The 71405-nt window shown below is 40.9% G+C and overlaps 2 protein-coding genes across 2 annotated transcripts; one reads left to right on the top strand and one right to left on the bottom strand.

Moving 5' to 3' along the window:
• Positions 1-2382: 2382 nt before the first annotated feature.
• NUDT15 (nudix hydrolase 15) lies at positions 2383-4921 on the bottom strand. The gene is made up of 3 exons (XM_064725891.1): positions 4529-4921; positions 4232-4422; positions 2383-3711 (listed from the first exon to the last, which is right to left on the bottom strand). Exons 1-3 carry the CDS (start codon positions 4681-4683, stop codon positions 3566-3568), a joined length of 492 nt encoding a protein of 163 aa, XP_064581961.1. The 5' UTR covers positions 4684-4921; the 3' UTR covers positions 2383-3565.
• A 7890-nt stretch (positions 4922-12811) lies between these two features.
• Positions 12812-31565, top strand: SUCLA2 (succinate-CoA ligase ADP-forming subunit beta). Its single transcript, XM_064714800.1, has 11 exons — positions 12812-12963; positions 14230-14413; positions 21414-21513; positions 21706-21868; positions 24529-24657; positions 25078-25216; positions 26550-26711; positions 26793-26935; positions 29210-29330; positions 29636-29724; positions 30760-31565. The coding sequence occupies exons 1-11, from the start codon at positions 12877-12879 to the stop codon at positions 30832-30834; spliced, it is 1392 nt and encodes a 463-aa protein (XP_064570870.1). The 5' UTR covers positions 12812-12876; the 3' UTR covers positions 30835-31565.
• The last annotated feature ends 39840 nt before the right edge of the window (positions 31566-71405 follow it).

Raw genomic sequence — 71405 nt, 5'->3', positions numbered from 1 at the left:
GCCTGTCCTTCCTTTTCAAGTGAGCCCTTCCACGCGCACACAAAGCTGGGCAGACCCTGAAGCAGTGAGTGCCCACCCACAGGCTGCCCCAAATACTTGGTTAAGTGTCCTGGGACCCTGGAGGTGACACACTGTGGGGCATGCTGCAGGTTTAGCTCCTTTCAGATCAAAGTGCTCAAGGATTTTTTTGTCCTTGTCATCTATAATTTTTTCAGTTCTTTGAACCTGCTAATTTGTTTACTTTCACAACTACATTTCCTGCATTAGCTGCAATGTTATTTTGTCTTTCCAAAGGCACTTCCCTTGGCTTTCCTTTTCTTGTTCTGTTTTGCTTAAGGAGTCATTTTATGACAGCTGCTTTTCTCTTATGTAACCCTCTGATAGAATTTCAAAACTCATGTGAACTGTTGCTCCTGGCAGTTAAAGGTTTCTGTCCTGCAGCACAGATCACAATTCTCTTCCCTTTTCCATTTTGTAGATTCCTCACAGGAAGTATCTGATGAATCAGGTAATTCCTCCTTTGCTCAAGTAATCTTTCAAACATTGCTGCCAGTAATGCTGCCACCTGTGACCAACCTGTACAAATCCCTTCAGGCTGTAGAAAGAAGGATTTCAGTTACATTCAATCACATAATATGGGGCAGTGGGTTTTGTTTTCAGAGAAATGGGCATTTTGTTTTTGTCTCAGCTGTTCCTTTTAGAAGTATTTTCAGAGTTATTAAACTGTCACCTCTTTCACAGCTTAAAGTTATTAATATATGTACATACTGTAACGTTTATTCAGTGTCGTGTTCTCCTCTTGGGTGCTTACCTCCAATGTCTTTCCTCTTTAATTCACATTAATCCAAATACACGTGCCCTGTCTCAGTCATTCTAGTTAACCTTGCCTACCTCTTTTCTAGCTCATATTAGTGATCAGAATCATACACAATATTACAAAATGGAATTTCTTAATACTTTGGATAATGGGATTGGTATTTTCTTTCTAAATGCCCCTCTCTTAACACAGCACACACAGTTCACTAGCCTCTTTTATCTTCTAACTTACAAGGACATTCTTGAAACAAAATACAAACGAATGTAATTAAAGCTCATGGGAAGTGTAGTGTTACAGTCTACTCAAAACTCTTCTATGGCTGTATCTATGTAATTCACCAACTGAAATATTGTGGAGGTGGGTGATTGTTTTCAGACATAAGAGGGAACTGAAGCAATGACCACTTCTTTTTCTGGCTTGTTAGTTACTCTGTTATGGGATTAAATGGAACCAATATATTCCATCTAATAAATAGGTAAGTCAACAGTACTGCCCACTGTTCACTTAGCATAAAATCAAACTCTGGGTATTAGATGCATTCTAATCAGTTTCTTTGCATCAGTGCTTCAAACTATGTGCAGTTCAGGAGTATGCTTCTCAGTGCTGGCTAACTGTAATGCCATTTTAGGTGAATTCTGTCAGTTACAAGCAGTTTAGTGAACCATGATATGATATGGTGGCTTAGATATGAACATAATAGATTTTCCTATTTAGCAAAAGTACAAAAAATCAAAGTAAAGATTTAGTCGAAAGGACTGAGTATTGGCAGCTAAAACCAACTGAGAACCACATTTTCTGGAGGGGTGGGAAATATAAATGTGTGATACATACAAAGTTATTTAAGTTGGGGAATGCTGACAGCTGGTTGCAGTAATGCACTGTAGTCTTTTAATCTGTCCATTTTGAAAAGATACAGAAATGCTGACATATGGAGATACTGTTGTGTCCTCATTTCAGTGTCTACTTGTGTATTTACAAGAAATAGAAAGTATATATCCATTAACAAAATATGCCAAGAAAGTATTTATTGCATGACAGACCATTTTACACTGGTCCCAGTTCTCTCATCAGGACCTAGATGTTTTCTAAAATAAAAAATTGTACTAAATAATTTAATTTTTTTTCTTCATTATTCTTTGTGACAGATGGGCAGGACATCTGTCAACTCTTCCCACAGCTTCTTTGTTGACAGCTGAATGGAATAATTTTCAGTGTACATAAGGTTGCTTGCAGGAAGCAAATCTCTACTTTTGAATAGAAAAATAAGATTTTTACAAAGTTACAGTAGCAAAGGAATTTTTGGTGAAATTTCCCATTTCAAGACTGCTGTGTAACATTGCTTCTTTCTTCCCTTCAGAGAACGGGTGTCTGTCCTAAGGGAAGTTGCACATAATTAATACTTCAAACTCTAATTAGGAGGATTGCCAGGGGCAGTAGCATCCTTATGCCTCATCACTCTGTTTCTCAGCAAGAAGAGCCATCTCCATTTAAATAAATGTATGCTCAAAGTAAGGAAGAGCCTTAAATCCCTCAAGCTGATTTCTTTTAAGAACTGAGAAGTCAATTCATAATTCCAGGCAATTTTAATTTCTCAGTATTGTGCCTGTACTTTATTCAAAAGAAATTAAAGAAACCTTACAACATTTTTGTACAATGAATATATCTAAAGGGAATAGACAAGAGGTATGCTATAAAAGAAGCCTGACAAGAAAAAAAATGAGCCAACCAGTGATTTGAAAGTTATATCTTAAAATTAATCACTGATGTCTTAGTGACAACAGCTGGAAAAGAATCAAAATTAGTTACAGATTCTAGAAAAATTAAAAATATTAACTTCTTGGTTTTGTATGTACTGTTGGGTACTGTAATTTCATTCACTAACAACAGTGTCATTTAATCAGTCAAACTGAAAATGCACAATTTTACCAAATCTCAATAGTCAGCCATACAGAACTACACCCATGTGTGCAGTTTAATATTCACAACTCTTTTTAGCCACTAAGTATGATTTTTGCCATGGAGCTACACTTATAAATGAGATTTGTGTCAGCCTAGTAGAGCAGGCACCTCTCCATTCCAAGAGTTCAGTAACAAACTCTGATAAATTGCAGAGATCTGAGACATTTCTGCAGATAAATTCAATGTAAATGAGGCTCTAAACAGAACTCTGTTATGAAAACAACTGGCAAGAAGGGTCAGGGAATTTTCATTCCCTGCAATAAGCCATGACAATCTTTTCACATTTATAATACTCTTTTGATTTTCAAGTGTATACTGCTGTCTGCAGGGAAAAAAGGCATTGTCTATTAGATGTAACTTTTGCTCATGACGGTAGCTTCGTAAGTGAAGCTAAGAGACAAGATCAAGTTTTAAAATTGATCCAATAATTACAGGAAAGCAGGTTTGAATGAGTAAGTTTTGCTGCAACTGCTTTTAAGTGAGTAAGCTTCCTGGGCTAGTGCTGATTTCCAAATGGCTGGTCATCAATGTAAAGACTAACTAGATAAAACACTGAGTTTTCTGTAAAAGAAAATGTTAATAATTAACTACTAAACCTAGAAATGGGTCTGGAATGAGAGACAACTGTCATGTGAAATATGGGAAAAGCACTGAAAACAGCTGGCATGTTCTTCTTTGGGAAAAGATAATATTTTCACATGGGCAGGGTGAGCACTTTGTATCTTTTTTTCTTTTACACCAAAAAAGCAGGTCTGTCCTTTAGTTTGTTACATAACATACAATTTGTTTTTACTCTAATTGGTGACTTCCCGTGTACCCCTTTAGATGATCGAGCTCTTCTGTAAAAGGATTGTAGCCTTGCTCTCTTAAACAGCGTAAGGCCCAGAACAGTTGATCTGCTGGAGGAAATTCATCCCATCTGACCCATTCCCAGCCTGTAGGGAAAAAAAAAGAAAAAGGAAAAAGGAAGAAAAATCTGAGTAAAGAGTTAAGACAGGACCCAAGGAAACAGCATGAAGCTGTGGCAGGAGAGGTTTAGGCTGGATGTTAGGAAAAGGTGGTGGGGCACTGGAATAGGCTCCATAGTGCAGCCTGACAGAGCTCAAGGAGTGTTTGGACAACTCAGGCACAAGGCGGGATTGCTGAGTCTGCCCCGTGCAGGGCCAGGAATGGAATTTAATGATGCCTGGGGGTCCCTTCCAACTCAGGATATTCTTTGTTTCTGTGATATAACAATTCTTCCTCCAAGTCTAGATGGATCATATAGAAACTACCAATACAAAGACAGGTGACAGAGTCATTTTGCCTGAGCAGCTTTTTCATTTCCCAGAGAAGCTGCGGATGCCGCATCCCTGGGAGCGTTCAAGGCCAGGCTGGATGAATCTGGGAGCCGCCTGACCTAGTGGGAGGTGTCCCTGCCCGCGGCACGGCGCTCGGAACTAGATGCTTACTCACCCTCGTTCTTGTCGGGCTCCTGGTTGCGCGGCTCGGCGCCCGGCTCGGCCTCGCCCTTCATGAGCACGGTGACATAGTGGTAGCGCTGGGCCGGGCACGCCGCGTTCACGGCCGACGCGAACCGCACGTGGCGCAGCGGCAGCGCCGCCTCCTCCAGCGTCTCCCGCGCCGCGCACTCCGCCAGGCTCTCCCTGCGGGCGGCAGGCAAGGGAAGGCACGGCACGGCACGGCCGCCTCAGGGCACGGCGGGCAAGGGGAGGGCAGGGCGGGGAGGGAGGGAGGGCGCGGGGCTCCTACCCGAACTCCAGGTGGCCGCCGGGGAGCTGGTAGGTGCCGGCGCCCAGCGCGCCTTTCCGCTTGCCCAGGAGGACGCAGCCGGGGTGCGCGGCGCTGGTGACCACCACCCCCACGCCGACCCCCGGCCGCCGCGGCTGAGCCGCCTGCTCGCCCATGGCAGCCCCGGGAGCTCGGCCAGGCTCGGTCCCGCCGGGGCAGGCGGGGGCGGATCCGCCAATCGCGGTTCGGGATGCCGGGTTTTGGCAGGCCCTTGGCGGGGGAGTGACCGGAGAGCGCGAGTGCGCCTGGTGGTGACGTCGCTGGCGAGGAAGCGGGCGAGGTTCTAGGGCAGGATCGACAGGGAGCGGTGCCCTGTCCTGCTGTGTGCCCGGGATCCTGGCCTCCCAACCGCAGGGACTTGTGAGTGCGCCGGGAATAGAAAAGGTGTTTGTGCAAACGAGGGGCAGCTGAAAACAAGCAAGACGCGACTCGATTTTTGAAGGTCAAGGAGCCAGTCGGTCTCTGACTGCAGATTTGTTCAGGATTTAAAAATTAGCCCTTCTTTGGTTAGCCCACTGTTTCTGGCCTGCGAAGAGTCTGACTCTGAAGTGTCACGTGAATTTTTTAAAAAGGAAGCTACAAACTTAGCTGAACAGAAGTCCACAGGCAGAATAACAGTTCCTGACTGATAGAGAAGAAATAAAAGTTTCTGCTGGCAAATACCTTTGTGAAAAAAACGCCAATCACTTGTTTTTAAAATTTTAAAAGTTTAATAGAAATAAAATGGTTATAAAAATAGTAATACAATTAGAGTAATAATAATTTGGACAATTTGAATTAGGACAATTTGAGGCAAAAGAGACAAAGATTATGGACGTTTGCATACCTTTTCTGGGCAGCACGAGCCCGAAAAAGGACCCCCGTTAACAAAGCATTAACCTTTAAAAGCAATAGCCTGTTGCATATTCATACACTTCATACATAATGCATAAATTCCATTCAAACACAGGATTCTGTCTGGTCAGTGTCAACTTCTTCCTCTGAATCCCAACAGCGCCTTCAAGGCGGGAAGAAGTTCGTTTCTTCTGACAAGAGAGCAATAAATTCTTTTTCTCTGAAAGATTTAGGTGTCCTGTGGCTGCTATCTCGCTGCAAGTCCTTTCTTTAAAAAAAGTATCCTACATAGCATAGTTTCTATTTTAACATTTTTATAACCCAAAACTATATTTAACACACTACTTAAGAGAACTAATACAGCATTACTTTCTAACACAACACATATAATATTCATTTTAATATTTTTAAAAAGTTAATCATAAAATATGCATTTTTCACACCTTCATTCTCACATTTTTATGAATTACAGAGATATGTAGAATACAATTCAGCTTTCATTTTCTTTATAAACAAACTGTAAAGTTCATCAGATTTTCCCCTTCTTCAGCCTATTGATCACAACAGAGAAAGAAGTTTTATATTTGCAGATCTTTCAAATTGGTTTTGGGTTTTTGTTTGTTTGGTTTTGGGGATTTTTTTTTTTGGTAAGTTTCTAAAATATTTATGTACAGATGTTTTTATGTACGTATGAAAGTTACAGGGCCAAACTGGCTAAAGCTTAATCACATTTTCGGGGATCAGTCTTCTGGGGTTTAACTGCCCAAAGTGGCTCAATGCAGCATCAGATGTGTCCCACTGTTGGCATAAAGGCCATGTCAGGAGCAAATGTCTTGGTGTGCTAGAAGCAAGGCTGCCCTTTGGCAGTATTTGGCCCTGCTGCTTAACTGTGATGTCAGCCCATACCCTGTGGTAATTGTATATCCTCTGAACAGAGAGAGACACAGCTCTCCCAGGATTTTCCTGGGAAGCTGTGAGAAGCTGTGAGAAAGCTCAGAGAAAGAAACAAAACAATTATATCAACCTCTGCACCTGGCAGGCAATCTCCATTTGTCAAAGATGTTTACAAGGAGTTGTCCCTTCTTGACCAATAGGTGAGAGAAGATTCCTGAAGGCCAATCAGGTCTTAGGACCCCCATTGTTTCTACAAGAACTGTGGATTTCTAATAATAAAGTGCCTTTTCATGCCTTCTGATGATGGAGTTTCTGTCTCACCTTTGGCTCTCCCTGATACCCCTTCAGTGATAATACCCTGAATTACTGACATCGGTAAATAACAGCAATAATAATAAATAATCTTGAGCAAATTGCCAAGCTAACAAGACTTTTTGTAAACCAAGTTCATTCATTTGTATCTGTCTCCCCAGTTGAGTATCCTATGTATCCTAATCCATGAGGATATTCATTAGGAGTATCCTAATCTCCAAATGAAACACCAGACATATTAGTTATATCACATCTGTGTTTACATTTTAAGACAACAATCTTACAAAAGCCATATCAAAGATTCCTCCTCACCCACAAAGCTCATTTTGGTCCAATACATTAAAACACCACAAAGTTTTTTACCTGAACAGTGAAAACATTCTACTTTCTATGTACACCATTTTCCTGTACCTTTTACCAAACAGCATTTAGTGACAAGTCTTGAGGGTGACCCATTGATTTATTTTTAAATTAAAAAAAGAAAAAGTCCATATGGTCATTATGCTTATTTACTATATTAGCAGGATACACAATTAAATGAAAATGTTATATGAAGATGATTATGTAGAAATGTTATATGATGATTATGTAAAAAGTATGTTTTTACAAGCAATACATTTTTATTTGTCAGCACTCTAAGATTTTCCCTTCCTCTCTACCATCCTCTTGATCACAAAAAAGATGTGAAGTATTATCCTTTTACAAAACTTTAAAATGGCTAATTTTTTGTTAAGGTTTTGAAATCTCCTATACAGATGTTCAGACTTGTTTCAATTTTTTCACCTTACATTTGTGATCATTAATATAAAGAATACTGTATGAAAAGAAGCATTTTGTTGACTGAATCTGTTCTGATTGGTTTCATTCTAGGATTTATTTAGGACATAACTATGCAGCCAGGTATTGCAGATCATGAAGTAAATACAGGTTGGTTTTCTGAGTCTGATGGTGAACAGATGTCCACTGAAGAAAGATATGGGAATAAACCAAGAATGAGAAAGTAGCAAAATCCTCTGCCACAATTTGAAAAGCTTGCAAGATTATGATATATATATACTTGTAAATTTGTTTATTAATATTTAATCTGAGAAAGTACTTCTGTGAGCCAAAACAGTGTATTTGAACCAGCATGTGTCCAGCAGCTACTGGAAAAGAGGCAGATATTTTTCAGGCCCAATCCTTTGTTGTTTATGCTAACACTTTTATTGATTGAGGTGTTATTGTATGAACTGTATGTCTGAGGTGATCTGGATCAAAACCCCCTATTTTTTAAACAACTAATCTGTTTTCTAGCATGCTGTGGGTGGCACAGGGAAGGGACAGGACAGAGTTCAATCAGATTAAACACAGCACAAAGCTAAACCTGACTCAGCAAACTGGGAGAGAGATTACATTTTTAGTAGGATGTGATCCCTGATGCAATTTACGGCTCAGGGACATAAGTGAGGGAGGCAGTGAGTCCGAGCAGCTGGGAACAAGAATGGTGGGACTAACTGTATTAGAGACAGGCCAGATTTATGTCAGATTAAAATGACTACACAGCTGTTCCCTAAGAAGAGCACACATAGGCAAAGCAGGTTAGTAAAACACACAGTGTACAACAGCTTATTGAAAAGCAGCTACATAAGCAGAAAACATCCATCTTTCTGAGAATTTCACACACATGGCTCCCTGGCTGTGGAATTTACTATATATTTGCATTCTCTTAGCAGAAGTATGAACTAAGAGATATAAGGATTATATTTAAATATTTTACATTGCAAAGCTGGCATTCAGAAGCTGGGTGGAATGTGACAGCAGTGCATGACCCCAAAGTCCTGCCAGCAACCTGGCTGAAACTTGAACTTGAAAGATTTTTCTTCTCTTGCATTCAAGCAGCTGGTTGTTATCCAGAACCCTGATATTGAAAATGTAACATTGTTAACTGTTTCCTCAGTTTTATTTTAGCAGAATTATTTCCATGACACCACATGTTTCCATTAAATAGCTGTCTTTCACCATAAATTACTGCTTGCTGTAATATTATGGCTTCATAAACATTATTAGTGGAAATTAGGCAAAGTGTGATACGTAGTTTTTATGTTGAAATGCAAATAACTTCTGATCACATTTACATATGGAGAGAATAATGGCGTGTCAAGAGCAATAGGACAAATTAGAGCTGTACTACAGGTGTGCTGTCTTCATTGCTTGTTAATTATTTTTTTTCTGTGTCCAGGCAGGACTGAGTCATTGGAATGGGTGAAGGTGCTGAGACAATTCTGCTTTATTTGTAGCTTTGTCATCAACACTTTAAGTGACCTTGGGCAACTCATAGGCGGGTGAAGATGGATTGTGCTTTGATGAAACTTCTGTGTGTGCTCAATCCCAGGGGACCCTGAATCAGAAGAATAAAAAAGTGTCTGTTCCTTATCCATCTAGGATAGTACCTGGAGGTCCAGAATGGATGTCTGGAATACAGTAGGCAAGAAATCATGACAGGGTTTTTGAATACTATTCTACAGCCATCTGTAGCTCAGTGACTTCTCAAGGCAGAGGTGGCTTCTGTGTATTTACTAACTAACCTCCTTCTTGTTTCTCTTCTTTAACCTACCAAAACTCCTTTTGAGCCCATATAAATTTTCATTATTTGCAGCATCTGTGGCAAGGTGCTCCATAGCTTAGCTATGTGAAAGATAATTTTTTGCAAACCAAATCCTTTTGCATTCATTGAGCCTTTCATCTACCAGCCTTCACTGGTTGGGAAGAGATGATGCACTAGTGTTTCATGTTCACACTGTATTCTGTAGAAAACTTGCACCTATCCAGACCTGAGAGTGCACACATCAAAGGCCTGTTTGCTAGGACAGATGTCAGAATCCTTGCAGGAAATACACCGGAGCACCTTCAGGGAAGGACCCTGGATTGTCTTTTCTGTATGACTGGGAGAAGAGACGGAATAACCTGTTAATATTGCAAATGGGTGCAGTGAATAGTTTCATGTTGTTAGATAAGCCTGAGGGTCCCCTTAGCAACCTGTAGTTTGTCAAGAGACAGCCAGGATGGTACTCCTGCAGACAAGTGATGCAGAGAGAATCCACCATCTCTAAGACATGCAATGTAAGGCAGTGTAGACACCACTGAAGGATTATCCTCACTCTGCTTCAAAGTCAGTTTTTTTGTTCTGACCAAAGTCAGTTTTTTTGCTCGGATTCATCAGCTAAACCTGTTTACTCATCTACCTTACAAAAAAAAAAAAAAAAACAAAAAACAGTGGGCACTTCCTTCCTGTCTTCAACTAAAAGTGTTCTGGAAAGCTCAGGGTGATTTTCTCCACAGGTACTGGGATGCTTTTTAAGGCCCTGATAAATTTTGCCTTGGAAATTTCCCACCCTCTGAACTCATGGCCTTGGCAGAGGCTTTGACTTTCTTACTCTGATGTTCTTGGCAAGACCATCTCTCCTGATGTTTTTCAGCTACAAAGTATCAACCAGTGGAGCTTACAAGGTCTGGGAAATAAATCAGATTGTACCATTGTCACTGCGTGGATGTGATAAATTTATAATAAAGCAAATTCATGTCTATTCATAATGCCTGAGTCTTCCAGGATGCTATATTTGGCCTCAAACAGGATTATTTATTTGTCCTGCTTATCTGTTAAAACTTCTTGTCTCCTTCTATCTCATTTGTTATGTACCTTTTCCTTGCTTCTTTATAGTTTTAAATACAGATTTTCAGAGAGGACCTTGATCCTATGTTAAAAATCTTATTCTGATTTTCGCAAGAAATCTCCTAATTTTAAACTTTGAATAGGGTGGAATCTGTTTCTGGAGATTTAGCAAAGCCTCTGGATATCTGCTGGAATCCTACAGTGCATTCCTTGTGCAGTCTCTTCAATTGTAAGTCAGATATTGAATGAGGCTGAGCCTTTACAAACCTGAGTTTATATTGGGCTCACTCGGAATTTGTCTGGTTGTAGCCAAGTGTTACCTTTTCTTGGGTGTCTAACAAAATAAAGAAAAGGTGCATGTGTCATTTCCAAGAACTATTGTTTTTAAGATTTTGAGTTGGGTTTACAACCACCTTGTGCTGGCAGTCAGAGCCAGGTGGTGGCACTGGTGATCAGACAGAAATCCAGGCATGTTTACAGTCACCCCAGTTAGACAAATTTTCACAGCCAACAGACAATAAAGCATTCAGATAATTAAAGTTCTCCATACAGCTGTGTATCAGACTCCAGATAACAGCAGCAGCTGCCTCAGTCTTTCTACGAGCCCTTCAATATTGTCAGCCATGTGACAGTTCTTCTTTTGATGTATAAGGTAAAAACCATCTTCATTTTGAAACTGGAAGGATAAGTCACTCCTAGTGAGAAGTTACAGTAGTAGTTGTAATCTGAATGTCTTACAGTCATTTGCTAGGGCAAGAATTAATTATAATTAATTAATTATAATTAATTAATTACACAACAAAGAGAGTTGTCCAATTTCCTTCCTGTAGCAAGCAACTGAGTCAGGATATAAGTCTTGTTTCCTGACCTGCAGCCAGTACTTATCTCTGAACAGGAGCTTCTGGTTTTTAAGGTTAAAGTTTTAAGTTTTGCCAAGATTTATTACATCCTCTTGTAAACGTTGTTGCAAATCCTTTCCAGGGTGGAGGTAATTTTGGGGAGTGTGCTGGAGTTAGGAGATGTCTGTAGGTGGAAATGGCATCTGTGTACTGTCTTGTGCAGTACAGAACTGCAGCAGGTCCTGTGACTACTGAAGAGCCAGTTTGTGTACAGGGAGCAGAAAGAGCACAGAGTTCAAGTGCTTTTTCTTCCCTTCTTCCCTTTCTTCCCTTGGCCAGAAGAAATATTTTATCAGCTGTGGTGGAAATCTTGGATGATCTATCAAAATTTTGCAGCTGCTTCCAGGTTCAGTGACACATACTCCTCGCTGGTGTGTCTGCACACAGAGGTTGCAGAGCTAAGCACTCTGCAGAGCTCACTGGTGTGCTAACAGGTGACAGTAACTCCAGGCCAGCAGAGGACCAGGAGCAAAAGAATTGAACAAGAAGGACTCCATCTTTTGCAATACTCACCCAAGGAGAAGTTATGATAATGCATTTTCAGTTCCAGAATAAAAAGAGGCAACTCATCCAGCTATTTATTGGATAATTCAAGTTACAAAACTCAAGAGGAATCACAGCTCTGACACGACTTTATTTCACATCAGATCTTGCTTTGATGTTCATAATGTATGGAAGTAACTGCATTTTTCCTTATTATGGGTAGAGGGCATTCTTGTTCCAATTTCCCAGGCTAATGCTATTTTCCTAATTACCATTTTGTTTTAAAGGAAAACCCTTTGCCTGCTGGTGAGTCACAAGGTCTGGTCACTAGTTTCTGCAGGGACACCTGTCCCCTGCTTCAGTTCCTTAGTGACCCGAGTCGAGGCCATCCAAGTAAAAGTACGGACACTGAATTGCAGAGGGAGCGGCACAGCATGGAGCTGTGTGAGGCAGAAATGAGGGTCGTGGCATGGGGAAGGGGCTGCAAAATATCTAGAAATACTAGAACCACTGAATGGTTTGGGTTGCAAAGGACCATAAAGATTATCTAATCCCAACCCACCTGCCATGGGCCCCTGCCCATGGGGCACACCTTCCACTAGACCAGGTTGCTCAAAGCCCCATCCAGCCTGGCCTGGAACACTTTCAGGGATGGGGCATGCACAGCTTCTCTGAGAAACCTGTGCCAGCGCCTCCCACCCTTACAACAGGGAATTCCTTCTTTACATCTAATCCAAACCTGCCCTCTTTCACTTTAAAACCATTCCCCCTTGTCTTAAGTAAGAATGGTTGTCTTAAGCAAGAATGGTTGTGTTTACGTTGCTGCACGGACATACTCTGAAATACGAAACCAAAAACAGTAATGCTCCGGAGTGAAAACACTGAAGTTCTGCTATTGGGAAGCTGAAGCGGGAGGGAGTGTGGGCGTGGCATAAGGGAGCTGTGCTTCCTTCCTTCCTTTTAACACCGGCGGTGCTAACCGAGGCCGACGTGGTCGGAAGGTTGTGGGTGGATTACAACCCATTTAGGATCCTTGCGAAGCAAAAAGAACCTTTATTAAAACCAGAACGGTGGAAAGAACGAGGCGCCGGGACGCGCCCCTCAGGGCCGCTCCTCCCCGGCGCCGGGCGGGCGTCACTGCGGGGGCGGGGCCGCGCCGGGCGCTTCCTGGCCCCGCCCCGGCCCGCGAGCGGCGCGTGCGCGCTGCCGGGGGCACCCGAGGGCGAAGGGGCTCGGCCATGGCGGCCTCCATGATCTGCAGCCGGGTGGCGGCCGGGCTGAGGGGCAGCGGCTTCCGCGCCTCGCTGGGCTCCACCGCGGGGAAGGTAGCGGCCGCTCGGGGGCGGGGGTGGGCTGGGCCGGGGCTGAAGCGGGGTCGGGCCGGCTGGGGTTGCGGAGCTCCGGCGAGAGCAGCGTCCGTCTCGGCGCGCTCCCGCCGCCCTCCTGCTCTGCCCTGCCCTGCGGCCGGGCTGGCAGCCCGGCGCTCACCTTTGGTGTACGGCTCCCCGCAGCCGCTGTTCTTGCTTGTGGCAAGTCTTCCCTGCGTGGCTCCTTTTCAGCGCCCCCGTCCCCTGTCTTGCTTGGAAATCCCCGTGTTTCCATCTCCGCCGTCACCTTGCTGCTAGGAGGGGTCGGGCTGTGCCAGTTCAACTCTTCTCTCAGCCTCCCCTCCCCCCAGCCTCTGCTCTTGGCTCCTCTGGATGCCATTCGGGGGTGCGGGCTTGTTTTTGGCTGCAGCACCCGTGGGAAGCGGTGACACGAAGGAGCTCGGCAGGCTGCGGTGTGTGACACGGTGTGTGACACGGTGTGTGACGCCGCTGCCGCCTTCTCCTCCTGCCGCGTCTGGGGAAGGTCGCCCTGAGCGCCCCTCTCGAGTTACACGCAGCCTCCCGGGCCGCCTCTCCGCTGGGGTCGTGCCAAGGAGAGGACGTCCTGCTCGGAGAAGGAACCCTCGGGAGGCTTCCTAGGCCCTGTCGCTTCGCTGGCTTGGAATGCTCTAGTAAAGCTCATGTGTCGTCTGCTTGTTTCCTTTATTTGAAGTGAAATAGAGACTAAAAAATCTAGCTTGTTAGAAACTTCCTAGTTCAGGCTGGTTTTGTGCCAGTGATGCATACTAAAAAAATAAAAATAAAAGCAAAGGTTTGTTTTGTATATAAGTTTGTAATTGTTTTACCTTGAGTCTTTTAGTGATCATCCATATTCATGGATTAGCTGAATTCAGTAGGTTTCTTGCTTTGTTTGTGTATAAAATTAAGATCTCATTTGTATATAGTGAAATACAAAAAATGCAACAAGTGTTTTTTTGCATTTGTTTTGTTGATTTTTGTGTTACAGTCCTTGTCAGTGCTAGTAGTTTCACCGGCTCTTTCCCCCTACACAATAAAACCTCACAAAATCAAATACCAGACCTGATATGAATGACTAATGTGGAAGGGTAGGATTAAATGTTCAAGTGTTTGCCCTGGAACACCAAAATATACTTGTTTAGTATGTAGACTGGTTTTTAAACCTAAACAAAGAGGGTAGTCTTTCACAACAGTCACATTCTTCTTTTTGTTTTCTTTTTTTTTCTTTTTATTCTTTTCCTTCAGGTACTTGCTGGAGGTCCTGGAATACTCAACAATCATGGGTTTCAATTGCAGCAACAGCAACAGAGGAGGCTATCACTGCATGAATACCTGAGCATGGGACTGTTGAAGGAGGCTGGCATTGCTGTTCCACATGGAGTGGTTGCCAATACGCCAGATGAAGCTTACAAAATAGCAAAAGAAATAGGTATAATATTAAAGAGAACATATACTAATAGGCATGGGTTTGATACAAGGTGTACCTACCTTTTCTGTCTTTCTTGGTAAGATGTTGCTGAGAGTTCTGAATATACCTTCCCTTTAGGAGAGCCTTCCCTGTGAAGCAACCTTCTTGTTAAGGAGGAGTAGGTCAGATATAAATTTTATTAGCTTAGACTAATATAACTACTTAAACCTCTTTGAGATGAGTAATAGACTCTACTTTGTGCAAATCTTGGATTTCTTTTTACTTTCAGCAAGTTAGAGGAAGTCTTGTGTGAAGAGTTTCAGTGGAGAGGTGACAAGATCTCATGTAGAACAGAAGATGCAAACCGTACTTCTCTTTAGGCTACAAGAAAAGAGTAAAATCCTATTCCTTTGTGAGTGTGCTTTTCTGGCAGAATGCAGCTACTTCACACAGGAGGGGAGGACTTTGATGGCTTTTAGTTGTGTGCTAAATTCCTGGCTTGTTGATGAAAAAGTATCCAGTCTCATTTGCTGGGTGCTTAAATACTTAATTTAGAATTGAGCTTTAATTTTGGACTTGACTTTGCCTATTAATCTGCCACTTTAATTACAATCTGTCCTCATAAAATGTTGTTTAATTTGGATTTAATATGGAAGTCAGCTTCTATTGTGTCAGACATTAGAAGATAGGGATTTTTTTGGTTGATTGATTTGTTTGTTGGGGGGTTTTCTTAGTATAAAGTCTGGGATTTTTTTTTCCTCACTGGAAAAACATGTTAGGCTTGTCACAAAATTTTACAGAAGGACATTGGTTGTCATATTCCTTTCTCCTATGCAAATGCTCAAATCTCTATTCACCTCCAAAGGGATACATTCATAGTGATTCCTGAGGTTATAGGTTTCCTTGGATTCATTTCAGTTTCATATGGAGATTTAGTGTGAGAAATGAGATCTGAAAAAACTGGTAATTTTTCTTCTAGAGCGAGTTATGCTGCTTTGTAATGTAGAAAAGAATTGAAAGGCTGCTTTTCCTTCAGGCATGATATCCCAGAAATTCAGGTATTGTCAGATACCTTCTTTATCTTGTTCCTGTTGTTAGAGAGTGAGCGATACAAAATTATAGTAATTTCATTAATATGAAAGGAAGTTGCTGAAATACTTCTGAGCATAATTTAAACTTCAAAACCTTACCTTCTGTTAAGGATGAGTTTATAGCAGGATCAAAATTTCCCAAATCAGGCATACCCCTTTTCTCTACTTTAATGTTTGCACAGATATTGCTGGAGGAAAAGGAGAGCATCTTTGTCTGTGGCTCTTTAATCAGCAGCCTGGAAACTCGTAGGTCAGGATACCTTTGTTTTGTTCCTGCTCAGAGAGGGCTCCCCCAGCAGTGTGGGTGTGGATCTGGCTGCTGCTTTATAGCTCTGTGTTGTCCCTGTGACATCATAGGCATGCCTGTTATCTGAGTGTGGGACTCTGGGCAACTTCTTGGGGATTAAAAGAATGAAGTTGTGAAGTGTGTGAGTTGGCATCCCTTTAGTACAGGAATTCAGGGCTTCTGGTTGTCAGCCAAATATTTATTGGAGTTGGTGTGTAGTCGATGCTGTGACTTTCTTTGGTACTTGAGATGAGGAAGGGAAAACTTCCTGAAAGGAGAAGACGCACTGAAGGAGCTTGAGGTTTTGAGGCATTGTTCAAACAAGTCCAGAATTCATTCTGAGTGGTAACATTATTCTTTGCTCCAGTGTTTTGGATTTGTTTCTTGTTGTAGGCATTCAGCTGCTAGCTTTCATTTAGTACTTAAAAAAAAAAAATCAACAAAACACAAACCAAACTGTATCAGAATGAAAACATTTTTTGGTCCACCACTTTTTTTAGTCCACCCATGCATTGTGTTGATTTTTGTTGTGTGGAAGTAGTTGCCAGTAGATAGGATGTTTTTTTCTTTTTATATGCTAAACTGTTTAATCAAATGTTTATCTAGACCACTACAAAGACAGTTGGTAATACTCTTTGCTCTATTTCCCTAGTGCTGATCCACATATTCCTGGTAAATTTACACAGAGCAGATTTTTGACTAAAGGTTGAGTTTGGCATTGGATTTCTTCCCTTTTGCAAATACGTCACTTAGAAATGGGTAAATTTTTATCCCAATGTGTAGCAAATGAGAACTTCTCGTTAGCAGAGATTATCATAGGTTAGTTGTGGCTGCAGCTAAATCAGTGTTACATAATCACTCACATTTTGAAAAACAAAGGAGCTGAGTAAGCTCTGTTCCACAGCTTTGATAAGAGACTTGGTTGCCTTGAAGTTTATGGTTTGCTCTTAGCCATGTGTGCATTCTAGCTAGCACTGTGACCAGTTCTGACTGAGAAGCTGATATGTGTGTGTTATCAAGAACATGACTAATGGACCTAAAGACTGTTTAGTGAGCAGATGCTTGATCAGTGTGATGGCAGGTAGCTCAGCAGAACACACTATTTGAAATAAACATTGCTGTCTGTTAAGAGACACTTCCATGGGTGCAATGTATTGTTGTAACTCAAGTTTTGATGCGTCCTGATTCCTTTCCTTTTAATAGTTTTTTAATAGCATGTATTTCGATTCATGATGATTTGAGAAGTAAGACTTTGTAAGACATTAATATCTTGAAGCCACTTTTGTGTGCTGTTGATTTTGTTGGGTTTTCAGGTAATGAATCCCACAGCTTTTTGTGCATGCTAGACTGCTAAATTTTTGTAAAATATAAAGCTGTATAAAATAGGAGGTGTTGAGAGAGTGAGTGCAAAACATTTCACCTTTCTACATCAGAGTTCTTGAAAGGAGCCTGAAAGGTCCTGGAATTGAGTCTGCTACTTTTGCTGTTGCAGTTTGAGGTCCAATGCAGCTCCATGTCCTTGTTGTTTATAAAGAATGTTCTGTTTTGGTGTACTTTCTACAGAATAGCTCCAGTAATTGCTTTGGCTGTATTCCTGCTGACAGTTACGTGATTAATACATGATTTTTTTCAGACCTTCAAGATTTTTTCAGTGTTACTTACATCTTTTAAGTACTTATCAGTGTTATTTATTTTTCCATCTGTTGCTTAAACATGCAACTTGTATCTGTTAAAAAATCTTTGAAAAGTAATGTGTGAACCTGGGTAGATTTAAAAATAGAATTTTTGATCCCAGGCTTGATTTAGTCAGAAATCAAGGCTTAGTACAATGTGTGCAATTATTTTCTAGCAAGTACTAGAAAAGTACTAGCTTTTTCTTTATTAGCTCATGAAAAAACATATTCCAGGCACTGTGGCAAAAAGCTGAGATGGTTTTCTCCTTAGTGTCTGCCACACTCATCTTGGCTGTCTGATTTAAGTTTTTGGGGTCTTCTAGTCTATGTCATAGTGAACACTCATGTTTGTCATACTTTTATATATGGTATTTTTTTGGTTGCCATTATCAGTTTTTCTTGTTGGTCAATTTTCTGTCTATGTTCCTGATGTCTTTCAGGCTGTGTGAAATTCCAGTGTGTTTATTCAGTTGCTCTAGGATATAGATGACGATCTGAGGTGGCAAACTTAAGCAGAAATTCCCCAGATGTTAAAAAAGTCATGCAATTATGTTCCTACTTACCTGGTCAAAATCTCTAGATAAACAGCAGTTGTAGTTTGGAAACCAAACATTTACTTACATTCTGGCAGATGTTATTTTTTTGGCATCTGAATCTTACATTTTGCTTCAGCCTTTGCTTTCTTCTGTAGCACTTCACTCCTTTGAAGTTAAAATATCAAAACATATTGTTGATGATAATTCACTAATTAAAATAGACTTGAATAACCAGCACATTCAAATTTTGACCTCTGTATTTTAATTGCTCGACTTAAGCTGTTGACAAAACCAAACTTGTCTTGTGAGCTGGTAATGAATTTGATGCAGTTGATTAATGTTAGGAAGTATTTGTGTAGAGGATATTTTGTAATAGCAAAACATCTTGTTCAGTCTCCTGATTGGTGTGGTCCTTTCAGTGGAAGGATGATGATTCCTGGCACATAATTATTTCAATAATTTTACTTTTGATGTGCATGCAAGGAGCATTCTAATACCCAAAAGTTTCAAATGCTGAGAAAACATGATTTTGAAGTTAAAATTCACAGTGACTATACTTACTAATGAAATGCAGTGTACTCTGAAGAGATTCTCTGTTGACAGAATTTGGGTCAGAATTTTATTTATGTTGACACTCTTGTTGTTAGTTACAAACCCATCTTTTCCTAATACCAGTAAATACTTAAATTTAGGTTTTGTTTAAATTTAGGTTTTTTGTATCTGCGCAACATGAAAAAATTAGCTTGTGTTATAAATGGAGGGTTACTTTTTCTGGTGCAAGAACTTAGAGGTACAGACTGAAGCAAAAGTTACAGGTCTCTGTCTCTCCCAAGATAAGTTTGTTGTTGAATAGTAGTTGAGAACTTGAGTGACACTTGAGTTACTAACCTGTCATGCTCTTTATTGTTATCTGTCTTGTCAGAGTAGATTAGGTGTGCATGGTTGTTCTGAAGGTGTCTGTAGTATGTGGAAAGCAGTACCTCTGCTACAGATTGGGCAGAGAAGTGGCAATTAATGTGATTTGACAAAAGTCAGAATGAAAACTTGTAAAGCAGAACATTTTAATCAGGCCTGTGTGCTGTAATCATTGGACTTTCCATGTGCACAGGAAACTGCAGAGATACAGTGGAACAACGACCCTTCTTGCCTCTTAATAAACTTATTAGAAGATTGTATTTTACATGGATATCTTTCCTATTGCCTGCATGCATTGATCTTTCTCCCAGTTTGAAAGCTTAAATTATAGAATCAGAAATTATTCCTTCCAAAAAAATAGGTATTACTATTGATAGAAGTGAAGATAGTTTTGTTTGCTGACTGTGTAACTCTTTCACTGTCTAGTTAATAACTGATTGTTGAAGGTGATAACTGTAGTGTTAGTAAATGTATGGATTTTTGTTGTCCTGAACAGATGAATGCTAAATCAGTGTTCTGATTTCAGACACCTGTTCTCACTGGTATCTATTCTTAATTTTTTAAGCATTTCCTATTTTTTTCAGGCTGTTGTACTTATATGTGCTTTTAGGGCTGACTGCCATTAACATGGAAATGTGATGCTTACCAAATGCTTGTGCAGAGGTTCATGCATTGGCCTTTAGCTTGCTTGCCCACATGAGCTGTACTGGTGTTCCAGTGCCCTGTGTTAAGGCTTTACAATTTGTTACTGCTGCTGAAAGCTTAAGTCCTGCTCTCTGAATTTCCTGTGTGTGTGTGCCTGTCACATGGTGCACAAGTCTGCAGGAGCACTGTCTGTCTGCTGGATGAGCTTTTGCCTTCAGGGAATCGCTGTTCTGATGTGCTTCAAGGCATGATAGCACAAGTGCTTCTGCTGGCACCAGAAGCGAGGCTGGAGTGAAAAGCTGAGGGCTGGAGGCAGGATGGCACTTCTGTGGTGGTGTGTTTGCTGGGTTATCTGCTCCAGGGCAGAAACTGCAATTTTTCATGGAAACACAAGCCTAGCAGTATTTCAAAGCCACGTAAGCAAAAAAAAACAAGGGCACAACTATTGATACTGAGTAGAAAACTATGGTAGCTGCTGGTTTCCAGATTTTTTCCTTGGGTTACTGTGTATCAGCAGTTCTTTGCAGTGTCAGATTGTGTGACAGTGCTGCTGCTGGAACACTGCAGATGAGGTGTGTGACCAAGCACTTCCTCTTGTTTTAGAGTAATTTTCAATAGGAGCTGTGGGAAAAATGTTTATTGAACAGTGAACTTTCTGCATGATGGGTTATGGTTTTCTTGGGATGTACTGTCTTAAGTTTGTTTCAGGTACATCTGTCCAGCTTAATTGCTTGTAGACAGAGCTGCTCAAATAAACCTTGAACTTGTTTATGCAATCAAGCAGCTAGTTTACAGTGCTAGAGGAAAACAATTTACAGATCATTAGTAATCTGCTCATTTAATGACTCAGTTGTTGCATAAGGATCAGTCCAATGATGTTACAGCCAAAACTGATTGTGAAAAATTAAACGTTGTTTTTCTCACATTCTTTTGGATATCTGTATGTTGACAGAATACTATAATGCACCACAGTAAGAACATTTTTAAGAAAATATCTTCCAGGATCAGGGTAGTGGTGCATATAGCCCACGACTCTGCCTAAGAACAAAAGAACATTGCCCTATTTAGGGCAATTCTTAGCCTCCCTATTTTCTGCAGTCCATTACTCCTCATGTCCTCTCAGCATTCATATTTTTTTAAACTACTTTTCTTTGCTTTTTAGTCTCTCAATGACAGTTCAGAGTATCCCAGCTGATTTTTGTTATATTCTCATGCTTTACTTTTTGAACTCAAATACCCAGTTTCCCCTCCTAGAAGAATATTTTGTAAAGGATTTTTAAACAGTTAAAGCCAACTAAAGGGCTTACTTTGCCTACTCTTGGAAGAATAATGGGTTTGTTTAGGTCTCTGACTTCTGCAAAGCACTCAAGCTTATGCCTTAGTGCTGTGCTGGGTGAAAGCCAGAGTGCACCTGGCAAGCTGACTTGGGTGAGTGCTGTAGTTACATATCACTGCTGGGAAGGGAATGGTTTACAGATACAGGGTATTTGTAATTATTTGAGGAAAACCTTGCATATGGTGTGTCACAGATTCAGTTCCATCTTGTTAATAATCTGTGAGGTGCTAACTATTTCTTACTGGGTGCTTAATCATATGTGACTCTAGCATGTATTAAAGATGATCAGAACACCAGCATTTCTGAGTACTAACTCACCTAAGTTCGCTCACAGAACAGCCTAAATCTGCAAATTGTGGATTATTTGAGATTTTTGGAACTATCTGTGTGAATTGCAATGTAGTTTTCGATTCACATTGGTGTTTTGAATGGTGGGCATGGAGAAAGGGGGATAAAATTAAAGCAGCCTTTGTTATTTTACCTGAAGCAATTTGTTTTATGGTCATAGATGACACTTTTTGTGTTTTCTTTTGTTCTAGGTTCAAAGGATATTGTGATAAAAGCACAGGTCTTAGCTGGTGGTAGAGGAAAAGGAACATTTGAAGGTGGCCTCAAAGGAGGAGTGAAAATAGTTTTTTCGTAAGTTCTTTCTAAATTATCCAAGTGGAAAAACTTCAAGGCTTCACATTATGGATTAAACCTATTGCTTTCTTTAAAACCAGGGTTTTAATTATTAACCTTAAAATAACAAAAATTAGATAAGACTTTTTTAATGCTACTTCTGTTTTTGCAGCAGTTTCTTTGTCACATTCTGAGCTTCTTTTATTCTAGTCCAGAAGAGGCAAAAGCTGTCTCCTCCCAAATGATTGGAAAGAAATTGTTTACCAAGCAGACAGGAGAGAAGGGCAGGATATGCAATCAAGTATTTGTCTGTGAACGCAGATATCCCAGGAGAGAATACTATTTTGCAATAACAATGGAAAGGTCTTTTCAAGTGAGTAATATTAGAAATAGAAGTAAGCTAATTAACTTGTTACAGCTGAATTAAAAAAAATCAACAGAACTGTTTACTGTTCACTTGCTTTCGAAAATCAGAAGTATACAAGCTAAATTTTGTTTTCCAGTGTATCTGACTATATGATTGACTTTCTTTTTAAATGCTGTAAAGATGTAATGCTACAATTTGAATTTACAGAATAATAAATGAGTGTTGGTAGCCCCAGCTAAAGTTCGGAGTTACATGGCCAAAGGGGAGATGGGTAGAATAAGGGGGTAATTTTCATTTTGGTTTTAATTTGCATTTGCCTACTGGATTATGCAATTTAGTTTAAAACCACAGCTATATGGGTGCATGTGCATTTACACCTTATTTTTAAGTGTCAGAAACAAGATAAGTGACAGTGTTGTGGAAGAGCAAATGGTCCTGCATAAATCCCACATCCTTTTTCTCTGGTGTGTGAAGGTTCCCGGAGGTGCACTGGTATTTCTCTTGATTTTGAGAGTGCTAGTAGCTTTCTTATACTAATGCTTTCCAGGAAATGGGTAAGAAGATTTGGGCCTAGAGGTCTGTCTTCATATCTTTAAGGAAAATGAAAGCCAGTTTTTTCTGGGTGTATGGGCTGTATGAGTGGGTATGTAGTTTTTTAGGCTACAATTCAAGTGTGCTGAAGTATGCTGAAATATGTCAGTGTTTTCTGACAGACAAGTGTTCTATTTGGAGCATAGAACATGAATTGGTAAGTAACTTTAATGAAGCCAGGACTTGGAACAGATCTTGGAGCTTGATTTGCTGAAGCTTAGAAAAACTGAGTTTTGTCTGTTCAGATGCTTAAAGTTTGCAGAGGCACTGGTTTTGGTAATTAGGGGATATTTAAATATGAATGAAATAATTTTCTGTGGAGGAATGAGAAAACTGGTCTTACTCTAATTTTTTTTTTTTTATAGCCGTATTAGGAATTAAGTATCTGTTCCTTTATCTTCCTCTGTAGTGTTCTTTTTGATAGGAGAGTATCAGTTGTGTTGAATTATGTGACTTGGGCACTTCCATTGAGATGTGTGCTGGAATAGAGCAAGGGACATTCAACTGTTACCATATGCACCACAAGGTGGCATTAAAATGCTGTAAATGAACAGACTTCAGACTCCTAAATTTGTGTAAGCAATAAGCAACGATACTTATGGAAATAAAATTTACTGTAACTGATTGTAGCAAATTAGATAAAGAAGGGAAACATATTTTCGTGGCTTGTTCTTGGTCTTGTATAAAAGATAAGTTATAAAAGAGAAGTCTTACTAGCATATATTGATCATACTGTGTGGGTTGTTGCTTTTTGATAGGGATGTGCTTGGTTTTTACTGCTGACTTTATAAGTCATGTTTTTAGATGTGTTTGTGATTACTGTAACTTGTATAGGATACTTAGGATGAGGAAATGCCTTTCAAAAGAATGAAGTGTGAAGGTTGAATAGCACACAGTGTTTATTCCTGATGTTGTTGTAAACCTCTTCCTTTAAGGAGGGGAAAAATGATTAAAATAGCCAGCTGAAACTGGCACTTTATGACTTGGTTATTTGCCAGCAGGGGTTTGTGTTTTAAGTAAAACTATTCACTTTGGTCAGTTCTATGGAATGATGAGTTATTTTATGATCAGTTTGTAGCTTACTGACAGTTCAAGATAAGAATATCCAAAATGTTCATTGAGCTGAATTTTGCTGTTAGATGCAGGATAATTTGCAAGCTGTGTATTTACATTTGGAAGGATGGTAATGGGAGGGGAGTGGTGTGGTTATTAAACATGTTCTCTGAACCAGGGTCACATTTTCTAGAATTAATTGTCAACAGTTATAAGGCTGTTTAATCTTTGAGTCTGCTGATAGGAGATGTTGCTTTAGTACACCCATGGCCATAATCCATGCATGGGTGGTGATAAGGGAAGGTTGGTTGAAGGGATCGAGGTGTGTCTTTACTGTGAACTGGAGGAGAGAGTTTTAGGTTCCATGTAGTGAGTCCCTCATGTTTTTGCTGAGATTTGGCTTTTTTTTAAATAAACTCAGCTGCAAATGCTGTCAATTCTGTTTTCTTAATTGCTTTTATTAATGAATAATTGAGTGCTGTTTTGTTTTGCAATGGCTTACTTTCAGTGAAGGCTTTAGTTACTGAGCACTGTGTTCCTAGTGAGCAGGTATGGTTGGCAGTAATTTATCACTAGGTTCTGCAGCCCTCCATTTGTCCTTGGAGTTGGAGCATGGCAGAATGAAAAAATGAGTGCCTGACATTCGATCTGTCTTTATGGAGTGAGTGGAGAAGGTGGAGGTGAGACGGTAGTTACACTTCTCTGGTGACACCTAAAAGATAAAATGTATATGATTATGAAGTTGAATCTTTCTATCAAAATTTAAAAATAATATGTCAGTGTAAATTGTTTTGCTGCTGCTTTACAGAGGAAATTTTTCTTTATTAAAAGAAAGTGGACCTGACATACACTTGAACATTTGGAAAATATTATTAAAAGATATTATATGGAGGTATTGAGGAGATACACTAAATTTTTCAACAAAAAAGGTTTTATTGCTGTGAAGTATCTTATGGGAAGAAGTAAGTTTTGATTGTGTGCTATCAAATTACTTATGCATTTTTTTTCCCTTTTTATTCTAGGGTCCTGTGCTGATAGGCAGTTCTCAGGGTGGTGTTAATATTGAAGATGTTGCTGCAGAGAATCCTGAGGCGATAATTAAGGAACCCATCGATATAGTAGAAGGCATAAAAAAGGAACAAGCTGTTAGGGTAATTGTTAATGTGGGAAAGTACACATTAGTGAGGATGGGAAAGTTGCTTCTAATTTTTGTAAAGGGTGTGTGCATTCAACCTGCTGAGTTGTCTTAAATCCTTGTTTGAAGCCCATTTGAATGAGATATTTAAGTATTTTCAGGTGAATCAGTGTAAATCCAACTGCATGGCGGTACATTATCTAGCTTTTGTACAGCTGTGCAAAGGCATAGCATGATACATTTTTATTAGCTCTTTTTTAGGATAAGTGTAGTGTTCTGTATTGAAAACAATCTCTTCAAACCAAAGAGTGAGTTTGGTTTTTTCCCCCCAGTGGACATGGCGGGTTCTACATTTACAAATTCCAGTGACATTGAAATAATAGCTAAACTGAGACACCCTAACATGAGTTAATAATAACCATTCTTTTACTTTCAGCTTGCCCAGAAAATGGGATTTCCTCCTAATCTGGTGGATGAAGCAGCTGAAAATATGATCAAATTATATAATCTCTTTCTGAAATATGATGCTACCATGATAGAAATAAATCCTATGGTGGAAGATGCATCAGGAGTTGGTAATATTTCTTATTCATACTCTTCATGTAATACCTTGACATTTTTGTAAATCTGCGTTGCTTCACACTGATAAAAATTCAGCTGTATACAGCAAGAGGAGTTAGTTAACATGGTATGTTGAAAATAAAGCAGATAAATTTGAGAATCTAAATATTGTAGGAATCTGCTCTTAATTGCTAAGTATGCTCTTAAGTGTAAGTAACTTCCTTTTTTAATTTTTTAATAAAGAGCACATCTACCCAGGATAAGGTATTCCTGGAAATCAGATCTTTACAAAATTCATAAATTGAAACTTGAACCACCACATGGATCCAAAATTGGTACTGTGATGTTAACCAGAATAGTAGCAACTATGAGAAATCTCCTGCCTTTGTGGCATTAGAATAACTGATGTGTGATGTATGGAAAGATTGTAGGGGTTTAAGTAATATCTTGATATTTATGAGGCTTTTAGTATATCCAGTTGCAGAATAGTTATTTAATGTTAAATCACAGCCAATTCCATTCTACAAAAAATAAACCTGTAGAGAATATTTGTGCTTGAACTCAGATTCAACAGTTTGAAATTTAAATATGAATATAGCTCTTTCATCAAAGTGTGTTATTACTGTCACTGGGGTGGTTTTTTGTGTGTTTTTTTTTTTTAATAATGCTTAAGTGATCAGTATAGAGCAGTCTTTTCCATCTGTTTCTCATGCCTTGTTATTTTTATATAATTTTCACTGAGGGATAGAAGTGAAGTGATACAGTGTTATTTCTGATGTAAAGAATACTGTACGTTTTCTGTTTGCTAAATCTTAAGTAAATTTGCTTCTGTGTGTTTTTTCCTAGCATTTTCTCTTCCAGCTCAGGCAATCTTTCATTTTGTTTCTGTGTGATTATTGTCATGCACACATTATATATGTTTATTCTAAAAGCTAAAACTAAGATGGATGAAAAAAAACTCAAATCAGAGACCTTCTTTAAGGATTAGTTTTATGCTAAATACTTGTGGTACACTCCCCCCATTCTTTTCCAGGCTGCAGAGTGATCAGAGAAAAAATAATTTGCTCAGATTTATCAAACAGCTTGTTGTAAGCTTTTTAGTGTCTAGAATGTCTCAAGAAATAGTTATCTTCCCATTTTGTGCATAACTGATTATATGGGGAAACAGGAGAGAATCTTATATTTATTGATAGTGGTACATGTGTCTTTGTAGCAAAACTTTGTGTTTGGACTGCACGACTTAGCTGCCAGGTTTAACTTAATATACTTCAACACATTCATGTAGCACTTGAATTGTTGCTATAATATTAAATGATGGTAAGTAATGGTGGATTTTTTCCCTTTCAGTGTTGTGTATGGATGCAAAGATAAACTTTGACAGCAATTCAGCCTATCGTCAGAAGAAGATCTTTGATATGCAGGATTGGACACAGGAAGACCAAAGAGACAAGGATGCTGCAAAAGCAGATCTCAACTATATTGGGTTGGATGGAAACATAGGCTGCTTAGGTATGTACTATTTAATGAATTTTAAATGACCTAATGGATTCATAAACTGAATTCCTAAATGTTATCTTTATTCTTGTGTAGTCAATGGTGCTGGTTTAGCTATGGCCACAATGGATATAATTAAACTTCACGGCGGAACTCCAGCAAACTTCCTTGATGTTGGTGGTGGTGCTACAGCGCAGCAAGTGACAGAAGCCTTTAAGCTTATTACCTCTGATAAAAAGGTGAGGGAAGAGTTGGCATATCAAGGTCCTACACAGTGGTAAAACAGGCTATGATTTGGAAGACAATGCTTAGTGCACTGTTTTATAAGCACAGAACTAGAAAGAGAGAAGATGGAAATCTTAACTTCATCCTGGTGCAGATGAAGAAGGCTTAATAATCTATGGATTTCTTTTTACCTTTTTAAATAGTAGGAGTTTTGGCTGGGTACTGAGTAGACATTTTTGTGTCTTCTGGTTGAAGTTACAGCTGTATTTGAATCTTTCCAGAAATCTTGGAGTCAGAAACTCTCACTGTCAGCTGTTTAAACAGAGAGCAGTATTCAGTTGGTTTTCCAGTTTTGTTTTTCTTTTGGACCAGTTTTGCAGCTGGGTCTGTGTTTTATGTAGAGTTGTAGAGATGAATATTTGCTGTGCTGTGCACAAACACGTTTCTAAGGTACTGATTATATGTAATGTAAGATAAAATAACTTTCTAAGGGGCTTGGAAGGGCTTTAATGTTTATCCTATTAGAAATTTATCAGAAGTGCTTGAATATTATTAAAATAATACATTGGTTGAAGCTGGAGGAAGAGCTTTTCCACAAACATAGTGTGAAGGATGGATTGATGGTCTGTCTATATGAGATGCTTATCCCAGGGGAACTTGGCAGTTTGGGGCTTTTTAAAAGTAAAGAAAACTATTTTAAAAGGGCTAACCACAAAAGGTGGGAATGACTTGCAAGATCTTGCAAGACTTTTGCACCACAATTTTATGTACCACTTGCTCATCTTTGGAAAGGGCCAGAAACAAACAGTGAGTGATATTTCAGAGGAGCTTAGTCTCTTTCTTATTGGGAAGACTTATTATCAAATGCAGGGTCTGTAACACGCTCCAAGAGTGCTACAGAATAATTTAATCATTTAGATTGGAAAAGACATTTAAAATTGAGTCCAACCATAAATCTAACACTGCCCAGTCCTGCACTTAAACCATGGCTCTAAGCACCACATCTACAAGTCTTAAATACCTTCAGGGTTGGTGACTCAGACACTTCCTTGGCAGCCTGTGCCAATGATTAACAACCTTTGTGTGGAAGAAATTTTTCCCAATATCCAATCTAAAACTCCCCTGGTGCAACTTGAAACCATTTCCTCTTATCTGACTGCTTGTTACTTTGGAGGAGGGAGAACCTCACCTTGCTACATCCTTTCAGGCAGTTGTAAGGAGTAGTAAGGTCCCGCTTGAGCCTCCTTTTCTCCAGGCTAAACACCTCAGCTCCATCAGCCCATCCTCATTAGCATTTCTTCACATTTTTCCAGAAAATTGAGGGAACAATGAGGGACACAGTCACAGAGCACCTGAATTACAGAGAGGAGAGGAGAGAAGAGAAGAAACAAGGAAGAATCTGAGGGTTGCTGATTTGGGAAGAGTTTTTGCAATGCAAATTCTCTGCTGATGTGTGGACAGAGGATGTCCAAAGAGACTTCTTAAGACAGCTTTTCCTTTCTGCTTTCTTTCAGTTGCTCACTATTTTATCAAAAAGCAATGGCTATAGCTGGGATTCCTGTTGCTGAAACTCAAAGAGCAGTGCAGCCCACTGGTGTCACAGATGGCACTCAGGGTTCAGTTCAGGGCTCGTTTGGAACAGCCTTCTGAGGTGCCAGTCTGAGTTGCCCATTAGTAGGAGGAGGAAGAACAGCATGACACAGATGAGCTAGTCTAAGTGCAAGATCATGGGAACCAAGTTACTGCTCAGGAGCCAGTTGCACAGGAATGTTTTGTCTTGTTGAGTTTGTTTTGTCACCTAAGGCTGTCTCCCCATTTCGATTCCTGCTTTGTTTCATCTTTCATCTCTGACCATGGTTCTTTTTACCTGTCCTTTCTACCACTTGAGTTCCCTTAATTGTTGGCTTAATTCTCCTGAATAAAATGTATTTCAATAGCTTATCTCTAAGCATGCTGGCTTTTAGGTAAACTGTGTAAACAGGGTCTTGTGTATAAGTTTTTAAAATTTCCTGTTTTCAGTATGTGGAGTTACTGGTGTGGGGGTACCTCTGATGGAGTACTGTTAGCAATGGAAAGATTAATAGTTGACAAATAGAGTTTTCTGAAGTAACTGTTCTGTTACATGTGACTCTACAGAGCTGTACTTTGGTTGCTGATGTTCTGTAGAACAGAAATGTTCTGTCTCTTGTAGAGTCCCTTGAATTATCCTTAGACTGAAGGCTGTGTGCTGCTTTCATCTGATGTGTCTCTGACCATTTTAAATGTGAATATTGTCATTGATTCTGTAGGTACTGGCTATTCTGGTAAATATTTTTGGTGGCATTATGAGATGTGATGTCATAGCACAAGGCATCGTTACGGCAGTAAAGGATTTGGAGCTGAAAGTTCCTATTGTGGTACGGTTGCAAGGTGAGTGTGCTTCATATATATTTAAATATATTTCTCTCTAATTGAAAGGTGTCATTGAGCTTATATACTGTATAGCAAGCTGCCTGTGAGTTGAAGTCAATGGAGAAATAAAGCAAACCTTTGAATTCAGATGGTGAAGATTGGAAGGTTAATAAAAAGAGACTTCCTGCTTTTTAACTACTAATGTTGTTTTCTAGAATTATTCACTAACTTCTGGAACAGCCTTCCTAGAAATATGAGACTAGTAGGTAGTAGTAGTAATAATCTCCTGTTCAATAAGAGTGGCATTTTGTCTGTTTCTGAAGGTACACGAGTTGATGATGCCAAAGCTTTAATAACAGCTAGTGGCCTCAAAATCCTCGCGTGCGATGACTTGGATGAAGCTGCAAAAATGGTAAGATAACTGGTTATGAATATTCTTTTCAGAACATAGCATCTGTTGCAGAGTACTGAAAAGTCAAAATTCCATTCAATCAACTACAGATAGCTTAGGATGAATCCCAGTGCCAGTTGCTACCAGTGCCTGAAGCAAATATTTTACGAGTTACTAAGTGCATAATTTGTCAGGGGGGCAAAGATGTAGTCAGAAGCTGTTTAACCCCACAAACCAAAACCAAATCAGTGATCAGGTCAGCCATTCCCCTTGGTGGGGGAATGACTGAGAGCTTAGCTTTATTAATTGGGGGAAAATACTCTAAATTGAGGTGGCTGAAAAATGCAGTGTAACACTTCTTTTTATCAACCACTGTAATTCATGATTACAGCGTGCATGATTAAAAACATAATTGATCATGATGTGGCCTCATAAGATAATTAGATATTCAGATGTTCAGATGCACTGATTTGTGTGTGTGTTTCTTTACTTTGTTTGTGGAGAAGAAAGTTGTACTAGAAATGTACAGCAAAAAAATTAGAAGATACCTGGTGGATTTTGTGTCATGGGGAAACTTAGTAATTTTTTTCCCAAAGAACCACTTAATCTGTTATAACATTTCATTTGAAGCAGAAAATAGTTCAGAGAAATTTAGAGTTGTTATACAGGAGAAGATAAGGCTCCTTAAGGTATCAAAATAAGATCCAGAAGTGCTTGCAACAAAAACTCAGAGGAGAAATAGCTTCTAGATATATAGAATTTCTTGTGAGCTGCCACCTCAACACTTCAAGTAACAAAGTGGCACATAAAATTTATAACTTAGCATTTTTTTATAAATGAGAAGAAGACTTTTTTAACTCTGAGATCTTTTCTAGAAGTCTTGATTATGTTTAAATTAGAAGTGATTAAGAAGTACTAAGCTAAATAGTAATCCCACCCCTAACTCCCTCTGATATCTTACTGATGATTCCCTGGTATTATTTTGTTTAAAAAGATTGATCCCCTCAGTCAAGTTAGGATTGTTTTGAAATTTGGTTTTTCTTTTCTGTTTTTCAGGTGGTGAAGCTGTCTGAAATAGTAAGCTTAGCAAAACAAGCTCATGTGGATGTTAAATTTCAGTTGCCAATCTGATCTGGGAAATGTCATGCCAGTGTCTAACATGTTCTCTGAAATACTGTGTTCTGTGGGAAATTCTTAATTTTTCTTTTGTGTGGAGGTTTTGATTGACAGGCGCACAAACTGAAGCATCTGATCTTTAATGTTAACATTCAGAATGGTCAGAATTCTTGTAAAAGTGTGTATTGCTGATATTTAGTCTCTCTTAGCTGTTATTCTCAAGCCTCCAGCTTCTGCTGCAGAATGTCACTTGCAATATACTGCGTTGTCCAAAGTAAAGCTTCTGGTTGAAAAAATAATTATTCTGAATAAATTTTGAAGTTACTTTACTTGTAAATTTGTATTAGCCTTGTTTAAAAGTAAATATGGCTGGATTATCTAGTTGTCCATGTGGAAAAATGTATTGAAACGGTATTTTATGTTGGAGACATTTGTACTTAGCAGTATAATGGACATGAGCAAACCAATCATTATTTATGAACAGATGCATTTGAACTTGATCAGAAATATTTTTAGAAGTCCTCATTGAAGTGGCTGGTAACTCTTCTGGACAACGTGTTAAATCACTACAAAATATACTGTAGCACTTATATTTTCAGAGTTTCTGGTCCTCACAAAAAAGCATTGTGTAGTTTTGTATACAAACAAGCATTTACCAAGCTTCAAGGAGACAGGATAAATAGAGAATTAAAATGTCTATTGTACATCGCTAATAAAATTGTACATTAATAAAATATCTCCCAAAACTTTTACTCTCTTTCTTTTATATGTTGCCATTTTGATTAATTGCATATAGCCAGGGATTAAGCCATTGTTTAAGACAAACTAAAACCTTTTTAGGAGTAAAGTTGTAGTGCCACATTTGTTAATTGTTTTCCTCCCTGAAGTACACTGTGTGATTAAACCCACATGAAAAGCGTGGACAGATATCATGCATTAAACCCATGTTGAAAAGCTTGGACAGATATCATGCATGTAATATCTTGCTAAAATATAACTCATCTCTGCACAAATAAATATGCAGGATTTTGTTGCTTCTTGGGGAACTACTGCTTCTACTAATGAATAACCATTCATTTTTGTCACTTTACTTTCACATTACACTGAACTTGGATGATGGTCCATTTACTGTTTAGTTTCCAAATGAGCACTCACTTTTTGTTTGTATTTTGTAGGCTTCTTTGTTTGAAATGTTATTTTCTTGGCTAATGATAGTGTAGTTTTATCTGGAAATAATGAAGCTACGTCTGTGGTGGGAATTCAGAATGGGAAATCATACTGTTATGAGCTAAGGACTTAAAAGGATTATATGAAATGTGGGAAAATCAATTGTGTGGTATTATGAAGAAGTGGGGTATTAAATGAAAAAACTTTATACTAGCATGGTGTATTTCAGTAGTCTTTTTGGCAGTAGTAAAGAAAATCAGCAGAAGTTAAACTCTCTCCAAATTTAAACTGGATTATTTTTGATCCTAACTGTTCTCTCACTGAATATTGTGTGTTGTTGATCCAGCATGCTAAATTTGGCTTGTGGATGTGCTTGGAGTTGCTTTTATTCAGTAGCCTTGAATTGAATTGCAGAGATGACTGTAATTCAAATTGTAGTTTGAATACGTCTGTTAAGCATTGAATAATTTAGAGAATATAATTAATTTTTAGCATGTGTGTTTGCTTCTAGCTTTTTTTTCTATTTACTTTGAAATCTTTGTGAGCTGCTTATTTTAAATGGAAATGATCTTGTCACACAAATCTGTAGTGGAATGGAGGCAAAAATAGATCCTGCTGTTCCAGAATTTGCTTAAACCCCGTTTGAATTGTTAAGTGTAGTTGAGTAGGGGAGAGGGAGGAAAGGCCAAGTCATGTCCATCTTTCAGAGGAATGTAAAATACTGACATTCTCAGTAATGTATTTACAAGTAGCAGACTTGTCAAAGCAGTGTTTTGCAATTAGGGTATTTCTGAAGCCCATAGTATTCCTGTAACAGTGGATGTGGAATAGGTGTGGGATATTTGAATTAGTCCAGATACTCCCTAACTGGAAGAAGTGGAATTTCCCTTTGGAATTGGTGGTGAGGGGCAGCAGATGGTGTTACAGACAGGATGGGAGACATGGGAAGTGTGTGACCAGTAATATGGAAGGACTGTGACTAGGACAGCAAATATGGTGTATATGTATAGGTATCAAGCGTGGCTCTTTCCAGTGGTGGGTCTGGAAACATTCTCTTTTATTTCACATGGTGAATAAACAGAATTAGGGATTGACTGATTTCCAGTAAGTATCTTGAAGTAAGAGTATGGAGATTGCTTTAAATAAGGTATTAGGGTGCTATGGGACCTTTTAATTATGTGTATGTTTTAAACATTCTGCAGGCTGTTTTGCCTAAATCAAACGTGTTGCAACTAAGGAATGTTAGTTCATTTGCTGTGTAGTTGATAATTTAAAGGCCCAAAGCTGATGTATCAGAATATATTTAAAGCCTTACAGACAACCTCCTTACCCACACTGTATTGCAATGTTGATAATCAAAAGGTGTGTAGGAATGGAGACTTACTGAAATTAGTCTGTACAGCCAGAAGCAAAACTCCTAACAACGTAATCAAAACATGAAAAATGTGTAAACAACTTTAGAGATGAGAGCTTCAGAGAAGCAGGAATTTTAATGACAGTAGTTTATATTAGATTATTTGCTGTCTTTTGATGCCAGTTGTTACCAGTACAGACTTTTGTAACTGTTTTTGAAATACCATGAAAGCAAATGTATTTTTGTAAGAGTAATGTAGCACTAGTCTTGAAATTCAGAAATTAGCTGTCTCATGTTCCACAGCAACCCCAAGTGTTGGACACAGGGCACTTCTGTGGCCAATGTACTTGAAGACAGCTCTGGTGAAAGCTAAGAGTCAAACTTCCGAAATATTAAGTATTAAATTACCCCTTAAAATATTAAATAGATTTTTTTTTAATATGGTGTCTACCAATTTCTATTAAATGTATTAATGTGCTTTCTGCTGTGATACTTTGGTGAAATAGTTGACCTTCATGGAAAAACAATAGGATTTTAAGTAGTGGTAATATAGATACTGTTGGGGGATGTAGTCAAAGCTGGGTAAAAAAATTCTTATGCTAGATTCCAATGTGGAACAGCTGGGAAGAAAAGTATAAAATAATGAAGCTCAGGAGGAGTTGGGAATAAAGTTATGTTTCAAACTACTAATGGGTCTGATGCATCTGATGTGGGGGAAGGCCTTTATATTAACACCTTGAAAAAGCCTCCCTGCAGCAAGGAGGAAAAATCTGATTTCATGAAAGTGAAACTGCTAACCTTCAAATAGCTAGCTGGCTTCTTACCATTTGCAGAGTAAAGAGCAGCCCTGGATTTAATGGAGGCATAATTGCAAGCTAGGACTACACTATTGAAAGGCAAATACCTAAATTCAAATGTCAAGCTGATAGAAGCAACGGAGAAAGTCAGTGTAGGATGTGCACAAAGGAGCAGCTCAGACTTGAGCTGTGTGGGGCTGCAGGCAGAAGGCAGTGAATTACTGCTATTTTGTAGTGAAGAACCTGTGCCTCAGTCTACCAAGGGTTGCTTCTAAATCCTGCTTTCAGTCTGCCTGATGAACCTCTTTGCCTAACAGAGGCTATCACTGCAGGTGGTGTCTTCAACTGCTGTACCCCAGCTGAGGGAAGCTGTAGTGTAACAAAACATCTGTACTGGCTGGAGAAAGATATGCCATACACTTTTCATCTTGTGAGGGCAGATAGAGAAAAAGGTGCAGCTTGACCTCCCTACTGAGCAGAAGCTGGGGCCGAGGAGGAGGAGACATCATCTGTTCTCTTCTTCCCAGCAAGCTGCCTGGCAGTTGAAGTACCAAACATCTGAGAAAAGAAGAGTTTATCACTAGATTTAATTTGAAGCCTGGCTGTTCCAGCCTGTCTGGATAGACATTGGCAGCCTTGGTGACTACTGACTGCAAAACTTAATGTGAGCTGTAAATATCGCTGCAATTCAGTTACTGCTGTTCTGCATCACAGGGCTTGTCATCAAGGGTCAGATGAAATGCTGCCATAGTAGGGGATACCTCAGAAAGGTGTTTGATCTAGATGAGTAACAATGATACCTCATAAATACACTCTCCTAGTCAGCAGTGATTTGGGGTTTGGAGTGTTGTTAGAGGTAGACACAAATGAGGCAAAAATCACTCAAAACTGGCAGTGGCTGCACCCTGAAGTTTCAATTCTGAAGGTGAGCTTTAGCACATCAGGCACAATTATTTTCATTTCAGGCAAATAACTGAAGCACCCTGCAAACCAAGTTAACATTTTTAAAAGTCAATTGGGATCATTAGCTTTGTAAGATATGGTACATCATAATGAAGCAACTCCTAAAATGTAGTGAATTTCTTCAAGTATGTATTAAAGTGCAAGTACCTGGTGAAGGGCCCATGCACATAGTTCTATTGCTTGGTTTGTGACATTTTCCCCCTCTTCCATTTACAGCTGAGCAACTTGCTTTCATGAGCAGGAAATCCTGAGGCAATTGTGGTTTTTACCATAAGGAATAGGGCACAGAAGAGTAAAGTTGCTCAAATGTGGTGGCTGATATGAGGCCAGTAGAAAATTTTACCCACAAGAATAAAATCTAAAGGGCAGAACTTACTGAGAATTAATTTCTGACAAAAGGTTTTTTGGTTTATTTATTTCTACCTGACTCCAAATTTCATGTGTTAAAATAGAAGAAACTTTACAGCTGTCTAAGAGACAGAGCAAATATGCAAGCAATAGATACACAGCAATGGGGATAGTTTTGCCCTGATAAAGAGTTGCGGTCTTATGTGTCTGCAGGGCAGGTTATTTAAGGACAGTGTCTTTGGTTTCACAGGCAGTAATTGGCTCCTTGGCTTTGTGTGCTGGACTTTCTAACATTTTTGATAATTCAGTTTCCTTAAGGGAAATTCACAGCATTGAATTTTTTTGTTTTGGGTTTTTCTTTTTTTTTTATTTTTTTTTTTTTTAATTGTGTTCAGGCCTCCTTTTCCCCCCTTACTCTGACTTTCTTCTGGACTTGTGTCACGCTCTGCACTTAAATGATCTTGTTCGGTCTCCATCTGCACCCAAGTTCAAAACCACTGTGGGCCCTTATCTGTGTTCCTGTTTGCCTGCAGTTTCTCTCCTGCTGTAGCTTCTGCTGATTGAAATCTCCACGAGTCTGTCCTTTTCTTTGCAGTGGTAGCCAGTTTCTGCAACATTTGAGGGAAATGAGAAGGAATCTGAGTGGGTACAGCCTGATTAAAAGACTTCACTGCAAATAATGTGAAACTACTGTTTGTATTTGTACTGGGTTTTTATACTTCATCCAGATTCTGAGAGTGAGAACATGCCAACAGTTTCATAACTGTGTGTGTCTGTGTGCATATATGTGCATATGTCTCTATGCATGTGTATGTATAAATGTGCTGAGATTAATGCATATGAATTTGTGAACAGTTTATGTGTTTGCATGCTGTATCTCTCTGCTCCTATTAACTTTGTTACCCCATTAAGTGCTGCTTGCAGCAGGTGAGGCTTGGCAGAGGTGTTGGTAGCTTTGAGTGTGCCCAGCACTTGGGAAGTTCAGGCTGTAGTGAGAATGCAGGTGACTGGAAAATAACATCATAGGTGAAAGACCAAGATAGATTTGGGGGTCCTCAGTGCCATGAGTTAGCAGTAAGAGAACTCTCCTCTTCTTTTACTACACTTTTGACCTTTTCTGAACCATGCAACATCAAATCTTTCCACTAAAAGGAGTCACACCAGGTGTGGGGTGTGACCTGATTGCTTGGCTTGGCTGGGTCTACCCACTATGGCTGGTGGGCAGCATTCATGGTCCTTGCAAAGCTGGCTGATGATGGAAGGCCTAAAGCTGTGTCCTGGCTGCCAAACTTCAGCAGCAATTTTCAGTATTTACTAGCTGCTTATCCCTTTTCTCTGAACTAATAATGCAACTTGTTCAGGAAAATAGCATGTCTGCTTTTAATGTTTTCCTTATATTCCATTTAATTTACTGTGATCCCAAAGGTAAGTGAGCTGCTGTGATGTCCTTGTAATAGAAACAATAAAAATAAGGAAAAAAAATAAAAGAAAAGGAGCTAAATGTAGTGAAACATGCAACTGTGGGATACTGAATGGTGCCCTCATCACTGTCACAAGACTGATGTACCCTTTGCCCTCCTGGTGTCCCTGGCAGGACCTCAGCCTATCATTGTCATGACAGGTCTATTGCAGTTTGGAGCAGCCCCATGAGCAGTGTCTGCAGACCACACATGATTACCTCTGACACCTGACATTTCCTTTCCTCCAAGAGAATTGCAGTCATGACCTCCAATCAGACTGGGTCCTTGAAACAAAATCACTTGGAGCAAATCCATTTCAAAGAAAATGGATTTAAAGCAGCTCTCATTCTTGGTGTTCTTGTAAGGAAACTAATGCCACTACAGCACAGCTCTCTGTCAGACACTGTGACAGCTTGATACTATTCTACTTTAAAAAAGAAAGCCAGGAAAAACCTCTCTAACCCCAAGCCCTCCCATACTATTTTTTTCTGGTCTTAGTTCCTTTATAGAAGGAATTTATAGAAGCTCCACTGCATGTTCTGTGTGTTAAAAGCACACTCCTCTCCTTTACTTGTCCTTTTCCTTTGCCTTCCCTGCTGCTTTCTGGCAGCTTGCCCCGTGCATCCTGTGTGTTGCTTTGTCGATTGATGGCTTTCCCCCCACATCTGTCTGTCAAGGTTTTGTCTTCCAAGCTGGCTGTTGTTCCATGACTGGCCATCAGTCTGCTTGTGGGAGGTGGTGAGTGCCTGCCTTTACAGCACTTATCAAGCTGTCTCTGTGTTGACTCATGGAATCTTTTGCTTTTCTTCACCCTGCTCTTTCTCCCCTCCCAGAGGGGAGGGGGTCTGAGTGGCTGTGTGGATGCTTGTGTGGCTGTGGAAAGATCCTGCTTGAAGTGTGTTGCTCTACCCATTAGAAAGACTGTTTATTCAAAGCTCACTTTGAACAGGTTGGTTGTGAAGACCCAATTAAGTTAAAAAAGGCTTTCTCTTAAATATGTACAGCTGTGCCTTAAGGTAAAGGTTCCTTGTTTGGCTTTTTTTTTTTTTTTTTTTAATTGTTAGATTACACAGTAGCTGCTGGTGTGATCCTCAGGTCAAAGAAAGATATCTGGTTCCCACCTAGGTTTTTGTAAGTGGTTAAGCTGCTAGACACTAGTGCTGTCTATTAATTTTGAAGTCACAGGCTGTGTTTCAAGGGAAAATGATTACTTAACTCCCCTGACCTAAGACTTGGCACAGACTGGGCCATTGAGATCTGAACTGCTTATTTCTATAGCAATTGACCCCCACTTGAACATGACCTGTCCTTCTCAGTGTGTGCTTGAGTTTTGTGCTAGATCCTGTGGTGTCAGGAGTGTTTCCCTCATCTTTCTCGCATACTTGACCTCATCATCACATATTCATTTCTTTCATATCTTTGTGATGAATTTGCTTGGGTGTCCTATTTGGAATCAGGGCTCTGTATTATTTAACCATAGCACACAGATGGGAATGCACACAGTTCCTGCTCATTTATTTCCAATTCAACTAGAATGAAGGGAGAACAAAAGATACATATGCTGCGGAGTGATGGGGGACAATAATAGGAACACGGTGCCTTCTTCCCAGCCACTTTCTTTTAGCTGTTCCTGCTCTCTTCACATTTAATTGCATATAGCTTTTCTTCAATTTTTAATTCATCTTCACAAGTCAAGGCATCTCCCAGCCACCCTCTGTTTGTTTATCAACCACCTCCTTGTCCTTTCATAAAGGTAAAGCTAAAGCCAGGTCACTCATCTTTGGTTCTGAAATGCTGTCTTACCCAAAATCCCACCTGGCCTCCTTTGCTGGTGGATAACTGCTCCGGGTAGTTGTGGTGTGTATCCTGTGTATCCCTGCTGAAGAGGGAGCAAGGTCATGCTCTGGTCTGTCCTGGGTCTAACTTTAGCTGCATTTGTGAAGAGAGGATGTTCACATTAAATGTATACATGCCACAAAGCTGGGAGGGGCCACATGTGCACTTAATTTTGAATTTTTCTCTCATCTTTAATTTAAAGGGTGAAATTTGAGAGGCAAAACAAGCTGTTTCAACTGAGCAGTGGTAACAAACACCAGGGAACCAGTGGCCAGATGGCAGCTGCAGAAAAGGAGGAGAGCTAGACAGCTGAGGTGTATTATTGTGGGAAAGGAATACATTTTAAAGGGATGAATAAAGAGAAGTATTGCTCTACTCAGTACCTTCAGTGAAGTAACATAGGTAATTTGCGACTTATCTGGAAAGATGTAGCTCAGTGAGAGTGAAGAGGAGACCAACATGAGTGATCTAAGGTCTGGCAAACCTGACCTGGGAGGAGAGAGAGAAGAACACTGGAATTGTTTAGGCTAGAGAAGAAGTGACTGAGAGCAAACACAGATTGTGAAGAAAGAGGGTAAAGGAATAATCTGTTCTCCATGTTTGTGGTAGATGGGATGAGGAGCACCAAGCTTATACCTTAACCTCTCAGGCTGTGAGTAGATACTGGGAAGAGCTTTTCCTGGTAAGGACAGCTTGACTGGGACACTGTCTTTCCTGCAGAGACCTATAGAAACAAGTAGAGGGGAGGTGAGTTAGATCTTGCCAAATTTCCTTTAATCCTGCTTTTCTATGTTTAACTGCAGTGAGGAACTGTTTCCTTGCTGGTGCTGACAAGACAACCATCTCTTACCTCCTTTTTTAATGGGATGTATGGAATGTTCTTAGCTGTGGGGGTGGATTTGTCTCCATCTTCAGATTAAGCCTGTAGCTCATCTGGAGCTGAGAGATTCTGAGCAACCTCCTCATGAAACTGCATTTATTTCATCCTAGACTGTCATTGTTTTCCAGAGTGGGCATTGCTGAAGAGGAGCTTGGCCTCCATGTTTATGTCTGTGCTCACTATTAAAGTCAGGGATGGTTTTGCACTGACCCTTCTTAGGGCTACTTTCCTCCAGGGCAGATACATCTTGGAGAAAGCTGGTCAGAGCAGCCCAAAACAGAAAGGCAGTGATCTAAAAAGTAATCAGGGTGGGCAATGAGAGGTCCTCAACTTGGCTTGGTTTAGCAGAACAGATATACATTAGATCTTGCTTCTCCCCTGACACACATCCCCCTTTCTTCAAAAATGCTTCTGCTTCTTTTATTTCTAGCAGGCAGGAAAGCTCATTTTCCCCCTCAAATTTTCAGCATCTTTGACAGCAGAAATTAAATTCCTTTAAGTCCCTTGAGCCTGCTGCTCTTAAAAAACCCAGTCTGCACTCCTCAATCACAGAGGATTTAGAGGGAGAGAGAACCACTGTGATGTAAAAAGAAAATAATGCAGAAAAAATTGAGGTGAGAAGGCTGGAACTACAGCTGCATGACCCTTGGGTTTAACTGCATCATATTTAGCTTGTATTATCCAAATGTTTTGCTGAATCTTTTTCCTGCTTCCCCAGCTCATGTTGTTCTTCATTGTGGGAAGCTGTGACCCTGTCTGAGGGGAGCTGGCTCTTCCTGGGGGCTCTGCCTCTGCCCCCAGCTCTCTCTGTCCATGTTGCCCTCTGGACAGAGCAGCTGCTGGGCTCAGCTTTCCCTTGTTCCAGGGGCATGCCAGGCAGCAGGGCTGGGGCTGCACGAGGAGCTGCGAGGGGACACAGCTGATCCCACCTGAGCACAGGGATCCCATCATACTCAGCACATAAAGCTGGGGAAAGATGGAAGGGGGGACATTCAGAATCACGGTGCTTGCCTTCCAAAGTCACCATTGCACATGGGGGAGCCCTGCTCTCCTAAAGATGGCTGAACACCTGCCGGCCCTTGGGAAGTGGTGAGTGGATTCCTTGTTTGGGTTTGCTTGCATGCATGGCCCTTGCTTTAGTGATGAAACTGCCTTGATCTTAACCCATGAGCTTTCTCACTTTTACTCTTCCAGCTCTCTCCCCCGTCATGACATGGGGTGAGTGAGTGAGTGAGTGAGTGAGTGAGCGAGTGAGCAGCTGTGTGGTGCTTCCTTGATGTGAAACCATGACAGCTGTGAAGAGAGAAATTCTGACCCCAGGGCAGGAGCTGAGATGACATGATGCTGAGTGACTCAGAACACAACGCTGCTCAGATGAATTTTTAATATGTTTGCAAATATGTGTTCAAGCTGACTAAGGCCAGAAGGAAATTCTGACACTTGCTTCCTTTGCATTTTCTGTCTTGTTCAAACAACTGAAATCCTGACTGAATTCAAGACTGAGCTGCTGATAACATTCCAGAGTCAGATTTTTGTCAGCAACTGCCTTTCCTTGGTATTATACCAAATGTCATCCATAGAGACCTTCACATGCACATGCTGAGCAAATGGAGTAAATCTGGGAGTGATAACATTGTTGGGTGAAAGGAATCTTTGTGTAAAAAAGTTATTGACATCCTGGTAAATTAATCTTGAAATGAAGAATACTTTCCTAATGAAACAAACAGTTTTTAAAAAAAATATTTTTTTTCTAGTATTTTTGTCATATCTATTTTACCACCATTTCCAACTGAACCAAGAATGTTCAGCCTAAACTGTGGGATTTGCACACTACTGATGTCTGTAATGTCGCTTTCACAAGATGAAAGCTTGCAAAATGAGATACAGAAAAATTACTTACAGTAAAAAAAGTATTTAAAATACTACCTTAGTGGTTTGCTTTGGGCTTTTTTGCCTGCTTTGGGACTAACTCTCCTTCTTCAAAATTCCAGGTTTTTGGATGAGCATTTTCCCTACTTTTATTGCATGTAAACAGGAGAGAAGGAAAGGCTGCAGCTTGGATGGTAATTGCTCTCCTGGGCTATGGTTTTGATTCATATTCTGTCTGATGCAGTATAAGAAGCAGTTTGAATTGCAGAACAGAGAGAAGGATTCCCAAGGAAGTGTCAGCTCTGATTTTCCATCAGATGAGGGACTGAATGGGGCACTTGAGGGAGCTATTCACCTTCCTGTGGAACTGGTGAGGAGAAGGAATATCCACCAGCTTCCTGAAAAAGGAACTAAATGAAAATTTCAAATTTTAAAAGAAGTAGCAGTCATTAGCTTTAGGGAAAGCCAGTGCTATTATAACTCTGTAAACAGAACGGCTTGAAATACATAAAGCAAAGCATTGCTATGGGTAGATCTCCTCTGAAGGAGGAGAGTGTCAGAAGGAACCTGCTGACACTGGAGTGATGCTAAAGGACGAGGGCCAGTTTAAGTTATTGAGTTAAAACATATTCATTACAGATTTTGAAAGCCTGCTTTCAAGATGTGAGGGCTGTTTGCACAGAGCAGCTGTGGGCATATAGCTCTGTACCTGCAAGATGCCACCCTGGGACAAGCAAGAGGCTAAAAGCTGATGTCAGCAGCAGGAGGCCAGTGCCTGGTTCTGTTGATAACCAGCAGGGAAATTTGAGTTTGATCAAGGGGAGCAGCAGCCCCATTTTGGGTTTTTCCAAAAGGCTCCTGTTCCCAATCTGTGCTTAAGAGGAGTCTGTCTCTATTGATGATATGAGAGACTGTCAGCATTAGTACTTCTCTTTGATTTCAGCAACCAGCAGTCCCTGGCAGCTTATTTGGGCAGCTAAGTGTCTTTAACAGGGAGGCCCTCTGCTTTTTTTTGGTTTTATTGTGTACTCCATCCATTTAATGGAGACATCTCTGGTACTTGCTGGGACCAGGGAACACCAAATACCCAGAGCAGGAATAAACCCTGCAGATCATCTGTCCAGGTGAGATTTAATGTGGTTGCATGTCTGGGAGAGACCTCAGGAACTTTGCAGGAACACCCTCCAAATGTCAATTTCTCTGCTGGTGGAAAATGTAATTCCCTAAATGTGAAGCCAGGTTATAGTTAAAGCAAATAAAAGTAGCTATTTAGTGGACCTAACCTCAAAAAGTCTGTCATATGGGTTTATAAAAATACATTTTAAAGAGGAGAAAACTAAATTTTGCTGATTTATTCCAAAATCGTGTCTCCTTCTTGCTCTGCACTTGGCTGTGCTTGCTTGTCCAGCTCACACTTCACATTCCAAGACAGATTAAATAGGCTAGTGTTCAAATCCTTCTTTAATGTCTTTGTGGGATCCCCTTTGGATTTTAACCTTCCCCAGGTCCCTCTATCACCCCCACTCCTGAAGGATCTCTGAGCATGGGGAAGGGCATGCCTTGTCCATATGGGAACAGCTCACGCTGCTTCGATCTCTGAAGCTCTCTGTGAGATCACAAACAAATCATTAATCCACTGAGAGCTGAAAGGTTCTTCTGTCCCTGAAAAGGCAAAGTGGAAATAGCAAAATGAAATATTTTTAAGCTCATAATCTTATATTTCGTATTACTGTACAAGCTGTAAGTCATGTGTGGTATGAGGAATTCATATGAGAAGTTTTTCACTGTTTTCTGGCTGAGAGCAGGCATGTGGATTGTCCCCTTGCTCATGGAAGTAGCAACCAGGCCATGTCTGTCTCAGAGGAATATGTACAATGACAGAGAGGAACAGGGGGAAAACTGTGGTGGCTTTTCTCCCTCCCAGTAAAACTCCAGTTCTGGGAGGACCTGGAAGAGAGAGACCCACCAACTGGCCGAAGATGGGGGCCAAGAATTTTTGATGTGATGCTGGAAGGATGAAGGCTGGGAATCAAAACCTAGCAACACAGATGTCTGTGACAATGCTGGAATTGTGCTCCACTGGCCTGGAAAACCAGGGCAAAAGGGTTGGTTCTTCAAAAAGCTAAATGTACTGTTTTCTAGACAAAAGTAATTTCTTGGCTGTCAGTGACAGCTCCTTTTTAGGAGGATGCTGTTTTGTAACTGTGAATGTAAAGAGCTGCTTGGCAGCCAGCCAGCAGCACAGCTACTTAATTTACCAATGAAAATTTTGAAGAAATGGGGGAAGTTTGCTAGAAAGCAGGCCTGCAATACAGCAGGCTGTGTTTCTCCTTACGACAGAAAATCCGAGAAAGATTTGAAGGATCACATAAATATATTTTGTGTACTTAGATTTACTGAACAGTACAAAATTTAGTGGCTAGAATAGAGTACACAGAGTAACTCTGCGTTTACCCTTCCCTTCTGAATGCTGGCTCTTGGATCACCTTGGGCCTCCTTGGATTTAAAGCAGTCAGAGTCTTGCCCTTTGTGTAAGGGTAGACTGGCTCTAGCCTGATGTAGCTGGAGCCCTACCAAACAAACATATAGATAAAAAGTAATTTTCTGAAATGCTCCTTCCTGGGGTACATCTCAGTGCTGAGAGAACAAGTGGAAAGATCTTTCCCAGTGCAGACCCTTAGTGCCTGGGTGTACATACCCAAAGACGCCAGTGTGAGCTGCAGGAGGACGATTTCAGCCCTGTGAGTGAATCCCCTGGGGAATAAAACCTGTCAGACCACAGCATTGCCAAGAGCTCGGTGCTGCCTCGGCAGGACACTCCCATCCAAGCAACCGGGAAGAGACCATTTTATTAATGATAGTCCGTGCTGCTAGAGCCTGCTTCCCTTTGGAGTTTCTCCTCATAAAAAAAGCCCCTCCATGCTGCCTGCTGACACCTCTCATCTCTGTGGCGTTCATGATGAGTTGGCCACTGAATTGGGCTCAAAAATGTAAATTTTCCTTGGAACATTAATCATCATGTGACTCCAAAACCAGGCATCTCAGTTGGCAACCCTCCTTAAGCATCAGCTCACAAGGCCCTCCACATCTTCCTAGTCTACCTCAGCTTGCTGCAGCTGCTGTAAGAAATAAATTCTGTGGTGTGCATCCTCCGGCCTTCCCAACATTAGCCTTGCATTTTATTTAATTACTGGTGATTTTGGAAGACCCAGGTACCAAAGTTTGTGCTCCACTTCCCTGCACAGTTGCCCATGCCTTACATCCCCAGCAACCCCAGCAGTCCTCTGCTCACTCTCACCAATACTCAGTGTTTCTCTAAAACTTCTGTAAAGCCCTTTGGCATTTCCAGCTTGAGATTCTGCAGCAGAAGGAAAATTAAAATTTAGGGCAGCATTAAGTTAATTAAACTTACCATCAAATTAATAACACAAGAAATACTGTGCAGACTACATTATTCATGGTCATGTTTTATTCAGTAAAAACTCAATTTTTAATGCTTTTAGTATTAGTGGAGGATTTCTACTCTGCTCTGCTAGAGTTACATGGCACACAGGGTTTCTCAGGTTCTGTATATAAAGTCAATGTAATTTTCACTCAAGTGATAAAAGATTCCCAATCAGTAAAAGAAATGAGAAGTCCCATGTCCCTGGTTTCTTGGAAAGAAATAGTCAAACACGGAGGATTAAATTCCCATATATTTAAAGAATTAATTTTAATTCATTACCTTTCCTCTTGTTTTCTTGCACCTCAACTATTCTCCCCTCCATCAGTTTTGCTGTCCATCAGCAAAGTTCCAGTAAACCTCGTAAAGGTTTTTCTAAAGGTTTTGGTGCTGAAGCCTCATTGCTCCACCGTGGCACATCCCAGCATTATCTGCACAGCTCTGCTCCTGACCACGCTGCAGGAGGTCCTTATTTATGAATAATGCAGTGAAGCACTACATGAGATATGAGGTTAGGACTGAGAGACTCTGTGCTCCTTCAGGTTTTTTTTTTCATTTAAGTTCAGCCAAGCAAGAGCTAAATAACATGGTTCAAAGAGCTCTTCCATTCCAAGGGGACTGTGGATCACAGTCTGAAAGAAGTACTGCAAAATGAAATTATGGGCACAATAATCTAGTGCATGCTTTGAAAAGAGGCAGTGGGAATGTAACTTCCCTTGGAGAAAGGAAGGAAATTAATGAAAGCTGAAACCATGGCACAGAGACAGCATTATCAAGAAAGAAGGCACAAGGAAGGAATCATCAGGAAATGTGCAGCTATTGCTGTGACACAGCACAAGGGAGAAAGGCAGCTCATATAAGCATATTAGAAGTTTTCTTGCTTAATTGCTGTGTTTATTAGAGGTTATTCTTGATACAAAGTGTACTGTTGATACAAAGATTATTGTTTATTCCTCCCTCTTCTAAATCCTTTGGCCACCTGCCCCATTTTTGTTCAGCAAAGTTTTTGCATTTACAATATTATATTCCTGATAGCTGGAAATAATGTTTAAAATGTGCATTTAAAAAAAAATGCAGCAATGGCCTACTTACCCAGAAGAGCTTGGGTTATTCTTCTAGACCAGCTTCTTTATTTCCTTTTAAAGCAGTCTTTTATATTTCTGAGCCACTTCATGAATTTTTATATTCTATTCTGGTGTCTCTCTAGCATGAAGGTTGGTAGACCTTGCCAACATGCTTCAAGCCAGAAGACTTTAGAGCATCTTTAGCATCAAAAATAAAACTCTCTTCCTGTGGCTGTCTGAAGAAAGGTGTGAAAAGAGGACTTTCATGGTGTGAGATTCAAGTGCTGCAGTGCCCAGAACAGAACTGATGTCTCCAGGAGGGGAACTCACAAGGCTGAGTGGCACCTAACCAGTGAGAGAGGGAGAGCTGGGTGCCTCAAACTGGGAATAGCATCCTTCATCAGTCTGAGTGGGGAAAATGAGAAAGAGCTGAAGCTATTCCTGAATTAACTCTCTACCTGCTACTGTGGTATTTATACCTGCTCTTTGCTGTGCATAAACTGGGGCCTTCTCTTCTGCTCTTCAGAAGAGAGGGTGTGAGAAAAGATTATATTAGTAAAGTTTCTTTGAGCTCTTGGTCAGGAAATAAGAGACCTGTTCTCTACATCTTCTTCAATCTGTAAAGATTTGAACCTATATTTCCCCTTTCTCATTTTTGCTAAAACTTTCAGACAACAATAATTGAAAAAAGCATCCACTCACAGCTATCCATTTACCCCATGGAAAAGGGTCTCTAAAGGCTGCACTTTGATACTGTTGCAACTAAAAAGAGATTTCAAGAGATGGAAACTTGCGACAGCGGGAGACAGAAGCTGCCTTCAGGGGATCTACTGTGTTATCCGCCAAGAGCAGACCTTCTTCCACATCTACATCCATTAGGATATTTGACCCAAAACCTGGTGGCTCTCAGTTCTAAGGAAGTAAAGCAAGATGATTAAACCACAAAATATGATACAGGATGCACTGCTGGAACAAGGGCTTGGCTCAGGAGCTGTTGCTTTGACTGGCTGTAAACTGGACAGTTCCACAGAAGGAAGATGCTGCTGACAGCTGCTTGGAAGCATTGATTCTGCCTGGTGGGGTCAGGAGAAAGGAGGAGCTGGGAGGTCCTCCCACATTTGCAGCTCCTGTGGCCTTTGCTTGTTGCTCAAGGCTCCCATGTACAGCTCCTGTCCTCCTAAGGTACTGAGCTCCCTCTAAGCAAAGAGCACCAGGAACATTCTGTGGCAAGAATATTGGACTGAAAAGCAGCAACCTGGCTGTGGGCAATACAGGGAATAAGTGCTACATCATGCAGTCATACCCTGGCCTGATTTTCACAGGCAGAAAATTTACCATTGGAAGGTGACTGTAGTGAATGACTCACTTCTGTAGTGAGGATGGTTTATCAGCATCTCTGCTTGACCTTCAAAGTTAGCTTGAAGATCAAGGTTTGCATGACCATACCTTCACAACAGAGACATAAGACACAATTGCAATAGAAGAGGATTATAAACCTAAGTTTAGTTTACAGCACACTGCGTGGGTCACTGACCCATTAAACAGTGACATTTTTGGTTTACTGGCCATGTAGCATGACTTGATTTACGGCATCCAGCTTTGGATACCAACCATGCCAAAACCCACAATGTAGTAGTTATCAAAATCACATGACTAGGAAGTAGGTCTCCTTTTTTTTTTGACAAAGGTGCAGGTGGCTCCTCGAAGGAACTGAGCACTCCCAGCTTCTTTGTGTTCATTCTTTTGTGGGAGGGACATCAGCACTTTCTTCAATTAGCCTGAAGATGAGTTTTTGCAACAGCAACTGCTTTGCTTTTTTCATTGTTGTCTGAGTAATGTCCTCGGAGAGAAAACTCCAAATGGAGCCAGCTCATGGCCATGCATTATATACAGTTCCCTGCTTTCACATCAGGACTTTGAAGCAGCTGTGGAAATCCAGGGCTGACAGTTCAAAGTAACTCTCCTGTGTCTCTCTTGTTGCAAACACTGGAAGAGAGGAGTTGCTATGTGCTTGAGTGGGCTGTTGGGCTGAATAATGAGATGCTTTTGGATGCAAAGTTCATACAATGGCATTTGAGGATGCTATTCAGTAGTTAATTCTGTGAATAATAGGGCATCACTGAAAGCATTCCAAAGTCTACATAATAACTTTGGATTTGGGCTTGGAGAGAGACTTGCAGCAATAATACATACCAGTACTCTTTTGGGGAGGCTGGCAGTGGAGGAGTGCCAAGTGATCAGCTTTGGTTTTGTTTTTGCACTGTTTATCCTGTCTGTTTGGGTTGTCAGGCTGAAGTTCAAGAATCAATCAGCAAGCTATAATGGACATATTTTCATTATGGCACAAGGAGCCTCAAGTGTCCTTCATTCATGTATTATTCACACAAATGGATGAACAAAGAAGCCATCTACTGCAGCACACAAATCCCAGGATATCTGTACAACTTAAAAATACACAGAGGTCCAGGCAAAGCCTCCACTCCTCTGCAGTTGCAAAGGCAACAGTAAAATTTTGGGTTACTGCAGAAGTGTGATCACTTGCCATGTTTCTTTTAACTCAAGCACTGGTAGATGCTGGATACAGAGGTGCCAAATGTTTGTTTGCTGAGAGGCCTTTGAAGTGTTTTCAGGATGGACATTAGGATCCATTCCATCTCTAAAAAGGGAACATTATTTCACAGTGAGAACTGAGCAGCAACCACTGGAAGACAGAGGATGTTTGTATTTCTCTGCCACAGAAAAAAATACAGATGGTATGCTAAAACTACCTGTGTGTGTAACAGTGGTAGAGACTAATGCTCTGTGAGTGACCCAGGTAGAATTATTCCAAGTTATTCTCACATTCTCCAAATATTAGGAGAAGTGTTTCCCCATTTTCATTTTATCTGTGCATTAAGAGTTTAATTCTACCTGGGAACTCTACATTTGCATTCACTGAAAGTCAGCAGGGAATGATTTATACATACTTTCTAGGATTTCTCATGTAAAACCTTGAAGACAAACTCTCTGCAATACTTTCTGAAAAGCCCATAAGATTGGGATTTTAAACTGCATTTTTTGGGAAATGTTGGCTGGTGTGCATTTGGCAAAGCAGGGAACATGCAGCAACAGCCCCAGTGCTTCCTTGGAGAGCTGAATCCTGGCCCTGCCTCTGCCATAGATGCAACATGTGAATGTTTTTCAGTCAAGTTCCCTGCTCTTTCTTTTCCAGATAGCTGAACTGTGGGTCAGAGCCAGCATGCTAAGAGCTGAAACTTTGGTCAGGGGGAGATTTTTTTCAGACCGTGCATGAAAATTGCTATTTAATACAACTGCTCAAAGGTCTGATTTTGAGTGTCTTCAAGGACTTGAAATCCGCAAATGTCCCTTGTGGCTTTTCCTTCCACCTCTGAAATGGGAAAATGCTCCCTTGACACAAAGGGGTTTTGTGCACAGCACAAATGAATAATGATGGGTCCATACATATATCTTGGTGGCCAGGGCAGGGCTTAAGCACTTCTTCTTTGTGTGTCAGGGGTTGAGCTCTGAGCAACAGGAGGCGACCAACATGTTGGCTTGCTGCTCATAAGCTGAACCACCTTCCAGTGTCTGTGGTGAGGGAGGTGAGCGTCCTAGGGTGACAAAAGCCCATAAAATTTTGTGATCAAGTACTAACACGACAAAGGCAAACAGGAAGGGTAAAACGCACTTTCCTATGTTATCTGCTGCCTCTTTCCCAGGATGCTGCTGTGTGCTCCCTAGCTGCTATCCCTTAGGGCAGCAACAGGCGCTTGAGGAACTGAAGTGTGTCCTGAAGCTGGCTTATGGGTTTATTTACTGTGAGTTCACTTCATCTGGGTTCTTATGACTACAAGCAGACTGGCACATGGCTGTATATTTGTCTTGTGGCTGTTTTTAAATAAAACCACTTTATATTTCTTCACCTTGGTGAATTTTGTTACTCTTTCATTTTCCCAGTCACCCTGAAGACTACTTCTGGATTATTACTTTCTTTGTATTATAAGAAAGACTCTTGATTCTCCTAATAAGGATATTAAAAGGGGAAGGAGCTCATGGTTTCCATCTGTTGTAAGCTTCTCACTGAAATTGCTGTCCCATAAAGCTGCACTACGAAACACTTTGCTCTGAAACACTGCTGAAGAGAAGAGAATGAAATAAACTTCTTTTACAGAGTGTCTTTAGCAGAAGTTGAAAAAAAGGACATTGTTGCAGTTATAAAGATTTGTCCTTGAATAGGGAAGGAGTGGAAGGGTCCACAAAGGCCCTCTGCTCTGCCCTTACAGGCTGCTGTCATTTTAAAATTATGCTCTACACTACATGCTGACATAGTTTGACTAGTTTAAAAATTACAAGTATTCTTTCTACTTTTGATCCTTTTTTCAAGTTACTAGAGTATTCAGAATTGTAAATATTACTACTAATAACAAAGGAACGCTTTAAGAATATGTTTCAATTTGTTCTAGGACAGAAACAAGCTGGCTATAAGCAATCATGGTCCATGGGTCAGCAGAGGGATGAGAATTTGAGTCATCCTTGACATCACCAGCAGATCAGGACATGTCACTACCAGTGCCTGAGCCCTCAGGCACACACTGGAACCCCAGGTACCATTCTGAAATCAACATCTTTTCAGGAAGATGCTGGAAAAAGATATCAGAAGAATCTCTTCATGGGGTGTCCACTTCACTAGAAACAGGAAAACTCTGATTGCTGCCAGACCAGTGCAAGGGAAGATTGGACTGTCCAGGCAACCCACACTTAAATTGGACTTTCCTAACAAAACTCTAATAATAACTCAGAAGAAGAACAGTAATCAAGGCAGCTAAGAAAATACAAGACCTAAACCTTTTTCCAACTTTTTCTCTGTTGCCTGTGGTGACAAAACATTCAGGTTGGTGCATTCATCACAGCTTCTAAGTGTGCATCCAAATGAGTTTGATGGTCTAAACTGGTATTCCTCTAACGTTTTGCAAGTGTAACACGCTTTCCACTGCAGCTGTGTTCCTGTGATAACCCTTTAGTTTACACCTTTAACTTTTTGTTGTTGGCAGCTGCTCAGCTCCTCAAGCAAGGTGGGATTGGGAAGAAAATTAGGAAAAAGAAGAGAAATCCAACATGCATATATTTTTATGATATCTCAGTTTTTCTTAAAATTTTTCTAATCATCTGTGCTGCCCTTTTAACATATTTTTGGGAAGGCTTACAGAATTGCAAATCAGGTCTTCACTTTGCAGACACATGGCACCTGCACTGCTTGGTGGGCCCCAGCCTTGTGTGTTTGTTTTCATTCCTCCTGGAACTTGCTCATGTTTCCTTCTGCATTCCCTGGCATAGCAAAGCATAAAGCATCTGTCTCTTACAGGCACCCACACAAAGGTGGATTTACTAAAATAAGAGAAGTAATTAAAATTTTGGTTAAAAAAAAAATATTCTAGTTCCAATAGGAGTATTTCCAAGAAAAGAATGCAAAGCTTTTCTCAGCCCACCTGTGGCATATGTGAGCAACACCATCTAGATTGTTACCCTGATTTGGGACCGGCCAGAGTTCATTTTCTTCTGAGGCCCTGCTGCAGTGCTGTGATTTTGATTCAGTATGAGAATCATGTCAATAACACACTGGTGTTTTGGCTGTTGCTAAGTAGTGCTTATCCCAGGTCAAGGACTTTTCAGTGTCTCACGCTCTGCCAGTGAGGAACTGCACAAGAAACTGGGAGGGAGCATGGCCAGGACAGGTGACCTGCACTGACAGAAGGAGTGGGTTATCCACACCACGGAACATCATGTCCAGCATACAAACTGGGAGAGTCACCCGAAGGGTTTTGAGCACTGTTTGGGGCCAGGCTCAGTTTGGGGCATTGGTCAGTGGGTGGTCAGCAATTGTAATGTGCCTTACTTGTTTTGCTTCTGTTACTCTCTTTCTCCTCATCATTACAATTATTACTATAATTATTATATTTTGTTTCAGTAATTAAATTGTTCTCATCACAATCCACAGGGTTTTCCTTTTCTTTCAGATTCTCCTCTCCACCAGATTCTCCTCTCCAAGTACTGCTTGGTACTTAATTGCCAGGCAGGATTAAATCACAACAATTGTTTTCAGTTATTTCCTTTTGCAAGCTTTCTCAACAACAGTATTCACAGAGGTGTTCATCTTTCTCCAGATTGCCTGGAACCAAATCAGAAGTTACTTTGTTGTTTAAGAATCATTACTTTAATTTCCACCTCACTTAAAACACATATTTGCTCTCCAGCGGATCAAACTTTAACAAGTACAACAGAGCTTGAAGTAGAAAAGCAGCGTGAAAGCAAAGCCATGCCAATTTTGTGGAATCATCTTTTTTTGTTGTTCAGGAAGATGTTTTGTGCTCAAATAAAGGCAGCTTCATTATTTTCTCTCCTATAAGGCAGTTGTAGCTGAAATGCAGCTCCCTCTTCGGCGAGGTCAGCGCTGCAGATCACTAAGCAGCGCCAAATTAAGACAAAGCACCTGCGTTCACTAGGAAAGATAGAGGTGGGTGTTAAACACTAACCAGTGTTAGAGTTTGAAGCACTAGGGCAGTCTTTCTTCTGTCCCTGCTCTGACCTTTTTCCAGTGAGGGGACTCGTGCTGCAAGCTGACCTAACCCTTGGGAATGTGCTCCCAGTAATGGAAGCTCCAGGTCCTTTCCCACAGCTTGGCTTCATTAGGCTCATACATTTCCTTACAGTTCTTCATTTGCATTGGCAGACACTGTGCCTAGCAATTCTTGATGTTCTGAGCTGATTTGAGGTGAATTTCCTTGATTTTGTATCCATGAGAGTCGAGCAGAGGTATCATTAGGAGGATAATGAATGATGCAGGCTGGAAGGGACTTCCAGAGTTCTTTAGTGCAACTTTACTTCTCAAAGCATGGTCAACACTTTCATGTTAGACACAATTTAGCTTTTTCTTGATTTTCTCCCCTCACTGATTATTTTTCAAAAGGAATATTTTGTTCAGGTCAAGCCTGGTCATCCCCCCTGCAGAAGTGTGGACAAGCACATGGGCCAGCAGCAATTGCCATTCAGCAGCTATTTCCATTGTGTGAGTTAGGCTTTCTATCTGTGACCCCTGGAGGGGCTGACTTCTAAGGCAAAATATTTGCATCAGAGTTGTAAGAAATATTTGAACTTGGCCACAAAGAACTGGGAGAGCCATGATAAGTGCATGCTCTTGAAAGTTTTGCACCTCTCCACAGTAGAACTCCTGTCCTCTGAGTTACTAGAGGAAAAATCCTGCAGGCTCTGTCAGGTCTTTTGTTTGTTCAGATTGCTCACAGGTGGAAGGTAACTGGAGGGAAAACTGTGTCTTGCCAGTAAAGGTATAGATGGTACCTGTTTCAAGAACAGCTGATCTAATTCTGGATCCCTAATGCTTTACAAATAATACATCTGAAGTGGAGGATTCTTGTACATCTGGTGAGGAGAAGCAGCTTTGATTACATATAGTTGTCAGCAGTGCCCAGTAAAAAAAGCAGTTTTGAAGCCTTATGTGGTTTATAGCAAGGAATCTATTTCTTATCATAACTGTTAGACATCTCTGCAATGAGGTCATGTCCAAATATATGACCTTAACAATTCTGCAAATATCTGACAAAATCCTTTGCACAATTCTATATTCCATTTAGTAGGAAACATTCCTGGTTTGATTAACTTAAGAGGCAAGGACTGTTATATCTGGGACTCCTGTGCCAGTTTGTATTAGGGATTTTTCATTATAGGTAGTATATAATTTTAAAAATAGATATTCTAAGCAAAAGAAAAGAGTTATCCTCTCCATCTTTCCTGTAACTTTTTCAGAGAGCACAATTACATCCCTAACTATGCAATTCCTTGCACCAAATCATCGCCAAGAGAACTGTTTCCTAAGGATGTTCCTTTTAGAACAAAAAAGAATGCAAGAAACTCCATATAAGACAATTCCACACCTTTTGATCAATGAGATTTGGAAAAGAAAACCTTCCAACACTCAGTTTACCCTTTTCTCACCATACCTGCTGAGGTTTAGAGTGATTAAAATGAAGATGCCTAATTTTTTTTTTTTCACTCAGAGATGGCTCCATTTCAAGTGCCATGGTATCTTGTCAGGTTTTCAGTGGCATTGATCACCTACACAGTTATACCTGAGGACAAGCACAATGATTTTTGTGAGAAGGTCAGTAAATCCTCTCTGAAGCTGAGTGCTTCAGATTTCAGCTGTTGGTGCTGATTTTCAGCCCCTGGATTGACAGATCTCTGGATTTGCATTTAGCTGACATCCTGTCGTGATGGCCAGGTCCTTTCTAGTTCTGAAAAGATGTTTGCACTCTAGCAGGACAACCATGGTGGTTGTACAGAAGTTTTTTTACACTGAGGTGCTTTGGGCAGAGCCACACAGGTGTGAGTTCCCACTGTGATCCCAGGTAGGCACAATCTCTTCTGACTCCAGCGACTTACTGCATCTGCATGCATGTATGCTGCCAACCAAGAGATTTTAGAAAGTGACACTTCAGGATGCATACATAAATACTAATCATCTTTTTCCAGATTTGTGCTTTGTGGCTAGTTTTATGCTAGTAGATGGCCTTGTTTTGCTGCCAGTCTTTTTACCTGGGCACCATACAGCAAATATCCCTTTTTCTGCCACCTTTGGCCGTTTGAGAGCTCTCTTTATTTTCTACCTGTCACACAACCACCTCACCCCTTCCACAAAAGCCCCTCACCAGTTTTCTGTGAGGAACTCTGCAGGCGCTTTTATTGGTACCTAACCTTACCTGCTTTGGAATATCCCTGGTGTCACTGGGCACATGTGCATCCTCCCTGGCTTGCTGCCTGAGGGACTGACCACAACCCCTCTTTTCTTAGGTGCTCTCTAAGTAGCCCCTCCAGCAGGTTCCAGACCTTCTCTGAGAAAAATGAAGGCTGTCCCTGCCAAGTCAGGACTGCACAACATTTCCTACATTGGTCTCAGCTGTCCTCCTTCATTCGAAGCTATGTGCAATGCTGTTGAGGTGTTATGTTATTTTTCATCACTGATGCTTTGCCGTGCAGTTGAGAGAATAAGGGTGAAGAACAGGTGAAGGGTCTTGCTGTCAGACCAGTTAGTCCTGTGGTCAGTGAGACAAGAGCTGTACTGAGGAGATGAGGTGGATTTCTTGCTTACCAATCTGAAAAGCCAGAAGTTCAGGGAAAGTGGGGAAAACAAAAACAAGAAGGAATAGGGGCAGCCCTGGAGAACTTGCTGGCTAGGTGCACCATACACACGTATAAAATTGTCTTTATAAAATAAAATCATGAGGGCAAATGCACTGCTTGATTTTCTCTTCTCTTTTCTCAACAGCATATGGCAGGCCCTATGGAGAACAACCATATATATATATATGCAAAATTCCTCAGGCAGAAGCTTCCCACGCAAATTCACAATACTGCAATGGCTGGAGAAAGACGCTGAGTGTTTCAGAGCTCAACTTTGCTGGCAAGTGACCTTCTTTGTTAGCTGGTTTAATAAGACTGACAAACAACAAGACTTTATGCAACTTCCCTTCTGATAAATGCATGGGAAAAATGTCAGTGGTTGATGTGTTGTGGAAAATGTATTCATCTTCTTCATAAGCCTTGAGATGCCAGTTTTTTTCACATACAGCTTTCAAGAACAGATTTGATTAAGCTATCCAAAAAGATCAAATCACTGTATTAGTTTATTTTCCATGAACTTTACTGAAGTTCGTCTACTAAGCAATGAACACAAATAATCAAACTGCTTTTCGAAAGGCATGAATGACAAGGGCCAAATGAATGATGTTGGGCTGCAAAAATAAATTGAAAGTATAAATATATGCAATTTATCACAGACATTGTAACCGGACTCCTTGGATAAGCCCCCTTCAGCTTTCATTCTGAAGAGTTTTAGTCTAACCAGTGACAGTAATTTTTCTACATTTTAATGTATGTTTTTTCTTTTTTTGTCCCTCACTTTTCTCCCTGAGAACAGAACAGCCAGAAAGCACATTTATTTTCTATTTTGAAGTTTTTTCATGCTCCTGCTGGTGGGAATCTGTTAAAAGTGAACTGAAGGTTTCTGTAAAAGTTCAGGTTCAGGACTTCATCACTTGCTTGGTGGAGATGTCTTTGTAGGATTCCTGGCTCCATTACACAAGGTTCTATATAAAATAGTTTTATTAGTTTACAGCCCCTTCACCCCCACAATGAACAGCTCATAAAGCAGTCTGGCTTTTGGGCACCTCATACACATATTACCTTAGCTGCAATAAAATTTCTCTAAATAGGAGCCTTCCTCTCCTCTTCCTATGGATAATTTTTGGATGATTAAGAGTATCTCATGGTATATAGGGCAAAGGAGGCAGGAATAGCCTTTTTGGGCACAGACACTCTGCTCTCTGCTGAACAGAGATAATAGCTAAGTACTCTTGTAAAGTGATTGGGGAAGCCCCAAAGGTCAAATAATATTTTAATTTGAGGATCTCCACAGGGATATTACCTCTCTGTGATGTCAGTGATAAAACAGATGTGTACAGGCAGCATCCTCTCCCTCCGAAGGCACACTCCTTCTCTGTGCTCTGGGCAGGAAACTCTGGCATCTGTTTTGGGGGGCTGGCTTAGGCACCTACAACCCAGATGTGAAATGGTTCATCCCTCTGCTTTTGTATTTCTGTATTTTATAGCCAAGGGCAGTGGGAATGAAGGTGCTGAGTCATATCCTGGCAATTTGAACCCTGTTTCTACCTGACAGGCTTGTCTTGTTATTTTTAAGCAGGTCAGATCCTCCTGGAAGCATTTATATGGCACCAGTCATTATGCAATTCTGCAATTGAAGGCTCACAGAAGGCACTGTGATATTTCAAATACTGTAGGGATTTCAGCTCATGTCAAATATAAAATATACAACTATTTAAACAAGCTGATAGTTTCTCCATTAAATATGCGACCAATCTTTGTAAACCATGTATTCTACAACTCCGTGCTTTGATTTAATTTCTGTGCCTCATTAAGGATTTCAGACTACATTTCTAATAAAAGCTGTTTGTTATTCTTTGAAATTATGTAAGAAAATATTAAGCTCTTGATAAGGAATTAGGAAAGAAAATAAACCATTTTCCTGTTTTCCTAGTTTGAATAGATATTTAATTAAAGTGACATGCCTTGGGCAAAACCTAATTAATACATCATCTCTCTGTAACTAAAATTAATGGAAGACTTATGACTGCTGAGTTGCAGGAGGGACTGAAAATTTCTTTTCTGTCTTCTTACTCATTCTTCATCTGACCATCCATCATTATTTCCTCGTTGGAAGAGAGAAGCATTTTTGCTGATCATTCATTTTTAATGTGTACTGGTAGATGATTCCCTGCTAGCTCTACCAACTTTTCTGTTTTGGTCATTTCCATGGTGACTTTTAGCCTCAGCAAATGGTAAGGCCTTGCAATGGAGGCAGCAAGGACCCAGCTCAGCCAATGCTCAGACTAAGTTTTCCTTGCTGAAAGCACATCCGTGGGTGTGCTGCGTCTGTGTGGGACGTGCTACCTCCTGTCCTCTGCTTTCTGCTTGGATTAGGGAGTTTCCTGAGGAATGTAGGGCACAAAGCTGCTGGGAACTTCAGGGTCTCTTGGTGATGCCATGGACATTTCCAGGAGAGGTTTTGTGCCCTCTTCCCAGGATGGGCTTGTTACGAGCTGAAAGGGCAGAGAGAAGTGTTGGTCCATTTGGCAAAAACAGTGGCTCTCTTGCCGTGAGGCAAGTGAAAATGGTCATCTATCCCCCACCAGGCAGCAGCCCTGTCTCTTCTCTCTGTTGCACTGGAAGCAGTAGTACCTGGGTAGTAATTAAGGTGACAGAAGGTCACACCACTCTGTGAGAGGTGATGCAGTAACTATTAACACAAACACACAGTGGTGTTGTGGATGGACCCTTTTTCCTGTGCGACAGACCTAGTCTAGAGTTCCTCTTCCTTGCAAATGTTTTTGGGAGCCACAATTCTGAGAGTTTCACCACCAATATGCCTGTTTCTCTCTTCTCTGTCCTCTTCCTATTCCTCCTAACTCCTGCCCATTTTTACCCTTGACATGACCAGCCTTTTTGCCTTGCTTCTCTTATTTATCTGTAGCATGGCCTCATCTGTTTACAGTGGTGAGAGCACTTTTCAGTCTCAGCTCCTTTGGTGTGATCTACCTGCTGCCAGGATGCCTGTGTGTATCAAAACCCACTAATTGGAATGAGAAATGTTGTTTTCCACAGCACTGCTGCACGGTTGCTCAGATGCTTTGTTTCACTCAGCTTCTTGAAGTGGCTGTTAATTCCTCAGGCTGAAGATCTTTCCCATCTGATTTAGTTTTATAGGTCACACAGAAACAGGAGCTGATGGTGTTGACACAAGTCCAAGGCCTGCCGCAATGATGCTACCCCCACAGAGTGCTGGTGATGAACAGTAGAGCTGGATTCATTGTATGGTGGCCCTCTGTATGGATCCTGCATAAATGCATGCCTGTAATGCCATGGCAGGAAGTCTTTGAGTGTGATGGTCTGAGTAGGAAGATGAGAAAAGTGGTACATGAATGAGAGAAATATGTAGAAGCTGACTCATGCTGCACTGTGGAGGGCTCATGCTTGGGAGTGAATGGCAGTGAGTGGATAGGACGATGGTCCCTGCTGCTGTCCATGAGGGGGGCCTCAACATGATGGCAGGAATGTGGGAAAAAATCCTAAGAGCCTTGCCCCCTGCCCTGGACCTCATGGGATGATAGAAAAATTGAATTTCTCTGGATTTCTTTTGATAATCTCCGTGCAGTGACTCATTCTTTTTGCGTATGAAAAGAACTGTTGTGGAGATCAGATCTGGAATTTCCGCGCATTAGGGGCCATGGCTGCGCAGAAATTTTCCTCCCCTCTCATCCTGGTACTCTACCTGTCACTCCTAGTTCTTCTCCATGGAAGGCTTTATGAAAGGGGACTGTGTATCCTCTAGTGCACATTTCCACAAATTGCTCCAAAATCCACTGCTAAGGAAGAGGCACACCAGGCCAGGCTGAGACCCTCGGCTTTCACAGCAAAAGGAAAAAGGAGGGGAGGACAGAGGCGTGTCTGAGAGCACGAGAAATTGGAGAGGCATTTGGTGACAGAAATAAAGGGGTGTCAGGAAGGGGGGAAGAGGGTGAGGGAAAGAAGAATAACTTACAATACAAAACAAAATCAGAAAGTGGGGATGTAAGAAATAAACATACACATGCCATTGTAGTTTTTCTTATTATCACTTTTCTATTTCATGCTGACAACAATTCTTGGTGGGGAATTTGCAGACAGTAGCTCCTAATCTGTTGCAGGAGTTTTTATGAAAGCTTGTTGTATTTCTGCTCCTCTAAGGACTGCAGTTCACTTCAGAGGAGGCCTGAATTGCTCTCTAAAGAACCTCATGCCTTTCCACGAGCCACCTAATTGAGAAGACTTAGGCTTGCTGGAATGAGTTTGCACCTTGCACTCTCACTAAAATAAGGAAAATAAGATTGAGGTTGGTAAATCCTGTGACCTAGGATATAGGATGTTTTGCAGCATGGAATCCAGCTCAACTGCAACATTTTATGCTGGAATGAAGCATCAGGCTGGGTGCTTCAGGCAGTTTTATTCAGTGGATACCGTGAAGTATCATTGCATTCTACTCCAGAAAGTCATGTAATTTGCCATTAAATTTAGCTTTGCTGCCCTGTAACTGTAACTGTGGCAACTGGCTCACTTTGTGCCATGTGGGACTTTGGAAAGTTTAATATTAATTTCATATTTCCTTCCTGGCTCCCACAACAGCCAAAGCAGGGCACTTTTTTTTGCTCTGGCTTCTGTGGCATGCCGACTTTTTTGAGTGAAATTTTATGTGTGTGTAACATTTCTTAGTTCCTGGATGCCAGAATGGGTGTGAAACATTCAGCATATGGAGAAACAGAATTATTAACACAGCAAAAGTGAGAGAGAGCCTTGTTACTCTTTGAAGCTTGTGGGACTAGGCAATGGGTGAAGGCAATACTGATCAGCTCTGGGGCTGGGTTTCTGGCGTCCAGAAGTCTACAGACATAAGGATGGGGTTGCAGGCCTGACAACTGTCTTTGCTGCTGTTCTCATCTTTCCAGGATCACAGATGTGCTATCCTAACTAAGAGGCACTTCACAGCCATGGTGACACATAGATCTGGCCCCAGGAAGTGCTAGCACAGAGCCTAACTCCTTCTTCCCACAGGTGTGACCAGGCAGCAAACTAGAAATGGTCTGAGAGAGCCAGCGGCAGCGAGATGGAGAGACAACGTGTGACTTGTGAGTGGGAGCATGTGGAGAGCTGGAGCAGGGAGAGGAAGAAAATTGTGCCTTCAGCATCCCATGCAGGAGGGATTTTCCTAGCCCTGCATGCAGACAGACAAGGTAGGAATTTGGCTTTCTGCAAGCAGAGCCGTATGGCACTGCACTGCAGGACTGTGCTCCTTGTGGGTATGGCTTTGTGAGTCTGCCTTCCACACAGCCCTCAGGTTTATTCACCAGCCTTTGGCAGGAGAAGCAGGACACTGATAATAATTGCCAAAGATAATATTCAAGGTGCTTTTATCAACATTTATAACTGTATTTCCAACACAGCAACAAGCCTCCTCTCTCCCTGTCCTGCCCCACAGCATGAACACATATTTCTCAGTTTGCAGCAGCTCGAGCTGTGCTCCTGTATACAGCTGGCAATAAATAGCATGGCCAAGAAGAGCAGAACATTCAGCTGGGGAAACATTCAGCTGCTTAACGACAAGTAAAGACCTGAGTTGGCTGGCCAGCTCTATATAAGGGTCAGGGAACTGCATTTTCCCAATTTTCTCAGTCTCCTCCATAATCCAAGGCAGGGATGAGCAGTCTCAGAGAGAAGACATCCCACCTGCCTTGGGATATGAGATGAGAACCTGCTGTCTAGATAAATGTAGATGAATGGTGTAAATTGAACCCCTACTTTCTACATGGATAAAGATGTGGGGACATGGTTCAGTGGTCTTGGCAGTGTTAGGTTAACTTGATGTTCATAAAGGTATTTTCCAATGCAAATTATGTTATGATTCTATGAATCCTGCTGGCTGCAGTGTGGTGGAAATCTTTCCAAAGTCTTAGTCATTCAAGATGCTGCCTGACCACAAGTGGTCCATTAGCTTCAACTGCATGAACATGAATTTCCCAGTGAAATGAAATAAAGGTGAGCTTGTCTAAGTTTTGATGATCTTGTTCCCTGTTTTCCATCCTTGTCTGTGTTGCAGAGACAGCCATGGTGCTAGGACTGAATTCGGCAAAATCAACTGGTCCCCAGTCCCAGACATCTAGGTGATCACCAAGCTGTGGCCTTTGGTACTATCTGAGAAACAAGCACTTGGATAACAGCTCGTTGTTACACATCCACACAAAAAGGAAGCTGTCCAGACCCTTTTGGAATGTGAATCATCCAATGCCTCTTCTGTCCAGGCTGTCATCAGTCACAGTTTAATGTGTACCACCACAGTCTCTGCTATGAAGAGGAATGGGCACCAGAGCTTCTTTGTGCTTATGGATGTGCAAAGATGGGCCATTCCTTCCTCTCCCACCTGACTTCCATCTTCTCTGGAAAATCAGTATCTGAAAGTAAAAAAGGTCATTTGTAAAGCCATGAGACAAACACAGCTGAAGGCAGTTCAAGCAGTTTTTAAGGTATTTGGTTTATATTCCACCCCCGCACATACATAACCAGTGCAAGCTCAGCCTGCACTCAGATGGGAAAGGTATTGTCTGGCACCAGTGTCCTCAAACACTAGGGAAAAAAGCCAACTATCCCAAACAGACAGTACCAGAGGTGGGGTGCTGTGACAGCAGTGGCGCTCTGTTTATGATACTATTTCATACACAGCCTAATTGTATTTATTTATGTCAAGGATACCACTGGCCAGACAGGCTTCAGCTTTTTCCTAACCTGGGTCTGAGCTAGACTCTGGGTGTGGAAATTACTATGGCAGGTAACTGGTTATTTTGGAAGCATTTCTGCTACACTATTCTAGGCTATTATTCTGGAGGAAAAAATCACAGTGTGATTTGATCTGCAAACAGATACTTAGCAGAATTATTACGTTCTGTACCCACACACGGCAATCCCTCCATGTTGTTATGAGAGACACCGTGTTCAAAGCTGAGCCACAACAGAGTGGGCTGTGCTCCCATGGGCTGAAATGTCAGGATAAGGATCTTATTCTGTTTTTGCACTGTTGAGAAGAAGGAGAAAAGCAATACAAAGCCTTCTTAATTTCAAGCATAAGCTTGGCAATTACTGCTGCACAAATACTTACTCCTACGATTGCCCACCTCTGGGGGTGGTGGTTTCACACCTTTCCAGAAAAACTTGCACTGCCATAAAACCTGGCTAAAAGTCACACGTCTGAGCTCCTGGCATTTTTCTCTTCATATGCACTGTGTAATCCTGAAAATATTTCCCAAATAGGGAACTGTTTATGTATGGAAGCAGCGATGTGGCTGTACACCATCAAGCTGTGGTTTGATGGGGTTTGTTCTCCATGGTTATTTGCAGCCTGATGTTGGTTTTCATCGCTGATATTTTAGTTTTTTTCAAATGAAAATACCTTTTGATGATGACCCTTTGTTACTCGGATTGTGTCTGTATTCCTGCAGAACTCCCAACAGGGAAGTACTTTCCTGGCTAAGTGCAGTGAATGTCAATAATTACTTTCTTTCAACTTCCTACAGTTCTCAGGATTAAGATTAATAAAGCACTGACTCTCTGCAAAGAAGCTTAAATAAAGGATGGGTACTTCAAGTTCAGCCTGCTATATTGATTAGATAGCTCCATTTATTTCTCCCTGCTCACTGAAATAGTTTGAAGCTGTTGCATAGCATAGGCAACTAATGACAGCTGTACTCGAGACGAAGTGGTTTTGACTCAAGTGCTATTGAGAATAGATTTAAAGTATCGTTATCTAGACATCACAGGAGTGACTGAAATCTAGAATGCAAGCTCTAAAGTAATACAGGCAGATAGCTGCTGAACACGGAGCAAAGTAGGAGGGCTGACTCCCTAATGAAGCACGTTAGACCATTGCTCAGCCTCGCCCATTGCCACCATAGGCTGGATCAAGGCAGATGGAAAGTGCAACTGAGAGGGCTGCTAAAATCAGCAGAAGTGAGAAACAAGTACTGATGCCCAGGTAGACGTAGCGGAGCCTTCCACTGGATGAAAGAAGTGCATTCTGCACTTCAGAAAGCTACTGAGAGCTGGTAAGGGGCAAATGAGAAGGACAGGACAGCAAAGATGACTCAGCAATGTGCAGTGTTAGAAATAGCACAAGGATCTGACCTCCCCTGAAGTGACGCTTTTTTATTGGCACAAGCAGAGTCTACAGGCTTATTTGTCCTACTGTATAATCAGCAGTAACTGCAAATGCATTTTTACAACCTTAGCCATTTCTGCCTCAGGGTTTGGGAAGCAACTGAAGTTATTGCTCTGCTTCTCTGGCCTTTTTTGAACTTCACACTTTTATTTAAAGCATTTGTCTACTTTGCAAATTTCAGTGGCATTCACATTCAGAAAGCATCAAGTGCACACATTGCAAGATTTATATTACATGTTTTCTATTATCTCATGCCATCAACTCACCAATGAAATAGCTTAGGTGAAAGTATGCAGGTACAAGGCATGACATTACTCACAGTAACTCTTAAAATGTCCCTTGCTCTGTGGTGTAAATTGACTGCTAAAAACCTGGCATGAATATATTTGCTGACATTTCTGTGGAAGACCATTCCGTGGACTGGGACCTGAAGAGCATTTTATTTTAAGTTTACTCACCCAATAAATAGCATAAATTTCTCTGCCCTGCCAAGGGTTTATCTTTGAGCACTTCATTTCATAAAAAATCCTAATCCCATCCCATCTGTTTTGCCTTCTCGCAAGCTTTTTGGATGCACTAAAACTGTAGGTTATTTCCTGGGGACTGGAAAGGGGAAAGTAGAAACACCATGGCATTGTATACGCCTTACTAAAACCATGTAGAATAGTTCACAAACTTCCTCCAGGAGGAGCAGAGGAGTGAAGGAATTTAACACAACTGTACATTTTGTTTTCATCCAAAGTTTATAATTACTTTTATGGTGTGAACAGTTGAATTTTTTAATAAACATGTAAATATGTGAAAAGTTTTTAGACTGGAAAAGGTAGTTTTTGTTTTTCTTTTTTTTTCAAGGGTCTATGTTGTTACAGGAGAGGGTCATTTGGTTTTGAGTAAACAGAACATAAATATATGTTATACTTTAAAACTTCTCATAGCCCTTTTAGTGTTTTGTGGGGTTCCCAGACAAAGGGAGGAATGATGAATCTGACTCTGTGTTCTTAGAAGGCTAATTTATTATTTTATGGTACTATATCATATTAAAGAACACTATACTAAACTATACTAAAGAATACAGAAAGGATACTTACAGAAGGCTAAAAAGGTACTGATGAAAACTTGTGAATCTTTCCAGAGCCTTGACATAGTTTGACTGTGATTGGTCATTAAGTCAAAACAATTAACATTAAAGCAATGGAACAATGTCCAAACACATTCCACATGAGCAAAACAGAGGAGAAGCAATGGGATAATATTGTTTTCTTTTTTCTCTGAGGCTTCTCAACTTCCCAGGAGCAAAATCCTGGGCCAAGGGATTTTTCCAGAAAGTATGACGGTGATACCCTTTGGCCTCTCCAAGGGCACAGCAAGAGCTCCCTCTCTTTGGACAGCCTTTGCATCCTAGCACTGCAGAAGTGCAAAGTCTGTGGGTGCTGCTGGAGATGGCACCCTGAAGAAGGAGGGGAAGGTTTTGTTTCTCCTGTCATGATTTCACCCTGGCAGCTGAGCACGATGCTGCCACTTGCTCACACCTCCCCTAGTGGACTGGGGGAGAGAATCAGAAGAGTAAAAGCCTGGAAACCTGTGGGTTGAAATAAAGACAGTTTAACAGGTGAAGCAAAATCCAAAAAAGAAAGCAAAGCAAAACAGGGAATTTATTCACGGCTTCCCATGGCCAGAAAGGTGTCCTGCCATTTCTAGGAAAGCAGAGCTCCATCATGGGTGATAGTGATTTGGGGAAATAAAATGCCATCTATCCAAACATCCTCCCCCTTTCTCCTTCTTACCTCAGCTTTATATGCTGATTATGCTGATCCCTTTGTCCAGTTGGGGTCAGCTGTTCCAGCTGTGTCCCCTCCCAGCATTCTGTGCACCCTCAGGGCCCTGACCCTGTGTCAGCCCTGCTCAGCTGTGAGTAGTAACAAACACATTCCTGTGCTATCAGCTCTCTGATGTTCATAAATTCAAAACACAAACCCATACCAGTTATTAGTAAGAAAATTAACTCTATCCCAGCCAAGAGCAGCCCATGCTGAAGTCATTAATTATGACCAGTCTGTGTCACTGGACTGATCTGTTTTTGCATCACAGAATACTTGTGAATCTCCTAATCAGGAGAAATTCTGAACTGTCAAGGTAGGAAAGGCTGCATCTCATACAGAGGTTGTTTGGTGACACAAATAGTGATGGTTGCTGTCAATCTGCTCTCCCTTCTTCCTTGTATCTACAGCAGGAAAACAATTTATTGGCTAGCTTCCCATCTGATATTTTTGAAGAGTTGCATGATAAGAAAAGCAGCAGAATTGTATTTGAAACTTTTTGTTTTTTAAATCTTGGGTTCCTCTGCCATCATTTACAGCCAGGAGCATAACTAAGGCAGGGAGGGGAGAAGGTCTGATGAACTTTCCCTTTCTCACATTGGGGGTTTCCAACACAACAGCACTTTTCATTTTAAGTTTCAAGTGTGGGTTTGAAAGAAGGCTGGCACATCAGAAAAAAAAAGTATGCACAGAAGACTTCAAAAACTGCCAGTCCACTGTTTCAAGGGTCCGTGGAGTTTTCCAAGTTGAGGAAGAGCTCAGTGCAGGAGCCATCAGGTGATTGCTCTTTCTAACATGCACAGTCCATCAGCTCTCCCCCTTCCAGCCACTGCTGGTGCTTTTGCAGCTGAATGACAGACGATGTCTGTGAGCAGGGACACACGAGCTGTGTCACATTTCTCACAGGGCTGCCTGCACACATTACAAAACACCTCTCTCTTTGCCTCAGGACAGCTGTGCCAAAGCATGCTGGCCATTCCACTGTCTAAAGATTTAGAGGAGGGGTAAATGTGGAGAGACAGGGAAGACAAAGATGAGGGAACAGTATTGGTTTAACAGGAGACCCTGGGCCTGTGAATGGAGCACAAAGCACCAGCTGGCAGGATGGTGCTTCCCACCATAAACCATGCAGCCCAGCCAAGAGTTATTAAAAAGGACTGAGACCAGACATGAGGGACATGTATCATCCTGTTTCCCATCTCATTATATGCTGTGGCATTTGTATTGTTATTTTATTGTGAACAATTTGAGAGAAAACTGCTTTGCTTCATTAGAAAGTTTATGTCTGAGCTTGGTTTCTAATTTTTCATGAAGACCAAAAAGCATAAAAATATAATTGTGCTATAACAAAAAGAATTTAAACCAGAGGCTAACTGGGTTGGAAAAGATTTCATAACAGTCCCACTTTGGACATTGCATGTTATCTTTCTTGACACAGGTTTAGCACAAATACTTGCAAGTTGCTGCAGCTTTTCCATGTTGTCTTCTCCCCAGCTCTTAATGCAGACCTGCTTAGAATGAGCACCTCTCTTCATGTAATTGATCCAAAAAAAGTTATATCTGAAATCCAGTGCTGTCACTGGCTTCAGCAAGACCAGCACTACCCCAAAGCTCTGACATGGCCAGTCCACAGGCAGGATGAAGGTTTCTCCCCAGCTCTGTACAATGCCCCTCTGTTCATCCATCTTTACTGCATGACTGAGCAGGTATTTGTTCTAGTTTGGCTTTAAGTGCTGTTGGACTGTTTTCTTGTGCTCCAAAACATATGCTTTGCTATAATGATTGAACCAGAGATGAACCTTCACCAATTTATCCTGTTACAATTTGCTTTCTCCTATATTCTTGTGGATGGAGAGCTGGACATGAGCCAGCAATGTGCCCTTTCTTCTTCCTGGGCTGCATCAGAGGCAGTGTGGCCAGCAGGTTGAGGGAGATGATTCTGCCCCTCTCCCGTGCTCTGGTGAGACCCCAGCTGGAGTGCTGCATCCAGCTCTGCCTCATGCTCAGCACAGAGACTGGAGTAAATCTGGCCCCAGGCCCTGCTCAGGAACTGGCTGGGCAGCAGCCAGCAGGTGGTGAGCAATTGCATTGTGCATCACTTGTTTTGTATACTCCATTTTTTAAAATAATAATTGTTTTTAGTACTTCCCCTTCCTTCTCTGTACTATTAAACTGTTTTTTTCTCAACCTATGAATTTTACTTTTTTTCCCCCCAATTCTTGCCACATCCCACTGAAGTGGAGACTGATTGAATGAGTGGCTGTGTGGTGTTCAGCTGCCTGGTGGGTTAAACCATGACTGTTCTGATGCTTCTAATGGCAGAGTTCTAACAAACAGAACTGCAGAATACTTCAGGTTGTAAGTGACTTTGGGAAGAATCAAGTCCATTTTCCTGGCCAAAAGGAGGGCTAGCTTCAAAGCTAGATTAGAAAAAAATCCAGTTACATTAAAAATGATACATTGCAGGTTTGAGTTAGCTAGAAGTGAATGTAACTCATAGTGGATGTGGTTTTCATAAATTTTCAAGGGGGAAAAGGAGGAGAAAGCACTTTAGAAAGCATTAGTTGTAATGGCCTCTTTTTTCATTTGAATTTATTGTCCTATGCCTGGAAAAACACCTGGCTTTGCCTTCCTTAGAAGACTGGAGGCAGCCTGGACTTGAATGGTGGGAAGATCAGGATAAATGAGATAAACACCCTGAAAGAGAGTATAGGTGACTTGTCTCTCTGTCAGCAGAAGGAAAACAATGGAAAAGAACCTGGAGGATGAGAAGGTATTGAGAATCCCATCTCAATATAATGACAATTTCAGTCATATGTGAGCAGAGCTGCCTCCTCCCCTCTCCTAAAAAAGTGTTCAGCAGAAGTCTTAAACAATCTTATGGAACAACAGTAATAATATAACCATTTTTATTCTTTGTGTGCAGATAGGATGTCTCTTATAAAATCCTTGATAGTTTTCTGCTATGACAAGCTCCTTCTTCAAAATTTGTTTCAAGGTAAGCACCATCTTTATGGGGAAATGTGTTTCACCCACCTTTATCTTCTGTTAGCAGATAAAGTGCTATAATGATGTGTAGTTTTATAAATGGGATATAATTTGATTCAGAAAGCAGTCAAGTATGATTACAAGCACTCTGGGGTAGCCAGTTGGGCTGACTTTGACAAACTGATCTGTATTTGGAGGAATCTGGGGTTTCTTTTACTGCAGCATAGACCACAGTGTGGAGAGTCATGAGTTCTACGGACTTTGAGCTCAGATCTCAGTTGATGTGAGTGGAGCAATTCTAACTAGCTGCTGCAAAAATTGCAGCTTGCAACAAAGCACCAAAAAATGTAATCTGGGCAAGCAGAAATCAAATTGTCAGGCTTTTAATTTTGAACTTTATTGATACTTTCTTTTTAATGCTCTGAATGTTTAATGAATTTACTACTTAACATTAATCAAAATCTTAATCTTCCTTTTTACAGGACAATACTTCTAGCTACAATAAAATGCAGTGTCTCTTCATCCCATTGAAAAGGATAAATTTCTTCTTCTATTTCTGTATTATATACATACCATTATCTTCAAAAAGTATGCCCTCTTTTTAAAAGGTATTTAAAAATTTCACTTAGAGAAACATTCATCAGCATTTTCTATGCCTTTTAGTGTATGAGCTCTGTTTCTCAAAAGCACATCCAGCAGGCACTTCCATGCTCCTTGTCCAAGTAAACCGGTCACCAGCCTTTGGAGATCAGTTTGTGATTCACACTCCACCAGTTCCCTGCCAGAGCCAAGATAATCCATCACTGTGGTGGCAGCAGCGGAGAACAGAGCTGTGGCAGGATTTTAGGTGTGGGTTGAACTTCGGGTATCTTCCTGAGCAGTACAGAATCCAGCTCCTGGTTAGGTATGTGGCTGAGCCAATACTTCAGCATCTCAGTTCAAGAGCTTTCCTGAACTGAGGTCTCCAGCAGGCTCAATCTCTAAGAGAGATCCTTCTAGATCCTTTAATATATATACACGTATTTTTAGAACTCTCTGTGTATTCATAGCTAGCACATGGCATTGTATTTACATTATTATGTTATGTTGGGTTGTGTTTCCAAAATGGAGTTTGGAGATGCACGTCTCCTGATGGGAACACACCTGAACACCAAAACCCCAACTGTGGCTGATTCATCAGTGTAGATCTAAATACCAACCCATTCCTGGGATTTTCAGTTTATCTAATTACCTTCTAGGAAAGAAAATTATTATTTTTTTAATTGCAATAATTAAGATAGTTAAATGAAACAGCAAGCAATTACTATGGGCTTATTATACCTTCTAAAAAAGAAATGCAGTACTTTTATATGCTTCAGGAATACAATTAAAGCAGGAAATTTTCTTAGCCCTTACTTTCCATGGTTTTAATTATTGCTGAAACCTGATTACAGAAGCACAAAAAGGCATAGAAGAACAAGTATGTAAGAGGAAGAAGCAAACAGTTGGAGTGGTGTGTGAGTTGTAAATGCACTTGCCTTTCACTTTGCTGACAAGCATTGCAGCTAAATTTTAGCAAGAACCTGGTCATTTTCTCTACAATTTGTATCATTTCACAGCTGCTGCTCCACTTTGGGTAAGGGAGCAGTTTTATGTGCAGCAACTACACGGGTGAATAGTTTTAATGTCTTCTTGGAATGACTATCTCTCACTTCACTGAACCAAGGGATATGATTACACACTTCATAGCTAGCTACTAGCAAGTCAAAATTGCAGTACACATTTGAATATTTTAAGTGATGTTGTCATTTGGCCAATTCCAGGTCCAATTGCTACACTTAGTACCTGGGAGACTGTAATGTTATCCAAGGTAAACAAGAAAGCTGACAGGGGTGCTGGCTGTTATTTTTGGTTTGCCCTTTGGTTGCAGCTCCAGAGAGCAAATTTCCAGGTGAAAACATTTCCAAAGTAGGTCACTTCTCCAGCTATAGCTACACTAACAGCATTCACTGTGCTATAACATGACAAGCACCACTCAAAATTACCATTAAATATTATGACTGCAGTTTAAATTCCCAGGATGCATCCACTGAGGAATATTTCCCAATACATTTTTTTTAAATGAAATTTAAAACACCACTAAAGGCAAGAGCTTATCTTTCTGAGGTTTTGCTATTGTGAATGTTGCTCATACTCCATGGTGGGCCTATGTGTGGCAACTCCTAATAAAATTGTGTTGTGTACCAAAACGATGTCAACTGCATCTGAAATTTGCATACCTTGAGGGCTTTACAATTCTTTGTCTTAAATGTCTAATTACTTTAATAAGGAAAGTGTTCAGGGGAGTGCTAACGCAGTAAAGCAATTTTCTATCTCTGTAATTTTCCCAGCCTGCTTTTTGACAATGTATGTTGTTTCAAGTGCCTTGCAAGATAAACAACATTCCATAGTAAAATACTGCCGGGTACTTGCTTCCTTAAGCTGGGAATGCAAGATCTGTGAAGTGCTAGATTTTCAATAAAGGGCCTCCTTGTCTATGCCAGCTTTTTATTGATTAATTATAATTACACTACTGTAGGCGGTGCCTGCACGCTTTATGGATTTCTTTTGACCCAGCTAAGCCATTTTTACTTTCTCTGTTTAATTGTAAATACGAGTTTTAATCACTTCCCATTATTTCTTCGCTGAAAGGACTGAGATTAGTGGTGGGGAATGACACATGTATTTTAATTACACCATGATTATTTCTATCTGCTATTTCTCTTTGTTAGAAACAAGCAGGACTTTGTGTGTCCACACCTTGGTGCAGGCAGTGTTGCTAAGCTATTGCTGTGCTGGCTGGCCCTCGTGGGCAGCATCCTTCAGCTGTGAGGAACAAGGGTACCTCAGCTGCCAGCACATGTCACCACTGCCTTCATGTACATGGCTCAGGTAACTTCACACCTGGGGCCCAGAATGACATAAAATGAATAGAAATATAAGATGGAAAAGCCCCAAATTAGCTACTGCTGCTTTCAGAGCAATAGGCTCTGTGCATTGCCCTGTCCCCTGTCCCCAAAGTGCTTAGAGCACAATAACCTTGTGTGGTTAATGAACAGTCCCCCTGCCAGCACTGGGACAAGCTGAGCAATCTGCTGGGGAATGAAAATGCCTCTTCACCCCATCATTTTTATGCCCAAATCCAAACCCATGTGTCCTTGAAGCCCAGATTGAAGAAGATTTTTGCTGATGGTGTTTGT

Source organism: Zonotrichia leucophrys, chromosome 1 (genome assembly GCF_028769735.1).
Source record: "Zonotrichia leucophrys gambelii isolate GWCS_2022_RI chromosome 1, RI_Zleu_2.0, whole genome shotgun sequence".
Lineage (NCBI taxonomy): Eukaryota > Metazoa > Chordata > Aves > Passeriformes > Passerellidae > Zonotrichia > Zonotrichia leucophrys.
The sequence above is the reverse complement of the archived record's forward strand: the minus strand, read 5'-3'. Positions and strand labels throughout refer to the sequence as shown.

Bases quoted from the DNA above. Each gene is read 5' to 3' on its own strand.
- NUDT15 (XM_064725891.1), bottom strand. From the start codon at position 4,683: ATGGGCGAGCAGGCGGCTCAGCCGCGGCGGCCGGGGGTCGGCGTGGGG. The intron at 4,423-4,528 runs GTAGGAGCCCCG...TGCCGCCCGCAG, and splicing joins GGCGGCCACCTGGAGTTCGG to GGAGAGCCTGGCGGAGTGCG. The intron at 3,712-4,231 runs GTGAGTAAGCAT...TTTTCCCTACAG, and splicing joins GGAGCCCGACAAGAACGAGG to GCTGGGAATGGGTCAGATGG.
- SUCLA2 (XM_064714800.1), top strand. From the start codon at position 12,877: ATGGCGGCCTCCATGATCTGCAGCCGGGTGGCGGCCGGGCTGAGGGGC. The intron at 21,514-21,705 runs GTAAGTTCTTTC...CTTTTATTCTAG, and splicing joins GGAGTGAAAATAGTTTTTTC to TCCAGAAGAGGCAAAAGCTG. The intron at 25,217-26,549 runs GTAATATTTCTT...TTTCCCTTTCAG, and splicing joins GGAAGATGCATCAGGAGTTG to TGTTGTGTATGGATGCAAAG.